Genomic DNA, 72,089 nt, shown 5'->3' on the forward strand with positions numbered 1-72,089 from the left:
TACAAAGTGTTCAACACCACTGTGTGTGAGTACTCCAGAGACACCTGCAATCCCGAGGTGAGCCATGAGATGTCTCTGTTCTTACATATCTGCCTGTTTACATGTCAGACTTAATAAAAAAACGTGTATATGTTCCTTCTATTCTATATGTATATAGTGTTCAAAAACGGCTTTTTTCCTCATTTATTGAATATAAATAACCATGAATTTGTATTTTTGAGTGGACTACTCCTTTAATACCAGCAGAAGTGCCAATATCACAGAGAGTTTCCCCTCTCTTTCCTCAGACTTTCAACACCACCAACATCACAGCACAGTGCCCGGACGCCGAGTGCCTGTTTGCCTTCTACGGAGGAGAGACCTACTACCATAAATACCTCATCGTGTTCCAGTTCTACAACGTGTTCCTCTTCTTCTGGTGCGCTAACTTTGTGACGGCGCTGGGTCAGGTGACCCTGGCTGGTGCCTTCGCATCCTACTACTGGGCCTTTAAGAAGCCTGACGACATCCCAGCCAACCCCATCTTCTCCTCGCTCGGTCGAGCCCTCAGGTAGGAGGGGCAGTGTGTGTGTGTGTGGGATGGGGGGGGGGGGGGGGGGGGGGGGGGGGGTGCATGTGTGTGGTGTGTGTGTGTGGGAACAGTGCATGTGGGTGGGGGAGGGGAATGTGTGTGTGAGTGAGTGAAGGAAAGAGAGGGGTGCGTGGAGAGTTAGTGAGAGACCTATAATTTGGGCACCATCTTTGACCTTCTTCCCCCTGTCTAGATACCATACAGGCTCCCTGGCCTTCGGCTCCCTCATCTTGTCTCTGGTTCAGGTCATCAGGGTTCTGCTGGAGTACCTGGACCACAAGCTGAAAGGTGAGGTGGTGTTCTCACATATCCTGTTCCATTCTCAGACGTGGATAACTGGGATACTTCCTCATTGACATCATACAGTGGGAAATGGACCAAAAAATAAATGTCACTACTAACTGTTACATTTTAATAGATGGTTGTTGTCGAAATGAATAGGAACAGATTATTATCTCCTGTTTGTTGTTATTTAACCCACTAGCTGCCCAGAATCGCTTTGCCAAGTTCCTACTCAGCTGCCTGAAGTGCTGCTTCTGGTGCCTGGAGAAATTCATCAAGTTCCTCAACAGAAATGCCTACATCATGGTGAGTTCATCTACATAACTGTGCGAATTGAAGTTCTTTGTGAGTTAAAGACTGTGAACTGTGTGAATTGAAGACTGTGTGAACTGTGTGAATTGAAGACTGTGTGAACTGTGTGAATTGAAGACTGTGTGAACTGTGTGAATTAAAGACTGTGTGAACTGTGTGAATTGAAGACTGTGTGAACTGTGTGAATTAAAGACTGTTGACACTGTATGTAACACCACATGATTCCCCTAGGTGGCGATATACGGTAAAAGCTTCTGTACCTCAGCCAGAGATGCCTTCTTCCTCCTCATGAGAAATATAATCAGGTGAGTGTTGTTGACTACTGAGACACCCTTCATAAACCCTTCACAACTCCTTCACAACTCCTTCACAAACCCCAGCCTTTGGGACCTTTTCTGAAGAGCAATAGCATCTTTAACAACTCCACGTCTCCATTCATATATACAGTATACATTTATCTCTTTGGTTTTCTGTCTCTTTTGATTCCTTTCTCTGTTGGCTTCTCAGGGTGGCTGTCTTGGACAAGGTGACTGACTTTCTGTTGTTTTTGGGGAAGCTCCTCATCGTTGGAATTGTGGGTAAGTGATCCTCAGAAACACAAGCAGAGAGACTTAATTTACACCTAGTACAGTTTGCCCACCATCTGTGATACCTTTCAGTAAGCCCTCATATCCTAATCATATGCATCTCTTCTTCTCTTTCTAGGAATCTGTTCTTTCTTCTTCTTCTCTGGGAGGATCAAGGCTGTGGAGCAGACTGCACCCTCTCTCAACTACTACTGGGTTCCCATTCTGGTGAGAGACAGGCCTGAATGAACTCTTATACTGTTACATCGAGCCATGTTTCTCAACGTTCATTGTGCTAGGGATTGGTAAGCTAAGGTCATACTTATTAATAGGACCCTTACATTAAAACTGGTCAGCATTATCCCAGGACCAGTCTACGGATCCAAATGCTGAGAAACACTGCCATAGCGTGTCTGTAAGTGGTGTTTGTATTGATTCCAACACTGTGTGTGTAACTGTTTCTCTCTTCCTAGACGGTGGTGGTGGGATCCTACCTGATTGCCCATGGATTCTTCAGTGTGTACGCCATGTGTGTGGACACACTCTTCCTCTGCTTCTGTGAGTAATATCCTATTTTATTAATATACTCTTTAATCACTCACACAACTTTCCAAACCTGAAATGCTCTTTTTACCTGAGATTCCTCTTTTGCCTGTCATGTTTCTGACTTTTCCTTCTGTTTGTCTCTTCCCTCCTTATTTCACACTTCACTATTTCTTATTCCACACTTTTTGGTTCTGTTCTTTTTTTCCACTAACCCGAACAAACATTAACCCCATAATACACATCAAACACACACACAACGAAGGCGAAGACCTGGAGAGAAACGACGGCTCCCCAGAAAGGCCGTATTTCATGTCTCCGGAGCTTCACGAGATTCTCTCCAAAACCAAAATGGCGGAGGAAGAGGATAACAAAGATGGTACGGAACAGCCAGACGCTGACCCAAGTGAACCTACACAGATGGACGAAGTTCGCCTGGAGGAGGAGGTACCACTGAAAGAACAAGATGGAGAGATACAACTGAAACGCCAAGATGTGTTCATGCAGGTCAACGAAGAGGAGCAACCTCTGAAGGAGAAGACCGAAGCTGCGGAAGTGGAAGAACCACAAGAGGAGAAATCTGAAGAGAAGGAACTAGAAAAGAAGGGACCAGAAGAGGAGGAACGAGTGGAAGAAAAGGAATCAAACGAGGACAAGCCTGAAGAGAAGGATCACCAGCCGACAGAACCTGAAAAGGAAGAGACAGAGGAAAAGAAACCTCAAGAGGCGGAGCCTAAAGACCCTCCTTCTACACCCCAGGAGTAGTAGTTAATGTTGTCATGGAGACGTGAAGCTTGGTAAACCTCATAACTAGGACAGGAAAAACTCCTGGCCCTACTCATATAACATGTGCCGTATGGAGCCAGTATACAGTACCTGTTACTAACGACCTAATATGTAATTCTATGCTAATATGTAATTCTATGCTAACGACTGTGTGATTTGAAACAGTTAAATGTATGACCAGCTTTTAAATGCAAGACTTTTCACAGTGCTCATTTATTGTATTCACACATAGGGTTGTTTTAACGTAAAGGTAGCTGGTTTTAACAAGGTCCTGTGGTTGTAAAAGGCTGATCAAAAACCCAGTGCATCTCTGTAGCTTGAAAATATTGTTATGTTTATCTATTTATTATTAATTTATTGTGTTGGTTTGGTTTTAGACAGTGTTGTTTTTTTATCGTGAGGATCTGTAGATCTGTGAGTGCTGAACCTGTGCCTGACTACTACAAATGTCATTATTAATATTTAATTGTCTTAATATCATGAGTTAATGAGTAATGAATGCACTATGAATCCACTATTACAATGTTTACAGTCAATCCAAACAGAACTTCAACTAACGGTGAAAATTAACAATGTTTACATTGATACCAGCTGACACCAAATGGTAAAATCCTTTGATATCCTTTGATATGAAAATGGGATTTCCAATGGAATCAATGTGTATGTACAGGATGTAATTATTAATTTGTATGCTTATTATGTCTTATTACATATGTATGTAGGTATTTATTTTTTGTATCAATTATATAGATGCTCCCTCCAGCCAAGAACACGTTTTTAGACTCAATGTATTGTATTGAAACGCCACCAACTACAGTGAGGGAAAAAAGTATTTGATCCCCTGCTGATTTTGTACGTTTGCCCACTGACAAAGACATGATCAGTCTATAATTTTAATGGTAGGTTTATTTGAACAGTGAGAGACAGAATAACAACAACAAAATCCAGAAAAAAGCATGTCAAAAATTTTATAAATTGAATTGCATTTTAATGAGGGAAATAAGTATTTGACCCCTCTGCAAAACATGACTTAGTACTTGGTGGCAAAACCCTTGTTGGCAATCACAGAGGTCAGACATTTCTTGTAGTTGGCCACCAGGTTTGCACACATCTCAGGAGGGATTTTGTTCCACTCCTCTTTGCAGATCTTCTCCAAGTCATTAAGGTTTCGAGGCTGACGTTTGGCAACTCGAACCTTCAGCTCCCTCCACAGATTTTCTATGGGATTAAGGTCTGGAGACTGGCTAGGCCACTCCAGGACCTTAATGTGCTTCTTCTTGAGCCACTCCTTTGTTGCCTTGGCCGTGTGTTTTGGGTCATTGTCATGCTGGAATACCCATCCACGACCCATTTTCAATGCCCTGGCTGAGGGAAGGAGGTTCTCACCAAAGATTTGACGGTACATGGCCCTGTCCATCGTCCCTTTGATGCGGTGAAGTTGTCCTGTCCCCTGAGCAGAAAAACACCCCCAAAGCATAATGTTTCCACCTCCATGTTTGACAGTGGGGATGGTGTTCTTGGGGTCATAGGCAGCATTCATCCTCCTCCAAACACGGCGAGTTGAGTTGATGCCAAAGATTTTGGTCTCATCTGACCACAACACTTTCACCCAGTTCTCATCTGAATCATTCAGATGTTCATTGGCAAACTTCAGACGGGCCTGTATATGTGCTTTCTTGAGCAGGGGGACCTTGCAGGCGCTGCAGGATTTCAGTCCTTCACGGCGTAGTGTGTTACCAATTGTTTTCTTGGTGACTATGGTCCCAGCTGCCTTGAGATCATTGACAAGATCCTCCCGTGTAGTTCTGGGCTGATTCCTCACCGTTCTCATGATCATTGCAACTCCACGATGTGAGATCTTGCATGGAGCCCCAGGCCGAGGGAGATTGACAGTTATTTTGTGTTTCTTCCATTTGCGAATAATCACACCAGCTGTTGTCACCTTCTCACCAAGCTGCTTGGCGATGGTCTTGTAGCCCATTCCAGCCTTGTGTAGGTCTACAATCTTGTCCCTGACATCCTTGGAGAGCTCTTTGGTCTTGTCCATGGTGGAGAGTTTGGAATCTGATTGATTGATTGCTTCTGTGGACAGGTGTCTTTTATACAGGTAACAAATTGAGATTAGGAGCACTCCCTTTAAGAGTGTGCTCCTAATCTCAGCTCGTTACCTGTATAAAAGACACCTGGGAGCCAGAAATCTTTCTGATTGAGAGGGGGTCAAATACTTATTTCCCTCATTAAAATGCAAATCAATTTATAACATTTTTGACATGCGCTTTTCTGGATTTTGTTGTTGTTATTCTGTCTCTCACTGTTCAAATAAACCTACCATTAAAATTATAGACTGATCATTTCTTTGTCAGTGGGCAAACGTACAAAATCAGCAGGGGATCAAATACTTTTTTCCCTCACTGTACTTGTCTTGGAATTTCAGACTGGCTTAACTGCTGTGATTGTGTTGCTGTGATGCAATTGTTTTAACCTCTCAGATCTGGGTCGTATTAACCACAGGAGGTTGGTGGCACCTTAATTGGGGAGGACAGGCTCTTGGTAATGGCTGGAGCGGAATCAGTGAAATGGTATCAAATACATCAAACACATGGTTTCAACGTGTTTGATGCCATTTCATTTACTCCGTTCCGGCCCTTATTATGAGCCGTCCTCCCCTCAGTAGCCTCCAGTGGTATTAACTGGGCACGAAACGGAAGCAAATTAGCTGAAATGGGGAGGGACTACCTGAACTTGTCCAATAAGAAACACTTATTTTTGTTTTCCGTTGCGAAACGTTTTTAAACGTTTTCCGCTGTATGGCCTAATGAATACGACCCTGCAAGCCCTGTTCAATGTTTACTGACTCTATTTACCTTTGTTTACTTCTCTCTCTCTTTCTGTCTCTCTCTCTTTCTGTCTCTCACTCTCTTCTTCCTACCTCTGTGCTGCATGGTGTTTCAGTAACATTGCCTATTGAGTGCTTAATCAAAACTAACCTTGCAACCTAATGTCAATGTTTTCTATCTGTTTCTGTCAGTGTGTGTCACATTGTAAACATGTTAGCTGATGTAGTATTTCACTTATATATGATACATTCGACTCAGTTTGCTTCTGTTGGATGCAGCTGTCGATTAAAGTTTGTTGTATTGATCACAAGACCGTTTTTTTGCATGTAAATGACAAATGTAATCATATCAAATGATGATAGGACAGTGGGAGAGTGACACAATGGTGAGTTTCTATTCACTTTGGGACAGTTTCCCAGATACAGACTTAATAAATTTAGTCCTGGACTAAAAAAGCACTTTCATCAATGCAAGCTTTTCAGTACAGGATTAAGCTTAGACGGTGTCTGTGAAACCATCCCTTTATGTTGTTAGGAATAGGATACTGTTTTACCTGAAGATATGTTGAGTTTGACAATGGTTGGTTCTCTTATTGTTGTTTCATAAATTCATTGATTTTCCAGTGGAAGACCTGGAACGCAACGACGGAACTGCAGAGAGACCCTACTTCATGTCTCAGAACCTTCTCACCATTCTGAAGAAGTCCAATGAGGATCAGACCAAGACTGTAGACTAACTGTGTGTGTGTGTGTGTGTGTGTGTGCATGCGTGTATGTGTGTGTGAGGAGAACAGAGAAGCCGCCTTGCCTGCGCAGTGTGCTGTATGTATAGAATGTGCCTTAAGATCATGATACTGTATGGCTACAGAAGGATGCCATTGTCACAAGCAGAGCGGTCTGAATGAGTAGCCAACATATCCCATTGCGTTTCCCACAGAAGGTGTCTATGACACAGTGGGAGCTTAGAATATTTTTAATTTTTTAAGATGTAAATCTGTTCATGTTTTATTAGAATTTTTGTTGTGCCTTTTTGTTTGGCTAGGCTGTTTTACTTTTGAAACAGTCCTCTTGAAACTCACTTTGAACTTACAAAACCTACAAAACTTTGATTCCTTTTATTAATTTTTTGTTTGTGGCTGACTCTGAACTTTTAAGTGTTTTATGTGTTCAATTTAAACCATTTTAATACCGTTTTACATGAATTCTCCAGGTTTTTGTCAGTTTTCTCAAATGTAGAATGAATTACATAGATTTTCTGAAATTTCATTTACAAAAAGGTTTTGCTTAAATGCTAAATCATTTTTGCATCAGGTTTGTTAATAATATTATTTTTCACTATTGCTACTGTTGAGCGTTGTATAAAGGCTGCATATTACAGTGTATATTTACTGTAATATGCAGAAAACATGTCCGAATGCAGTATTAGTTTTGGGACAGAAGGTTTGTTGCCACCCCAGGTTTAATAGTCTCATCTTATTTCCCCCATTCCTATGAACACATTGATATATGATACCCACTCCAAAAGAGTAGCTTTCTATGTTTTTCACACCTTTATATGGCTTGTTGTATAATAATAATAATAATAATATGCCATTTAGCAGACGCTTTTATCCAAAGCGACTTACAGTCATGTGTGCATACATTTTTACGTATGGGTGGTCCCGGGGATCGAACCCACTACCCTGGCGTTACAAGCGCCATGCTCTACCAATTGAGCTACAGAGGACCACACATAGTCTATGCAATAGAATGTTCGCAGGCGGATAAATAAATGTTAAGGCAAATTGGAATGTTCACATGCTCATTGAAAATGACTGTATCAAACAACAATGGAACATTCTATTGGGTGGATCTCATCTTTAAAACATGGTATTTGGTACATTTTTGCCTTCTCATCAAATTATTTACCTAGACTGACTCATCATTGAAACAACAATGTTACAAATAGCATAACTATATATTTGTATACTTCCCATTCTGTATTGATATACCCCTAAATGCATACATTTATGACCTTTGACCCCCAAAGATGGGCCCATAGAGATGTCATTACCATTCCAGTTGTTTCATACCTTAATATGTTGTATTATGAAGTTAATAACATAGCAAATTCCCTAATTTGAGAAGATTGTTCCCTGATAATACAAAATTATTTCATACCATCAATCCTGTTGGCCCAACTAACAGGGTCATAACATAAAATGCAGTGATACCCACATTTAACTACCTCAGAATCATGGGTATCATACCAAAATATAACCCACAGACATGGACCTAAATGAAAATCATCATTAGACTTTGCCACCCCAAAGTAGACAAATATGTGAAATTTGGCCTGCTGGCATGGACCATTGACTTTATCTCAAATGCATGCTTTTGTATATTTAATTTTCAAGAGGATTGTGTAAACGTGTGTTTTTCGAGCAGGATGTGTTGTAAATAATAAAGCTTTTTTTTTTTTTTTACTGCTACATACTAAATTATTATTGAAAGTTGTTGTATCTAGAAAAATGCATAATTAAAGTGAACTGAAGTCTAGCCGGTGCTGCTTTGTTGCTCGGTTTGCTCTAGTTTGTGTTCCGTCTCGAGCCTCGACCTGATAGGAAAGTCAGTGTACAGGTTGCTAGGCAACGAGAGGCTCTGACCGAAGGTGTTTTCACGCCAAATCCGCCCATACAATGACAAAACTACCTAAAAGTGCGTCGGTTTGAATCTAATGCTAGCTAGAGCTATTTCTAAAGTCGATTATTAGTTTGTGATTAGTGCACACTGAAAATGCCGTTCAGCGCCGAGGTCATTAAGCCGCCCCTTCATGACCAAATAACAGAACTGCAGAGGAAAATTCAACTTCTTGGTAGGTTAAGTAGTTGCAGCAGGCTAGCTAGGCTGGTACCGGTAACGTACGAATGCTAGTTAAATAGCTAGGCCTAGTTGTGCGTGTGTGAACGCCATGTTGAATAGCAAATTCAGACTTTGCATTAGCACTATCTTGCTAACATTATACTAAAGATTCTTAGCTACCTCCATCTGTGAGGTTACTTTACTCTCACTGGGAAATATATGACCACATGAAGCTATGATGAAAGATAGAATGTTAGCTATCTACTTTGTTGCAATCATTTTGCAAGGTCAGGTGATGGGTAGGCCATGTTGCTAGAAATAGTCAAATGCTATCTTCCTATCCATTAAAATTAATTGAGTAATGGGGAACAGTTTGGGACCAAAAATGCCAATGATATTAAACTTTTTATGAAATACACTATATATACAAAAGTATGTGGACACCCCTTCAAATTAGTGGATTCTGCTATTTCAGCCACACCCGTTGCTGACAGGTGTATAAAATCGAGCACACCGCCATGCAATCTCCATAGACAAACATTGGCAGTAGAATGGCCTTACTGAAGAGCTCAGTGACTTTCAACATGGCACCATCATAGGATGCCACCTTTTCAACAAGTCAGTTCGTCAACTTTCTGCCCTGCTAGAGCTGCCCCTGTCAACTGTAAATGTTGTTATTGTGAAGTGGAAACGTCTAGGAGCAACAACGGCTCAGCCGCGAAGTGGTAGACTACACAAGCTCACAGAATGGGACCGCCGAGTGCTGAAGCGCATCTGTCCTCGGTTGCAACACTCACTACCGAGTTCCAAACTGCCTTTGGAAGAAACGTTAGCACAAAAACTGTTTGTCGGGAACTTCATGAAATGGGTTTCTATGGCCGAGCAGCAGCACACAAGCCTAAGATCACCATGCACAATGCCAAGCGTTGGCTGGAGGGGTGTAAAGATCGCCATATTGGACTCTGGAGCAGTGGAAACACGTTCTCTGGAGTGATGAATCACGCTTCACCATCTGCCTGTCCGACGGACTAATCTGGGTTTGGCGGATGCCAGGAGAACGCTACCTGCCCAAATGCATAGTGCCAACTGTACAATTTGGTGGAGGAGAAATAATGGTCTGGGGCTGTTTTTCATGGTTTGGGCTAGGCCCCTTAGTTCCAGTGAAGGGAAATCTTAACGCTACAGCATACAATGGTTTGTCGAGATCGGTGTGGAAGAACTTAACTGTCCTGCACAGAGCCCTGAACTCAACCCCATCGAATACCTTTGGGATGAATTGGAACGCTGACTGCGAGCCTGGCCTAATCGCCCAACATCAGTGCCCGACCTCACTAATGCTCTTGTTGCTGAATGGAAGCAAGTCACTGCAGCAATGTTCCAACATCTAGTGGAAAGCCTTCCCAGAAGAGTGGAGGCAGTTATAGCAGCAAAGGGCCCAACTCCATACTAATGCCCATGATTTTGGAATGAGATGTTCAACGATCAGGTGTCCTCATACTTTTGGTAATGTAGTGTAGCTAATTCACTGTTTCATTAAATAAGACTAAGAGATGGCCAAAAGTCAGTCAGGGGATGCTGAAATAATTAAATTGTGAATTCGTCCAACAGAGGGCGACAGAAGTGCATACTATGAAATTTCTCAATCCAGCATCAAGAAAAACAGGGATTCCATCCTTCAGCTGAGGCAGGAGAACAAGAGACTACACAAGAAGTTGGCAGACGCTCTTGCTGTAAGTAAAACTGGTTATTCTATCAAAAATGTATTGGTTTCAATACTCAACTTGTACATCCCAGGTTGTTTTTCCCTGTTAGAACTTTGGAGTGCAGGGTTGTATTCATTAGTGTGCATCGTAACAAAACATTTTGGAACTGAAAATGAAAAGGAGTGTTTATTATTGGACAAGTTGAGGTAGTCCTTCCCTGTTACAGAGCTTTTTCTTTCTCTCATCCAGGGGGACGAGCATGTGATAAAGGAGGCCTTCCAAAGCCGAGGCAATGAGAAAGCTGCCTTCAGAAACATGTCAGGGAAGGTGGGGACATCGCTAACACATGGCTATATTCGTTTGTTGTATGTATATTTTGATGTAAAGCAAATTGCCCGTTGGGGATAATGAAGATGATCTACTCTTTTCTACTCTACTTTGCATCCTGGTGAGCAGGCTGCTCTCAAGGTGCTGGACCAGAAGGTGTGTGACAAGATGAAGAAGCTGAACGCTCTAAAGCACACCACCCAGACGTACCGCCGTCGCCTGGAGGACCTACAGACACAGTACCAGAGGATGAAGCTAGAGAACAGGGGACCAGAGAGAGACACGGAGAGACGCAACGAGGAGGCCAAGGTACAATTATAGAGACAAATGGAACCCTATTCCCTATATAGTGCAGGACAGACAGACAGACAGACTGACTGACTGACTGACTGACTGACTGACTGACACACACAAATGAGTGAATATAGTGGTATGAATATAGTGGAGGTGACTGATGTGTTGCCCTTGGTCCACAGAGTGAAGGAAAGGCGGCTGAGGAGCATCCCCAAAAGGTTACGCTCCTTCCTTCCATGCTGCCTCACCCTTCTGATTCTAGCCAGTCTAGTCACAATCAGAAACTTTTCAAACACTTAGCATGCCCAGCTCAGGATCAATCAACCATCTATAAGTGTGTGTGTGTTGTCTGCCTGTGTGTGTGTGTCTGCCTGTGTGTGTGTGTGTGTCATCTTCCAGAACTTGCGGGTGCTGGAGAATCGTCTGGAGAAAGCCCAGCTGAAGTGCCAGGAGGCTGAACACATCATGAGGGGCTATCTGAAACTAAAGGCCCACCTACAGGTTAGTCTTAGCCTGGTCCCAGATCTCTTTGTGCTGTCTCGCTAACTCGCCCCACATCTAACCTTATTTAACCAAGCCATGGCCGCAAACCCTCTCCAATGTGCTCTTTGGGTAGTTGAATCCTTTTCCATGACCTACTCTAATTTCCTAATAGATGATAAAGTAGCCTACCTCGCTCTTTGTCTTGTTTGGCTCAGTGGGTAAGTTGTGGGTTCGATTCCCGCTGGGGCTACCCATACCCGCACTCACTGATGTAAGTAGCTTTGGATAAAAGAGTGTGCTAAATGGCATATATTATAATTAGGAGGAGAGCCTGACCTTCCAGTCCCAGCTGGATAAACTAGAGGCTGAGATCCTGAGACAGAGACAGGAGCTGAAGGACCTGCAGGTCATGAACAGTGACGCACTCCTCTCCAAAGACGCCGCCAAGGTGACCAGCACACATACACACACACGCCTCTCCAAAAACACTGCCAAGGTGACCAGCACACATACACACACACACGTCTCTCCAAAAACACTGCCAATGTGACCAGCATGGTTATTATTATTGTAACTGAGGACCGTCACGTACCTCTCCTCCTCATGCATCACCATATAGTCATTGATGTGTCCATCATGTGAAGTCCAGCTGTCTGCATTTACAGCTATTTGTTGTGAGTTTAATGCTTTTTTTGTCTTGATCTCTCTATCTATCTCTTTCTTTCTTTCTATCTCTCTCTCTTTCTATCTCTCTCTCTTTCTCTCTCTCTCTATCTCTCTCTGTCTCTATCTCTCTCTCTTTCTATCTCTCTCTCTCTCTCTCTCTCTCTCTCGCTCTCTCTCAGGCAGAGCTGCAGCGTCAAGAAGACCAGATGTATAGGGAGAGGAAGGACAGAGAGTGTATCCTCACCCGCTACAAGAAGGAGGCAGAGGAGCGCAAGGCCCAGGCTGAGAGAGTGGAGAGAAGGGTGGGTCACCACCACTTTACAGTTACATCCATAGAATAACAATGACAAGAATGGATATTCCTATTCAAGTCAAAGTTCCATGATGGATGGACCGGCCGCCATATTAGGTGTAGCCAGGGCTGTTTTATAGTATTTTGGGGGCCCTAAGTGAGATTTGGTTTGGGGCCTCCCCCACCTAGCGGGCAAAACATTTCAGTGGCCACCCTCTTGAAAAAATGTCAAGTTAATGTCCTGCAATTCTACAAATTGGGGCAGATAGAACATTTTGCAGTATTAAAACATATGTGATTCTACTCATTTTGGCCCCTGGGCAGGTGCCTTGCTTGCCCAGTCAGTAATTCGGCCAGGAATACTACAAGGTTTAGATAGCAACTTACCTAACTTACCTAGCAATCTATAACATGTTAGCTGACATGGCTAATTGAGTGACTGTCAGTGACTGACATAACACGAGACAAACTGCTGATGCACAACCACATTTTGAAATTGCACCTTGTGTATTCTACTATTCTAACTAACAGTAAGTTGAGACCCCGACTGACTTCCTAAAAAAAATACAAATAAGCATCCGCTTATGTCGCTTATGCCTAGAAACGGCACTGGGCGTACCCATATCAAGGAAAATAAAACGAGGTGCTGTGTCCATTCTATTTAGCTATATATCTACACCTCTTCCATCTCACTTTGTCTACAGAGTAAATGTCTGTCCTGATGTCTGTCCCCTTCCCTCCAGGCCCAGCGTGCAGCCATGCAGCCAGACGAGCTGAGCAGCGAGGCCCAGCGCAGTGCCACCGGGTTGGGGGAGGAGGAGAGGGCCATCTCCACCTTCGAAGAAGCCTTCAGACGCATTAAGGAGGCCACAGGGGTCACTGACACACAGGTACGGAGAGGAGGTCATTGTAATATATATGATTCTTTAGTTTTGAGTGGGTTTGTGTGTCTTTGTATGCAGGTGTGTACGTGTGTTAGTTTATTTATGCACCTACTGTATCCATGTGTGGTGTATGCAAGTTTTGTGTGTTTTTCACCTATTTATGCTTGTGAGTGCGCATGTATGTGTGTATTCATCTACAGTACCAGTCAAAAGTTTGGACACACCTACTCATTCAAGGGTTTTTCTTTATTTTTACTATTTTCTACATTGTAGAATAATAGTGAAGACATCAAAACTATGAAATAACACATATGGAATCATGTAGTAACCAAAAAAAGTGTTTTGATGACAGCTTTTTACACTCTTGGCATTCTCTCAACCAGCTTCATGAGGTAGTCACCTGGAATGCATTTCAATTAACAGGTGTGCCTTGTTAATTTGTGGAATTTCTTTCCTTCTTAATGCGTTTGAGCCAATCAGTTGTGTTGTGACAAGGTAGAGTTGGTAAACAGAAGATAGCCCTATTTGGTAAAAGACCAAGTCCATATTATGGCAAAAACTGCTCAAATAAGCAAAGAGAAACGACAGTCCATCATTACTTTAAGACATGAAGGCCAGTCAATACGGAACATTTCAAGAACTTTGAACGTTTCTTCAAGTGCAGTTGCAAAAACCATCAATTGCAATGATGAAACTAGCTCTCATGAGGACCGCCACAGGAAAGGAAGACCCAGAGTTACCTCTGCTGCAGAGGATAAGTTCATTAGCGTTACCACCCTCAGAAATCGGCAATTAACTGCATCTCAGATTGCAGCCCAAATAAATGCTTCACAGAGTTCAAGTAACAGACACATCTCAACATCAACTGTTCAGAGGAGACTGCGTGAATCAGGCCTTCATGGTCGAATTCCTGCAAAGAAACCACTACTAAAGGACACCAATAAGAAGAAGAGACTTGCTTGGGCCAATAAACACGAGCAATGGACATTAGACCGGTGGAAATCTGTCCTTTGGTCTGATGAGTCCAAATTTGAGATTTTTGGTCTTTGTGAGACGCAGAGTAGGTGAACGGATGATCTCCGCATGTGTGGTTCCCACCGTGAAGCATGGAGGAGGAGGTGTGATGGTGTGGGGGTGCTTTGCTAGAGACACTGTCTGTGATTTATTTAGAATTCAAGGCACACTTAACCAGCATGGCTACCACAGCATTCTGCAGCGATACGCCATCCCATCTGATTTGCGCTTAGTGGGACTATCATTTGTTTTTCAACAGGACAATGACCCAAAACATACCTCCAGGCTGTGTAAGGGCTATTTGACCAAGAAGGAGAGTGATGGAGTGCTGCATCAGATGACCTGGCCTCCACAATCACCCGACCTCAACCCAATTGAGATGGTTTGGGATGAGTTGGACCTCAGAGTGAAGGAAAAGCAGCCAACAATTGCTCAGCATATGTGGGAACTCCTTCAAGACTGTTGGAAAAGCATTCCAGCATTCTACAATGTAGAAAATAGTAAAAATAAAGAAAAACCCTTGAATGAGTAGGTATGTCCAAACTTCTGAATTGTGGTATATATCTGCCTGTGTGTGTATGTGTGTGTGTTCATATATCTCTGTGTCCCTATGCAGGAGGTGGTGGAGAGGTTCATCTCCCAGGGAGACACCCAGCAGCACCTGGAGGATCTGAAGAAGGAGAACCACAGAACCCTGCTACAGCTGAAGGAGGACAGGGACCGTCTGCACAAACACTTCCAGGACATTAAGTACTCCGGGGAGGCCAAGCTCTCCAGGTCAGTGGACAGGGGTTAGAGGTCAAGGGTTAGGGATTACATAGCAAACATAGCAGGCCAGAGAAGTTGGAAGTGGATGCTGATTATTTATTAAAACAATGAACCTCAGAACCGATCTTGGGGGATTGTAAATTGTGGGAGAAGACCAATCAAGCAACTAACTGTCAAGTTGTGGTACAAAAGTTGGTCTGAAAGTTTCCTCTCCTAGAGTTGAGTGTGTCTGTAATGTAATTCTGATGGATATTTCTTACTGTCCTTTCTTCTACAGTGGTCAGCAGATGCTGGAAGACTGTAAGCACCACCTGCAGGCAGAGCAGGGGAGGCGCGACGCCGCCAAGGAGCGTCTGGACTGGCTGACCCGTACCCTGAACACGGTCCGGGCCGGGGTGGAACACCTATCTGACAAACTGCAGCACATCAAACTGGTACAGAGAAGACCCCATTAACAATATAATGTACACTGACCCGAGACCTGTCAAATTGTTTAGATCTTTAAATGTTTAGATGAAGTTGCATTGGGCAACCTTGTAAAAAAATGTGAAGGTGCTCAGAAACATTATGTCAATTTTGTCCTCAAACACCTTCTCCCCTCCTCCAGGGTGAGGGCCCTGCCCCCCAGCTGCCCCCCGGCTCAGAGGAGTACGTGGTGGAGCTGCTGTCCCAGTCAGAACAGAAGCTGTTGTTACTGCAGGAGGAGCTCCAGGGGAACGACCTGGCCGCCATCATGAAGGAGATGGAGGAAGAGGAGGTGAGGAGGGAGGAGGGGGAGGAGAGATGGGGAGGAGGAGGAGGAGGAGGAGGGAGAGGGGGAGGGAAAGGACCTGGCCGCCATCATGAAGGAGATGGAGGAAGAGGAGGTAGGAGGAGGAGAGGGAGGAGAGGATCAGGGATAGGACTCTTCCTTATTCGTTAAACATTGATTGTTGCTGCCATAGAAATTGAATGAATGGGAATAAGCCCCTTAGACCACGGCAGTTTGACAGTACACTCATGTGTATACTCATTATTTTTCAGTGATTGCTGCTCCCAACAGTGAATTGGGTATTGTAGAGACAGACAGGTGTTTTAGACAGTATATGGAGCACCTACTCCAATAGGTCCTGCCAGGGTAAAGCTTTATGACCTGAATACCATCAGGTTATTTTCCATCCATTCACTACTCTACTCCAAGGTTGCCAGCCACACCAGCCAGACTAGATGCTACACACAGCCCATGTTATTTTAATCTGTGCACTGGTGCTTGAATAGCTTATCTGTACCTGGATGGAAATACAGCCATTAGGTGTTTGATCTTGATTGTTAATGAGCCACAGCCAGCCGGCAACCTTGAAGTCACCCCCTGGTGAGTGTTCCAAGAGTCAGAGGGTACGGGTGGTGGTACACCGTTAGCGCTTGTGATATAACAATGTCTGTCTGGGATTCTCTAATGGCATTGACTTTGACTGGTCTCAAGTTGTATGCCTTTGCATTTTGAAGGCATAAGCCCTGGTCCCAGATCTTGGTGCTTTATAGCCAACTCCTATGGTCGAATAAACAGACCTGCTTGAATAAAATGTTCCCTTTCACATCTTATGAGGTCAGACTGAGAACAACTGTCTGATTGTCTCTGTGTCTGTGTCTGTGGTGCTGCGTCAGTTCCATGCCAGCATCGAGGGGAAGCTGCCCCATTACAACACCCGCATCAAGCTGCCTGAGGCTCAGAGACAGGACCCATATGATGGTGAGATAGGATCAGACACATGTACACACGCACACACACAAACACAGTAACATTTTAAAAAACGATGACTATGAGACTTTCTCTCTCGCTCGCTCTCTCAATCCCTCTTTCTCTTTTCCCTCTCAGAAGAGGAGGAGAGCGGGGACGACGAGGGTGACATTATCACCAGGGCGATACTGAAGCACCAGTCTCAGCTCATCATCGACTCCAAGACTAAGAGGAAGACCAGGACCAAGAAGAAAAAGGGCAAGCTCTGATCCTAGATCAGTTAGGCTGGCTAGAGGTCACAATAAATATAATTACTAGAATGGGGATGTCAGCTCTAGTAATTATATTTCTATGACGAGAGCGGCCTTGAGTTTGTGTTTAGTGTGAGGTCATAGGTCTTATTTGTGCCCTGGATTGAGTGAAAATGCCTTTGCTTGAGATGGCATAGGGGACTTGAGTGAAATCTTAATCCTCTCATATAATTATTCAGTTAGCTAAATAATTATATTCCTTATTAACTAATGGAATGCACAGTAAATGTACACTACCGTTCAAAAGTTGGGGGTCACTTAGAAATGTCCTTGTTTTCCATGAAAACATACATGAAATGAGTTTGAATAGGAAATATAGCAAAATGAATAGGAAATGTAGTCATTGACAAGGTTAGAAATAATGATTTTTAATTGAAATAATAATTGTGTCCTTCAAACTTTGCTTTCGTCAAAGAATCCTCCATTTGCAGCAATTACAGCCTTGCAGACCTTTGGCATTCTAGTTGTCAATTTGTTGAGGTAATTTGAAGAGATTTCACCCCATGCTTCCTGAAGCACCTCCCACAAGTTGGATTGGCTTGATGGGCACTTCTTACGTACCATATGGTCAAGCTGCTCCCACAACAGCTCAATAGGGTTGAGATCTGGTGACTGTGCTGGCCACTCCATTATAGACAGAATACCAGTTGACTGCTTCTTCCCTAAATAGTTATTGCACAGTTTGGAGCTGTGCTTTGGGTCATTGTCCTGTTGTAGGAGGAAATTGGCTCCAATAAAGTGCCGTCCACAGGGTATGGCATGGCGTTGCAAAATGGAGTGATAGCCTTCCTTCTTCAAGATCCCTTTTACCCTGTACAAATCTCCCACTTTACCACCACCAAAGCACCCCCAGACCATCACATTGCCTCCACCATGCTTGACAGATGGCATCAAGCACTCCTCTAGCATCTTTTCATTTGGTCTGCGTCTCACAAATGTTCTTCTTTGTGATCCGAACACCTTGAACTTTGATTAGTCTGTCCATAACACTTTTTTCCAATCTTCCTCTGTCCAGTGTCTGTGTTCTGTTGCCCATTTTAATATTTTCTTTTTATTGGCCAGTCTGAGATATGGCTTTTTCTTTGCAACTCTGCCTAGAAGGTCAGCATCCCGGAGTCGCCTCTTCACTGTTGACGTTGAGACTGGTGTTTTGCGGGTACTATTTAATGAAGCTGCCAGTTGAGGACCTGTGAGGTGTCTGTTTCTCAAACTAGACACTCTAATGTATTTGTCCTCTTGCTCAGTTGTGCACCGGGGCCTCCCACTCCTCTTTCTATTCTGGTTAGAGCCAGTTTGCGCTGTTCTGTGAAGGGAGTAGTACACAGCGTTGTACGAGATCTTCAGTTTCTTGGCAATTTCTCGCATGGAATTTGTCAGAACAAGAATAGACTGACGAGTGTCAGAAGAAAGTTATTTGTTTCTGGCCATTTTGAGCCTGTAATCGAACCCACAATTGCTGATGCTCCAGATACTCAACTAGTCTCAAGAAGGCCAGTTTTATTGCTTCTTTAATCATCACAACAGTTTCCAGCTGTGCTAACATAACTGCAAAAGGGTTTTCTAATGATCAATTAGCCTTTTAAAATGATAAACTTGGATTAGCAAACAGAACGTGCCATTGGAACACAGGACTGATGGTTGCTGATAATGGGCCTCTGTACGCCTATGTAGAAATTCCATAAAAAATCAGCCGTTTCCAGCTACAATAGCCATTTACAACATTAACAATGTCTGCACTGTATTTCTGATCAATTTGATGTTATTTTAATGGACAAAAAAATTGCTTTTCTTTCGAAAACAAGGACATTTCTAAGTGACCTCAAACTTTTGAACGGTAGTGTATATTTAGGGGAGATACTGTAGCTAGGGGAACGTTTTTTTTTGTGGTGGCAGATCATATAGTACCATGCAATCACCACATTAGCTACTTTAGGGATGCAAGACTTGATTTTGTCACAAGCAGTTGATCACAAAATAATTGATTTCCCACTTACACCACTGATTTGTAGATTCTAAAATTGTAATCAAAATAGGAATGAAAATCAATAAAAAGCTTGATTTGAAGAATTACACAATCTTTGGATATTTAAGATTGCTCTAATGCAGGGGTGTCAAACATTCGTCCCGTGGGCTGGATTTGGCCCGCGAGCCCATTCAATCCGGCCCGCAGGTGTTTTTTGTTGTATATATTTTTTTACGCCATTGAAATGACTAAAGCCAAATTGAAACTGTGTAGAAATCAGGGCTTGACATTAACTTTTTTAGCCACTTGTCCTTGGGACAAGTAGGACTGATTTTTTACTTGTCCGAAAGCTGAAGTCACTTGTCCCCACCCAAAAAAGGTCTGTAACACCATAGGCCAAAAGGGTGACTGAAAATGAGTGAAGTACACATAGCCGCGGGAATTAGGGGTGCTGAGGGTGCTGCAGCACCCCCTGATAAATCACAATAAAAATAAATAATAATAATAAAAAACAAAATGTTAACCTGTTTGTGCCGAAGCATGCAGATGGAGCGAGTGACACAGTCAACGAGCTTCGCTGGCTGTGTGTCTTGTGATGGGTTGTAAATCATTATGGGCAGCAGAGCAACTTGCTTTGTGTAAATATAACATATTTATTGAAATAGGCAATAGCAAATAGGAATATAGGCAATTTACTCAATGTCAACCATGCACTGCCCTGCTGTGCGCTGCCTGATCCAATTCTGATCGGAGTAATTGTTTGATATTGTGATTTTAGTTGCTGAAATCTATATATTCTGGTTGTCCAATTAATTTTTTGACTTGCCCCGGACAAGCGGAAAAACCTTAATGTCGAGCCTTGGAAATTATAATGGACCTACATTTACAGTCTCTTCACTCTGTCCAGCTTCCTAACCGTCATTGGAAGGAAAGCTAGACAGTCAGGGAGCATGGGGAAATTCCAAAAGCAATGGATAGAGGACCATTTGTTGCTAATTTTGACGGCGAGGAAATATAATCAATTTAAAGTGAGGCCTTCCGGACCTCGTGGAAGACCGAATGCGGCACTCCTGCTCTAATGATTTAGTACAGGGTTCCCCAACTGGCGGCTCGCGGGTCTACAAATTATTTGTAATTATGTTCCGGTCCCCTGACCATCTGTTAAATAAAAAATCAGCCTGCGACTGAATCTAATAACACATATGGAATCATGTAGTAACCAAAAAGGTGTTAAACAAATCAAAATAGATTTTATATTTGAGATTCTTCAAATAGCCACCCTTTACCTTGATGATAGGTTTGCACACTCTTGGCATTCTCTCAACCAACTTCATGAGGTAGTCACCTGGAATGCATTTCAATTAACAGGTTTGCCTTGTTAAAAGTTAATTTGAGGAATTTATTTCCTTCTTAATGTGTTTGAGCCAATCAGTTGAGTTATGGCAAGGTAGGGGGGGTGTACAGAAGATAGCCCTATTTGGTAAAAGACCATGTCCATATTATGGCAAGAACAGCTCAAATAAGCAAAGAGAAATGACAGTCCATCATTACTTTAAGACAGTCAATACGGAAATTTCAAGAACGTGAAAGTTTCTTCAAGTGCAGTCGCAAAAACCATCAAGCGCTATGATGAAAATGGCTCTCATGAGGACCGCCACAGGAAAGGAAGACCCAGAGTTACCTCTGCTGCAGAGGATAAGTTCATTAGAGTTACCAGCCTCAGAAATTGCAGCCCAAATAAATGCTTCACAGAGTTCAAGTAACAGACACATCTCAACATCAACTGTTCAGAGGGGACTGTGTGAATCAGACCTTCATGGTCGAATTGCTGCAAGGAAACCACTACTAAAGGACACCAATAAGAAGATGAGACCTGCTTGGGCCAAGAAACACGAGCAATGGACATTAGACCGGTGGAAATTTGTCCTTTGGTCTGGAGTCCAAATTTGAGATTTTTGGTTCAAACTGTTGTGTCTTTGTGAGACGCAGTGTGGGTGAACGGATGATCTCCGCACGTGTAGTTCCCACCGTAAAGCATGGAGGAGGAGGTGTTATGGTGTGGGGGTGCTTTGCTGGTGACACTGTCAGTGATTTATTTAGAATTCAAGGCACACTTAACCAACATGGCTACCACAGAATTCTGCAGCGATACACCATCCCATCTGGTTTGGGCTTAGTGGGACTATCATTTGTTTTTCAACAGGACAATGACCCAACATACCTCCAGGCTGTGTAAGGGCTATTTTACCAAGAAGGAGAGTGATGAAGTGCTGCATCAGATGACCTGGCCTCCACAATCCCCTGACCTCAACCCAATTGAGATGGTTTGGGAAGAGTCGGACGGCAGAGTGAAGGAGAAGCAGCCAACAAGTGCTCAGCATATGTGGGAACTCCTTCAAGACTATTGGAAAAGCAGTCCAGGTGAAGCTGGTTGAGAGAATGCCAAGAGTGTGTAAAGCTTTCATCAGGGCAAAGGGTGGCTATTTGAAGAATCTCAACTATTACACATATTTTGATTTGTTTAACACTTTTTTGGTTACTACATGATTCCATATGTGTTATTTCATAGTTTTGATGTCTTCACTATTATTCTACAATGTAAAAAATAGTAAAAATAAAGAAAAACCCTTGAATGAGTAGGTGTGTCCAAACTTTTGACTGGTGCTGTACAACAGAACAAAGTGCTGAATTACTAAGTAATGCTATGCTTCCTTTATTTCTACCTAAAGCTGGTAAAATAAACTCAATTTATAACAGGGCATGTTGTGACAACACAAATGTTGTCTGGCATCTTCTTGTTGGCACAACAGATATTCTCTTATTTTGTACTGTTTGTATTTACTTCCTCTGTCTTAGCAAGAAAAGGCTGGGCTGTTCTCAGATCTGTTTGTACTGTCTTGCCAAATCATATGGTCATTGTCATGCCAAACATAGTAGCCTACCAACCAAAACATTTCCTTCACTATTACTCACATTAATATTCTGTCTCATTAGAATTTATGACTACTGTCTTTACACATCAATCACGCCATCATGTACTGTACGTCTTTACAGTATGAAACCAAACACCAACTTTAATTAGTGTACTGTACACACCCTGAAACTGAGAAGACGGTTTCCTCTGACAATAAAGTGTATTTCAATGAAACTACCGGTACCAATTGTATTGACACATCCGCTATATACCTAAGGTATTGTGAATAGTATGAAAGCATCACTTGGTTTTGTAAGAGCAGGTCACCTGTCTCTGTTCTTTAGGTTTTCTCTCTTTATGGTCCAAAACCATCTATTGTGAATAAAGGGGTCACCTTACGATGCAATACACTACACTACTTAACAAACGAGTGCTATTGTCCATTTTTGACATGAGAAAATGTGTAACATAAGTTGGCTTACAGGAAAGACACACCTCACATCTGAGGAACTACAGGGAACCTCACGCTACTGATCTAAGGACATGCTTTCTGTCAGTCTGAGCCATAGCCTACACCCTTGTGCTATGATTAGACTTTCTATTGACCTAATTAAGAAAATGTTTTTTCTCTTTTTGATTTTTCCTTTATGCCTGACATTCAATTAGTTGGGTCGTTCCACCAATTCATTGCCTTTTGAGAAGTGTAACTTGGTCACCTAATTTTTACATTCAACATTCAACTTCATAAAAACACATAAAAACACATTTTCCCATCTCAAGAGGTTAAATCAAATGTAATACTATATACTAAGTGCCTATTAAGTGCCAAATAAAGTAACAAGGTTGACCGTGACAGGGTTAACAATTTCATCTTAAATCAGCCATCTACTTTTACACTATGATTTCACTATTAGATGTTCAATGTTTATTTTGAGAGAAAAATATATATTTAAAAATGAAAAGTTTCACCATATTAAAACCAGAGACATTTGGAGAAATGTTGGGGTTAAGTGAGTTAAAATCTTCCTAGAAGTCACAGAGGATGCACGGAGGGACATGTCAAAATGCTGAATTTTGCCACTAGCAAGTCAGATTAATTGAATTCTATATTAAAGGGCATTTCATTTCATTTAACAGGCTTTTAAAATTCAATATTGACGCACAATTTCTACTAATATCAAATGGACGCAAAAGGCACTAATTTGGTGTAACGACCCAGTTGTTAGTGCTTCAGTTGAACTATGACTAATGATACTGTCCTCTACTTCCAACACCTTGTTGATGGGACAATCTTTCCTCATATCGTAGAATCAGAGATATGAACCAATAACTCTCACTCTCTCTCCCCTCCCTCACTGCCATCTCTCTCCGTATCTCTATTTTTCATTCCCTCCTCTCCCCCCCCACCCCCCACCTTTCTCTCTCTCTCTCTTCCACTCCTTCCCTCTCTCTCTCCCTTCTTCTCTCCATGCTCGCTCACATGATGCTGGCTTTGTGACTTATGTAACGAGACAGTGACAGCTGGGGGTGAGGGACAAGCAGGGGGACAAAAGCTTTTACAAACCAGCGGAATGAGTCATTGGGATTAAGCGTTCTTTGTTGTGTGAGTTTGACAGTATGAATGCCTGGCATGCATGGTGTACAACATGATGTTTCAGACAGTGTACTGTAATAGTACTGAGAAGGAACATACTTGGAAATCGCTTTAGCCTGCTTGGTTAATGAGAACAGGTTTCAATTAGTCGTTTTTGTAGTTTTGCAGCCCCTGCAAATCTATCAGATATTTCACTATTGACACTCAAAGGGCTGTAACAAGCCTTAGCGACCAATGTTTAAGCAATAAACAATTTTCCACAGACGCAACAAGAAAGAAAAGGATGTGTTTGCTTTAGATTGGGCGTTTGAAGTTACTGAAGTTATGACGCAGTATCACTAAATGCAGCTACAGAAAGTAAGAGGTGAATGCCAAGCAGAGAGACAGAACAAAGGTCAGGGCATAATGGGTGTGTATTTAGTGGTGGGGGTCAGGTGAACACATATACACCATTTACTTTTGTTCTCCTAACAGGGAACAATGTTGACCTCATTTCAAAGGGCCTAATACAGAGCTAGGGCTAGATTTCAATTGGTTGCTCTCACACAATACACACCCATTAGCCTACATATTAAATGTATAGAACGAATGTGACATACAACTTTGCAGTTTTATTAAATTCTCCATGTGGTCTGTATTAAAGGGCACTTCATTTAATATAACAGGCTTTTAATTCATAAAAGTGTAAATATATAAAAATATATATTTGATACAATATTGAATTTGGCCTTTACTAGTATAGCCCATAGAAATGCATTGAATAACACATTCATAAATGGCAAAAAAGACAGTCAACAAATACATCATAAGGAATAAGGTTTTGAAGCGTCTGCATTTTCACTTTTCAAGTTTGAATGTAAATTATATGCCTATACCATTAATCTTAGCTTTAAAAAATTCATGATTTTTGTGTGCTTTCAATCTTAGTTTTTTGAACATAATACAAAATGTTCAAGTTCATATCAATTGGATATAGAACTCATTGAGAAGGAGGAGCAGGCCACGGCCGAGAAGGCTGTTGGCAAGGAGGAGTTCCAGGGCGAGTGGACCGCCCCCACGGCCGACTTCGCCCAGCCCGAGGTGGCCGACTGGTCCGAGGGAGTGGCATAACTCATAGGCTTACATTGGTTTACACAGGCAGCCCAATTCGGATATTTTGCCCAATTAGTGGCAAAAGAGCTGATCTGATTGGTCAAAAGACCAGTTAGTGGAAAAAGGTCAGAGTTAGGCTCCCTGTGTAAATGCACACTTGTCTGCCTGAGGTTAAATGGCTGCATTTACACAGGCAGCCCAATTATGTGAATTAGGCTGCCTGTGTGAAAGTAGCCAACGAGACATACCTCCCAAACTATTTTACACAGCAGACATTCCAGAACACATGTTTCAGGTTTCAAAATCCACATTGTTTGTTCTCTTCACTCTGTACCTGTCCACATAGCAACCCCAATTACATTTTTCGTTCTCTTGAAGAGAATGTTCTAACAACCTGTCTGAACATCATTCAAGGCAAGGTACCTCATGCCCTTATCCAACCTGATGACTTGAGAGAGAGCGAGAGGGAGACTAACAGGTACCCTGCCTCTTTAAGATAATTAGCTAGGCAATCAATTAGTCATTGTACAACTGTGTTTTCCTAAATTGAACTACCCTTCCGCTCCACACACTCTGTCAATGAGGCCAGTTGCCATGGACTTCTAATCAAAACAACGTTTATGAAATGACCATCATGTGAAATGATAACGAAACATGCTATCAGCCCTGGTTAAAAATCAATGCAAACATGAAATGTGGAGATATTCGCAGGTAAGAAACAAACTATTGTCTCTATATAGTTGATGGTCAAAAACGTTTTTATCTTAATAGTTGTAGGCCTATTATTTCCTTATATATTAATTGCCAGAAATACAGGTACGATGCACACAGAAAGCCAGAAGCATGGCTCATCTCTCCAGTGTTGATGATTTGCCAACAAGAAAACAAAAGAGAGGCGGCAGAGTTGGGGGCTCGGTCACTTTTAATGAAGAGATAAGTTAAGCGGAAAGATATTGGACCTGACAGATCTGTAATCAACAGACTACTTATACAGTACCGTATTAGAACATTACACAATGGAGAAGAGGAGAGCAGGGAAAGAGAAGAAAGGGAACCAGCCGCCCTTCTTTCTCTCTTTCCTTTGCTCTCCATAGTTCAGCTGTTAAAGCACCAACCAGTACAATCAACAATCACTGAGTGACTGTTCAGTGCCAGTCTCTTCAACTCCAAGCTCCCCATCAACACAGTTTCCCTGTATGGAATGCTCTTGTCATCACTCAGAGAGAAACTGTACAACCATCATGGCTCCAAAGATGAATCTGGGCTGATCTGTCAAACTGCGGTTAAGGAGAAGCTCACCAATCGAACGCAGTAAGTTACTGTACTTTATATTTGTGTTTTCTAGCCTGGTAATATAGTCTGTTTTTGCTTTAGCCAACTCCTTTCTGTGTTCATTCATTGCCATGAAGAGTTGGCTACAGAACCCTTAAAGTCTAGGTCCAGCCTATGTGTTGTCTACACCTTTTTGAGGAAGGGACAGGTTGAGATGCATGTGAAATACTATAGTGAATCAGATTGGTATGACCAATAGTGTCATTCATGTTCATGCATTATTTACGTCAACACAAGTGACAACCAAAATGTAACCATAAGTTGTTAAAGCACCAACCAGTACAATCAATCATCACTGAGATTTTGTCTTCTAAATATTTGATTGTGTTTATTTTTGGCACCACTTATGTTAATGACTCAAAGATGGAGGCGTGGTCAAATGATTATATGGGTAAAAATGGCTATTATTATAGGTAGGCCAAGTCATGCTATGCCTCCTTTCTCTATTTCTCCGTAAAGCTGGTAAAAGAAACTCCATTTATAACGGGGCATGTTGTGCCAACACAAACGTTGTCTGGCATCTTCTTGTTGACACAACAGATATTTTCTCTCTTTTGTACTTTTTGTATTTACTTCCTCTGTCTTAGCAAGAAAAGGCTGGGCTGTTCTCAGATCTGTTTGTACTGTCTTGCCAAATCATATGGCATCTCAACACAGTTTCCCTGTATGGAATGTTATTTTCATCACTGAGAGAAACTGTACAACCACCATGGCTCCAAAGATGAATCTGGGCTGATCTGTCAAACTGCGGTTAAGGAGAAGCTCACCAATCAAATGCAGTAAATTACTGTCCTTTATATTTGTTTCCTAGCCTGGTAATATGGTCTGTTTGTTCTTCAGTCAACTCCTCTGTGTGTTCATTGCCATGAAGAGTTGGCTACAGAACATACAGTCTAGGACCAGGCTACAGTGGGGGAAAAAAGTATTTAGTCAGCCACCAATTGTGCATGTTCTCCCACTTAAAAAGATGAGAGAGGCCTGTCATTTTCATCATAGGTACACGTCAACTATGACAGACAAATTGAGAAAAGAAATCCAGAAAATCACATTGTAGGATTTTTTATGAATTTATTTGCAAATTATGGTGGAAAATAAGTATTTGGTCACCTACAAACAAGCAAGATTTCTGGCTCTCACAGACCTGTAACTTCTTCTTTAAGAGGCTCCTCTGTCCTCCACTCGTTACCTGTATTAATGGCACCTGTTTGAACTTGTTATCAGTATAAAAGACACCTGTCCACAACCTCAAACAGTCACACTCCAAACTCCACTATGGCCAAGACCAAAGAGCTGTCAAAGGACACCAGAAACAATATTGTAGACCTGCACCAGGCTGGGAAGACTGACCCTGCAATAGGTAAGCAGCTTGGTTTGAAGAAATCAACTGTGGGAGCAATTATTAGGAAATGGAAGACATACAAGACCACTGATAATCTCCCTCGATCTGGGGCTCCACGCAAGATCTCACCCCGTGGGATCAAAATTATCACAAGAACGGTGAGCAAAAATCCCAGAACCACACGGGGGACCTAGTGAATGACCTGCAGAGAGCTGGGACCAAAGTAACAAAGCCTACCATCAGTAACACACTATGCCGCCAGGGACTCAAATCCTGCAGTGCCAGATGTGTGCCCCTGCTTAAGCCAGTACATGTCCAGGCCCGTCTGAAGTTTGGTAGAGTGCATTTGGATGATCCAGAAGAGGATTGGGAGAATGTCATATGGTCAGATGAAACCAAAATATAACTTTTTGGTAAAAACTCAACTCGTTGTGTTTGGAGTTCAAAGAATGCTGAGTTGCATCCAAAGAACACCATACCTACTGTGAAGCATGGGGGTGGAAACATCATGCTTTGGGGCTGTTTTTCTGCAAAGGGACCAGGACGACTGATCCGTGTAAAGGAAAGAATGAATGGGGCCATGTATCGTGAGATTTTGAGTGAAAACCTCCTTCCATCAGCAAGGGCATTGAAGATGAAACGTGGCTGCGTCTTTCAGCATGACAATGATCCCAAACACACCGCCCGGGCAACGAAGGAGTGGCTTCGTAAGAAGCATTTCAAGGTCCTGGAGTGGCCTAGCCAGTCTCCAGATCTCAACCCCATAGAAAATCTTTGGAGGGAGTTGAAAGTCTGTGTTGCCCAGCGACAGCCCCAAAACATCACTGCTCTAGAGGAGATCTGCATGGAGGAATGGGCCAAAATACCAGCAACAGTGTGTGAAAACCTTGTGAAGACTTACAGAAAACATTTGACCTGTGTCATTGCCAACAAAGGGTATATAACAAAGTATTGAGAAACTTTTGTTATTGACCAAATACTTATTTCCCACCATAATTTGCAAATAAATTCATTAAAAATCCTACAATGTGATTTTCTGGATTCTTTTTCTCATTTTGTCTGTCATAGTTGACGTGTACCTATGATGAAAATTACAGGCCTCTCTCATCTTTTTAAGTGGGAGAACTTGCACAATTTGGTGGCTGACTAAATACTTTTTTCCCCCACTGTATGTGTTGTCTACACCTTTTGGGTGAAGGGACGGGTTGAGATGCATGTAAAAGACTAGAGAATCAGATTGGTATGTTCATACAGTACACTATTGTGGACCATTATTTAGATCAACTTAAGTGACAACGAAACTGTAACCATAATATTTTGTCACTTATGTTAATGCCTCAAAGATGTAGAGGTGTGGAGTCAACAAATGATTATATATGTGTTAAGAGCGAACAAAGCCTGTCGGTCCTGGAAAGAGCAGTGATTACGTAGACAGACGGTGGATTCATGAATGACTTGGTCATGGTTTCATAGATTGACTGTAGGAATTGTTGAAAATTATTTTAGGTATTTTTCCTGTTCTTAAAAGTAGACAACATTCCCTTTTCATGGAATTGGTTCAGAAAATGGATGTCATTGTGCTTCTATGAACCAATTAATATGTTAGAGTAATGTACAGGAATTCAATGTTCCAAAATATTTGCTATCTAGCCCTCTAAATGTCATTAAGAAATTCCCATAAAGTACTGTACTGTTGAATTACTCCTTTGTCTTTTTTATTTAACCTCTTCCTTGCAATATAAGATTACTGAATTTCCTAGAAAATTGGCAATAAAGTATCGGAATGTAACATAAAAAAGGATGACTTTCATTCTGTTCTGTAGACCTATCATTCAATCATTGTCACTTCTCCTACATGGTTGTACATGGTTGTACTCTAGTGTGGTTGTAAGGGCTCTCTCTACTCTCCCCTTGTCAGGTGAGAACCTTGAGGACTCTACTACCTGTGGATGAGGATGCGGTCTACACTATCTCTCTGTGGAGGAGAAGGGGACGGCAGGGGCCTGAGGGCCCGGGTAGGCAGGATGAAGAGACTGCTGTGCCTTCGACACACCCACCGTGTGGATGTCCTGACAGACATGGAGCCGGGGGTTTGGCTGAGGCACTTCCAGCTGCTGGACACGGAGGTCACTGAGGTGAGTTGGTGGAAAGGTGATGTTTGCCCTTTCGTTATAGCTAAGGGCCAAAGAGAGTAGAGTTGGTGGTGGCATGGTGTTTCCCCTTTCAAGTGGGTGACTGGGTTGCCTGAGTGTCAATGCGTAGAGGATTAAAGGTCTGTCTGACTCAGTATTGTGTAAAGTACCTATCAAATGGTAATATATCATTTAGGAGGGTAGATTTTGAGGCATGGCGTTTCCCCTTCCAGTTGGGTAAAAGAGTTGCTTGAGTCTCAATGTGTAGAGGCCGAATGGTTTTGACTGACTGACACCCTATTTAGTTATTGTGCATACACATTTGAGCAGTCATTTAGCTTGGTAGCTCCATTGTGGTCCTCTGTAGCTCAGCTGGTAGAGCACGGCGCTTGTAACGCCAAGGTAGTGGGTTTGATCCCCGGGACCACCCATACACATAAATGTATGCACGCATAACTGTAAGTCGCTTTGGATAAAAGCGTCTGCTAAATGGCATATTATTATTATATTATTATTGCAACCAAATAAATGTGAGGTATTGGACCTACAGGGACTTGGCAAGTGAAACCAGTGAGTGGGAGCTTCCTGAATATGACATGAAAACACTTTTCTTGAGTCAGAATATCCAGTTGAACTCAAACTGGTGTGGGATATATATATTTTTTGCCTTACTTTTGGATCTTCCTCTTACCAGGATTGATTTACAAGAGCCTGACGTCTCCAGTGACGTCAGTTGCAGAGCTAGGGTTGAGATTTATAGGGGCCAACTTTACTGTCTAGGTTAGGTTACTGCGTAAATGGTAAGAGGGAGTGGTCATGTGCTGTATAACAGCTGTCATGTACCTCAGTGTGAGGTGGTTTTATGTCAGAGCAGTGGTTGTTCTCATGTAGGCTGCTGCTTTTGTTTCCTTTGTTTTCAGCAACACAGTAGCTATTTTTGACACTGAGGAGGAAGGAAGTCCACCAGGAAGTGTGTCTATCTGTCATTTCTGAAGTGTGCTTGTTTTAACATGTCTCTTCTGATAAGCGCTGTCATTTGGACATGTCCCACAGTTTTCATGAGAACATAAATATTGTTCCAAAAAGACAGTTTACTCATGTTAAAGAGAATACAAAATCGAGATGAATTTGGTTTGATGTTATCAAATCGGACAATTGTTGTGCGTTGTTGTGAATTCAGTGTGTGTGTGTCTCATTAACGTTAATTATTCACCCTGCACCCTCGGCTACCCTCTCTCATTCTCTTTGTCGTGCCTCTCTGGACTGACAGTGTGGCATTGGATGGCCATGGTTCAGATATTCAGAGGAGAGAGAGAGAGGGAAAATAAACTCATTAAGCAACAGTTACCCATTCTCCCCTTTTGAAACCCACTGTTTGCTAATGAGGGGAGTTTAGAATGGAAACCGCCATTGATCAAAAGCCATCTGCTGAGCTAGTGGTGGTTGACACTTTATCATTGGGCGGTCGCGGCGCTTTATCATTGGGCCAATTTAGGGATAAAAGTAGATTAGTGACAACTTTTTCAACAGATTTTAGTGCACTTGTCCGCCCTGAGACTGAAAGGTTGGGAGTTCGATCCCTGGCCGAGTCATACCAAAGACTGTAAAAATGGGACCTGATGCGTCTCGCTTGGCACTCAGAATTAAGGAGATATGTTGGAGGTAAGGTCCTGCGATAGACTAGTGTCCTGTCCAGGGGGTGTACTTGTATGTTAAGCTGCCTCACGCTACAGAAACAGGAGATAGGATCCTGCTATATGAGCCGTTCTGGCTCGCACAAGCCAAGGCTCATGCAAGGCTATGAGAACACTGGGACTAAAGAGCTAATGTTCAGCTCAACAAAAACCCTACATGTTTCCCTTCACCAAATGATAAGTATGGTCTGCTTCTACGTCATTTTGGAACTGTCAGTCAGTCAGTAGGAAAGGACAGCAACAGGTGACACTGGCTTGGAACACTCAATAGGAACAGAGCAGACTTGTTTTTCTGTGGCATTTCCAACCACGCCATACCCCTTACAGACACCATGGGTTGAGAGGAGTCCTGAGAACTGTCCCGACTGGATTTCAGATTAGTGGCAGTAAGATGGTATGACGGAGATGCCAGCTGCAGTCACCTGAGAAGCACATTACAGGCCTATTGTTCTTGCCTGAAGCATTTTCTCAGACTTGTGATAGTGTAAGACTGTTGAATATTCCCAAAACACTGATGGCAAAAAGATCATAGTGCCTCCAGTGTTTGAGAGTAGAAAGTGAATTAATGCATTTAATAAAATATTTCCAATGTTCCTGTTATGGCTATAGGCTATAGTATGCCTACCGTAATCAGACAGCATATATACCTACTAAGATGGTGCACATTTTGTTTATTTAATTTTTTAAATTATTGTCATTTGCCTAAATAGTCAGAAAAAAACATTACAAGTGTGAAAGTTGTGAATTACATGGCTGTCACTGTCAGTTTGTGACACTGCTGTCACCAAATCTGTGTTGACGTAAAAGCGCGTGGTATCGAGACTACCGCCCCACCCTCACCTGCTAGTACAGCGTCTGCTCTCGCGCTCAGGTGCTGTCACTGCGACTCCAGCTGTCGCACATCGAAACTCGCACAGACAAGCTGTGTCGGCTAGGCTATCGAGTTTTGAAGCCTGCTAAGAAGTATATTAATCTATTTTTTTTAAATGTCGTTTGAGTTGATAAAGTATATAAAATGAACTCGACATTATACGCAATTCATCAAGAATTGTTTGTTTGGTCGGATCAGCGACATCCCAGGTAATTTGCGGAACTAGGCTACTGGCTGTGTCATCCATTACTTATTTCGGTCACTCACGGATTACTTCATTGGAATATCAGTATCTACCAGCAGCAAAACAGAAGAAATGGCTCCCTAAACTACTAGAAACTTTACCTTCTTTCATCAACTAAAACGACTGGGAAATATGGGGAAATGGCGTTTGTCAATGGTATTAGTCTTACCTTTATTCATTGCTTACTGTACTTCTTTTGAAATATCTGTCTTATCAATTACACAGCCTTTTTATCCTGTGAGATTTTACTATTTTAAATAAACAATAGCCTACAATAATTTTAAACCTTCATAACTTGACTTATCAAATAAATAAATAATTTAATAACAAAGCAAATAATCAAAAGTATTATTATAGGACCATATTGTGATATCACAACAGCTTTAACTCAATATTGTCTTCAAGATGTAATATTTCGATTTTTATGTCCTTTTGATTATTTTGAAGGTCCATATGCATGCATGTGTATTTGTTTATGTGTATATGTACACACACCAGACAGGGACAGAACATTGAGCTAGCCTAATGGTCCAGTCCAGACCAGTGTACCATGGAGAATTATCAACAAAACTTGCATGTCTGGCATATGGAGGAGACCGACACAGACATGGAGGGGGCAGTAAATAGTGGCTCCTGTTCCCGTTCCCTCAGCAGCCAGCCTGTCTCCATTAGGTGTTGTATAATGACAACAAAACACTCATTTAGAGCCTATCGATGTTCTTTACGACAGGCTATGGATATCGACAGGCTTTTAATGGCTGTGAATAGCATCAACCAGAGCCATATAGATAGATAGACGGAGAGAGAGTTTGGACATTGCCGTCTATATGACTCTCAGATCCAATATGTCTGATAGTGTGGAAACTTCCTTGTTTCCTCATTCTCTGTATATGGCTTAGTTCTCCATTGTGTGTTAGTGGGATACTAGCTAGAAGTTTCACCCTAGAAGTTATTATTTTGGCATTCATGGGCTCTCTCTAGGGACTGAGAAATGCTAGATGTTACTGAAAAGTGTTACTCCAATTCTGTTAGCGACGTGAACAGAACACAGACATACTTAGAGGTTCTGTAGCGCTCTCTAATGCATGGGTAGGTAGGCCGCATGGATACAGTGAGTTCTGCTTTGCCTAAAAGCTACAGGTCTTGGTAGGGTCTTCTGGCTACCCACCCAGTCGGGTCAAAGTCTAGGGGCTACAGAGCTGGTAGCGCCACTCTCTGCCCTCTCTGAAACTGGATTCTCTGGTTACATGGTCAGGGTATCACCTCTGTCTAGTCTATGGGATTATGGGCTATTTGGGCGCCTTCTGTATGTCAGGAAGTGTCTGATTGTGTCTCAAATGGCACCCTATTCACTATATAGTGCACTACTTTTGACCAGAGCCCATAGGGAATAGGCTGCCATTTGGGACGTACCCTCTGTAAGAAACGGTGTTTGGTTGGGTTTCACCCCATACAATGGCCTCTACTCTGAGAGAAAAAAAAGGAAATGCCATAGTGTTTTTATTTAATTGTATTTATTTGACCATTTAATAACACAATTCAACAACACATGGATGCAATGCATTTAAAAACGTTGAGGATGACTTAAACGTATTTCCATTGTGGTCCTCTTTGATGGAGATTGAATATTATCTCTACTCGGCTCCGGATGATGGAAAGGGAGTTGATGCAGTTTGGGCTGGAAAGGCAGTATAGCTTGAGTGGAGGGAGCATCGATGTTGCACATGTCTTGCTAAAAACTTGTCACATTTTTGACATAGATCCTTATCCATTTTTAAATCTATAATTGCTAATTAATGTGCTCGTATACCGGTCAGATGGGATATAATCATATAGGAAATTCCACTGTTACCAAAAACATGTCTAGCTGAAAACATGCCACACGTTGACATTTAGGTCCCTATACGTTGTGAAATGTGTATTATCTATTTAATGACATCACATACCTGTTGCTGTACAGGCATGCAGTCTAATAGCAGGTGCCTCTGCAGCATTTACATTTGCATAGATCAATGTCTAGCTAAGGATGTGCCATACGTTTGACATTTCGGTCCCTTAACATTGTGAGATGTGCAATTAATGTTTTAAAAAGCTCTCATACCAGCTAGACAGACTAATAGATGCCTCTGCAGTGCCATCATAGATATAATTCTCAGTTCAAGGTTGTTTGAAAGCAGCATCTGTGGAATGATGCTATTGACGTAGCTGTGCTTAAACTGCTCATTGCTTGAATGCTTTGAATGTGATGATCTCTACATTTGGCTTGTGGTGTTTGTCACAAAGCATGAGGAAAATGTAGGCCACTTCACTGCAGTTAAAGTTAAATGTCAATGTGAATTTAGTAGGACGGGCAAACCCATTTTGATTAATTGTGTGTGTGATGGCACTTTTGGCTAACGTCAACAAAACCCTTGATGTGCAATCACTTGTCTATTCTATTGAAGCCTCACCTCCACTCTCTTTGTCTCTCACCAGGATCCAGTGCAGGAGTGGGGGGAGGAGGTGGAAGAGGGGGCCGTGTTCGGCATAACCCTGTGTAGGGAGCCTGTGCTCCCCAGCCCCTCCACCCAGGACCCCTCAGACCCTCTCGCAGAGTCCCCGTCGACTCCATCGGTCTTCAACTTCATCCAGTACCACACAGTGAAGGTAAAAGCACTTTGAGAGAAAGCGTGATCAGAGAGAGAGATGGAGAGGGAGAGACTGGGGATAGATAAAGGACGAGACAATGAGAGAGGTGGAGAAAGGGAAGGATAGAGGGAGACAAGCACTTTGCGACAACTGCTAATGTAAAAAGTTCATTATGAACAAAGTTGATTGTATTTGATTGAAGGTGCGTCGGTTGAAGGCGGGGACCCTGGAGCGCCTGGTAACCCACCTGCTGGACTCAAAACACCAGGAAGCTGACTACGTCAGAGTGTTTCTGTCCACCTACAGAGCCTTCACCACCACCAACACACTCATAGAACTGCTCTTCCAGAGGTGAGACACAGAATATTATTATATGGTGGTTGCTGTGTTTTGTTATTCAGAGAAACATGCATTTAACAGAAATGTAATTAATTATGTGGCACAGTGCTGTTGGTCTTCCAGAGGTGAGATGGTTACAGAGACGATGTTACTTCTGAATGTTTTGTTAAATGGTAATTTAGCAGACACTTACTGTCAAGATAGGTTGGCTAGACGGATTAAGTGTTAAGTAGAAAACTTTAAATCTATGTGTTTTTGTAAATGGGAAAAGTCATTGAAAACAGTTATGACTGAAGACATCTTGTAAAGTAAACCCTTGAGTCTTGCCTGGAGTCCTTGGACTAGATGGGAACCATACAACATGACCTGAAATCTTATCAGACTAATAACCCCTGACTAACCTCTGAGGCTGCCCTTGGTTACACCTCTTTCAACAATATTTGGAAGGCATTTGACGTGATGCAGGAATTCTAATGTTCTAAGTCTGTCCTAGTTTGTATAATTCAGTGTCACCCCATACATATTTGTGTGACGTCGTGGGAGGCGACAGTCCCTCAGTTATGTGTTTGCCTAACCGGTTCCTAATTACCTACCACATGACAGATCCAACAAGAATGTTTACAGACTCCTTTTTAAAAAAGCTGCCTCATAGGTTTTTAAGTATAGTATTTTCTGCAATAAAGTTGCTAAATTATGTTAACTTTCCAAAAATTCGGAGGTTTCCAGATATCATAGTTGGAGGATTCCTGGATCTTCTGCTTATTCCCTCAGGAAATCCAGGAATTCTCCAACCGGGATTTTTGGAAATCCTGGAAACCTTATTCTGCAATAACATTGTATTTAACTTTTCTGTGCTATCGACTAGTAAGACCCTTTACCAGTTCAGTAGTTAGCTTTTTACTGGAGTTTAATGCAATCTGCTCTGACCCATTACATTTAGAACCCTAGAGATAATGATGTATTGGTTGTTAAACAGTCACCCTCATTTCTGCAGCGCTGGTAGCAATAGTCTTCCTTTAGGCTGAAACTGACGTCACCATGAGCTAGCTCCAGGGTGCATAGATTGTAATTGACAGCAATGGGCTTTCCACTGAAGGTCAGATCTCTGTAGTTTATATGTCAGTAAAGGGCTACTCTTGCTTGTCAGACTCATGGTGTGGGAGGAGAGTAGCAGAGGGCTAACTATTTCTGTGACATCGACAATGTTGGTCAAACATTGCATTGTACCACTAAATCCCTTGTAGGAGCAGTAACCAGTGAGCAAATATTAGTTTATTTTCTAACTACTGCATATCTCTATTTCCATAGGGATGATATGATTGCCAACCTGGACAACACTGTCTGCCCAAGGAGGTATGAGTAACTTCACTCTCTCTACTCCTTCTACAATGTCTTCTCACCATAAAATACAAGTGTACTTTTAATTCATAAAAAAAACACCCTTGATATGAATCATCACCCCCCCCCCCCCCCCCCAGCACCATTGTGCCCCTGATCAGAACCTGGCTAGAGGAACACAGGGAGGACTTCAGGGAACCCCCTCGGCACCCCTCCCTGAGGCTGCTCTGTTTCCACCTCCGCCACCGCCTCGCCTTCCGTCGCCTCGCACACACAGCTGAGACACTGCTCAAGAAGCTCCAGGAAGAAGGTTGGTAGCGTTCAGTAAGGCACACCGTAGAGACATGTTTTTCAACAGAAAACAAACTGTGTTTTTATTGGACAAATGTAGGTAGTACATCACTGTTTCAAGATTTTATCCTTGCCCCTTTTTCTCACAAGCAAAAAACGGCATCCTATCTCACCAGTAGAAGTCTTACAAGTTGTGATTTTGCTAGGATGGTGGTACGGTAGTTAGTAACTCTTTTATTTTCTTCCTAGATCGCACTAGTCTGGATCAGTCTGCACCAATAGATAATAGTGATTGTCAGCAGAAAGAGGAGGGGTCAGGAGAGGAAGTACCGAAGGAGGAGGAGACTGGAGACTTTATGGACTTCCCTGTCATAGAAGTGGCAGAGCAGCTGACACGATTAGACGCTGTAAGTGTCAATCATCTTTATAACTCGACCCTTTCTGTTCAATCACTCTGCATGAATGACAAAGCTTACAAAGTTTATTTCCCTCCCTCCCTTCTTCCTATAGGAGCTCTTCATCAAGGTGGTCCCGTTCCAGTGCCTGGGCTGTGTCTGGTCTCAGCGGGACAAGAAGGAGAGCCGCAACGTGGCGCCCACTGTCCGCGCCACCATCGCCCAGTTCAACGCCGTCACCAACCGGGTCATCACCTCCCTGCTGTGTCCCTCGTCAACGTCTCCGAACTCGGTCTCCTCCTCAACCCCGAGTCTATCCACGGCCCCTAGCTCCCCTCTCCTCCCCCACACCAGCCCCACCCTCAGGGCCAGGGTGATAGAGAGGTGGATTGCCATAGCACAGGTCAGCAAAGCCAGATAGAACATGTTAGAGACATGTTTAGCTATAAAATAAATAAATATATATTTATCAATGTTATTGTGCATTGAAAATCAGGAAAAGTGGCTAAATGTGACATTGTGTTTGGTCGTGTCCTTTGTAGGAGTGCAGAACGCTGAAGAACTTCTCCTCTCTGAGAGCCATCCTGTCAGCCCTGCAGTCCAACGCTGTGTACCGCCTCAAGAAGACCTGGGCTGCCGTCAACAGGTGAGATATGCAGAGGCGCAGCAGGTTTACACTTTGTCAGCCAGTGATTCTGAGGGTAAGTTTCTCAGACCCAGATTTACTCTACTTCTGGACTGAAAATCACTCAGATATTCTCCTTTGAGCGGAAAACAACCCTGAATATGGTGGCTGAGATGCATACTGCACATTTTTGAAAACTGACAATTTATTTTATTTTAGGGATTGTATGGCCTGTTTCGACCAGCTGTGTGAGACGTTCCCAGATGAGAACTGTGTTATGACCAGCAGAGAGATCCTGGTGGAGGTAAGAACCACAGAATATAACCATAGAACCACAGAATGGAACAATAACCATAGAGTTCTAATTCTACCACTTAAAAAGGCTTTTTCCACCTGAGTAGTAACCTTTACTGTACCTCCATCTTTGTTCCGTGAGCTGTTATTCATTTTTTACATTACATTTTTAGTCATTTAGCAGACTATCCAGAACGACTTACAAGAGGAACTAGGGTTAAGTGCCTTGCTCAAGGGCACATGGACAGATCTTTTACCTAGTCAGCTCAGGGATTCGAACCAGCTACCTTTCGGTTACTGGCCCAATGCTCTTAACCACTAGGCTACCTGCCGCCAACTAAAAGACTGATATGGGTGTTAATACAGTATAATGATAGGGCTGTTATCATATCTGAAGTGTACACTTCAGCACAAAAGAGCCATTGTACTGTATATGGCTAGCAGATGGCCACACAATCAAATAGGGTCAGTCATATCCGATAGCACTGTCTATCTATTTTCACTTTTACTTGTTGGCTTTGTTGACGGCCCACATCTAAAGGTGGCGGATTCAATATGACTGCCAGTTTCGGGCTGGGCACATTATGAGTCACACTGCTTTGACTGAACCCACACACACCTCTGGGTAAAATCAGCAACATCTATTACCAGGCGGAGGTGACTTGGTGTGTGTTGAGCAGAGGACGCTGGTGAGGATGGCTCATAATAATGGATGGAATGGAGTGAATGGAATGGGATACATGGGAAAACCAGGTGTTTGATACAATTCCATTTAGTTTCAGCCATTACTATGAGCCCGTCCTCCCCGTTTTAAAGTGCCACCACTGGCTGAATCTAAAGAAGGGTGTGTGCTTGTGTTTATAGGTGATTCATTGGTCAATCTCAGCCTTATCATGACAGGGGGACACCCAATCAGACACCACACCCAATAATAACAAGAACTAAGTAGTTATTCATTAATTAATTAATAAACTATGTACTGCACTCACTGTACAATAAGTATTATTTAACAGCTATTTGGCTTGCTATGATTGCCCTACCCATCTCATATCAAACTCCATGTACTTGTTTAAGCCAAAACAAGTAGAATGAGGTAGCATGACTGTGAATAATACACACTATTCCAAAGCAGTCTCACATGTAAGAACCTTTTAGAAGCTTTTATTGATTCTTGGCTAATGGCTGGCAATTGAATGATTTGCTCTGCCCCTTTTGTACCAAGCCTAATGTGACTGTTGTTTTTGCTGTTCTCTAGGATGGCAGCCAGCCAGATGACAACGCCACCCCCAAGTCACCCCGGCTGTGCCCCATGTCTAAACAGATGGTAAGACTACTTCCTGTCTGTGCTGTAGGTGTTCTAACATGATCTGTACTGTACTAAAATGATATAACTTCTGTCTATGAGCACCTTCAGTATATTGGGTGAACAGCTAGCATGCTGGTAATATTCAGTTACTGCCCACAACAATCGTGCGAATCCATTGAAAAATCAGCCGACCATTATGTGGCTTCCTTATTCTTTGACTTTGGACCACAGAGCACGATAGACGCGGAAAAAGACTAAAATAATACTGTTAGCTCAGCAAACAAGTCTCTTCCTAATGCTTTAGAGAGGAAAGAGGAAGTGAGGTAGGAATACCCTTTAATGGTCCTGACCCGTCCTAGTTTCAACTTCTCCGTAACAAGTCACATGCAGCCTGAGGCTGCGATACTGGGTGCGTCCCGAATGGCACCCTATTTTCTATATAGTGCACTACTTTCTGGTCAAAATTAGTGCTGTATTTAGGGAATAGGGTGCCATTTGGGTCAGACAGTGATCGACCACAGCTGAGATTTCCTAATATAGATCTCTCTCCGTTCCAACCTTCCTCCTTTTTAATTTCCATCCTCTCGTGAAGTGGAAACTCTTAGTCAGCTCAAATCACAACAGTTGCCTTTTGCACACTTTAATGACACTTGAATTTACGTTGTACAAAGTTGACTTAACTTAGACCCTTTTAGTCATCGTGGATCATCATAGTTCAGCATTGTGTCAATGTTGTATAAAGGTTAGGTGATGATTATTCTGTCTATGCTTTGTGTATGAACATGATCGCCGTGAACTGTTATATGACCACTATCCCGTTGTCCCTCACACAATATAAACTGTTTACATTGTTTAGAACATATGTGTTCCAATGGCTCCATATTTAGTGCACTACTTTTGACCAAGGGTCTGGTAAATTAGTGCACTAGGCAGGAATAGGGTGCCATTTGGGACGCATATAAAATAATCTAGCATAGGCTGCTCTATGACGTAGTGTCTTACAGTCTTATTGTCCCTCAAACAGAGCCCTACCAGTGGTGTCGTCCCCTACCTGGGCACCTACCTGACAGTCCTCACCATGCTGGATACTGCACTCACAGACACAGTAGAGGTGAGATCAAAATACTAATATCTAACCCAATTTAATCAGTATGAGTGTGGCTTTGTGATGTGGCCTTCCTAGACTTTTTGGTGGTCAGAACATCACACAACTTTTCACTCATATTTATATGAGCCACTTTCCTTGTCTATTATTTGTCTGCATTTACAATGATCTGATACATGTGCGATCATTTCAACCCTATTTGTATCCCAATTCACAGGGTGGCCTCATCAACTTTGAGAAACGTAGACGGGTAAGTGTCACCCCCTAGTGGTTTTTAAAATAAATGCAACCGATCTCAGTAACCATACAGTACTGTGTGAGTTGGCTGTATCATGACATTCTCTCCCTCCCTCCCTCAGGAGTTTGAGATCCTGTCTCAGATTGGCCAGCTGCAGGCGTTCTGCTCCTGCTACAGCCTCCCAGTAGACCAGACCATCTCAGCCTGGCTGCAGAACCACACCATGCTCAATGACCAGGAGAGTTATGAGCTGTCCCGTGCTCTGGAGCATCCGGTCGACCCGTGTCCAAACTCCCCCTCTTCCTGGAGCCACCGCCTGCTCGCCAAGAAGCTCGCCTCGTAAGTCTGACCTTCCTATGGCTGAAATGTCAAGAATCCTTTCTAACATCGTGTATTATTTACCCTGTGCCACTCACTCTCTAACCATATACAAAACTTCACTGTGTTGTAGCTACATTTTACATTTTAGTCATTTAGCAGACGCTCTTATCCAGAGCGACTTACATGAGCAATTAGGGTTAAGTGCCTTGCTTAAGGGCACATCGACAGATTTTTCACCTAGTCGGCTCAGGGATTAGAACCAGCGACCTTTCGGTTACTGGCACAACGCTCTTAACCACTAAGCTACCTGCCGCCCCAGCTAGTCTGGGTACCGGTCTTTTCTAGCTAACATTCCGCTCCTGTCATCTCTCTTTGTCTTCAGCCAATGACAGGAGTGTATTTAGTATTTTAATGAGAAATAAAATAAATATATATATATTTGAATACAAAATATACTCCTGTCATTGGCCAAATACAAAGAGTGGCAAGGAGTGGAATGTTAATGAAAAAGACTGGTACCCAGGCTATAGTGTAGCAGTCTGTTTTAGGAATGTTCCTAATCTATTGAGGAAAAAGAAGTAGCAAGAGTGCTTCAGGTATTCCCAAACACCCACAGGTGCTCTTGGAGGGGAATAGTCATTGAAAAGGAAAAATTATAACCACAAATGGGTGTTAAGTGGTGTAAAAAATCATAGTCCAGGTACTCGTGTGGGTTTGAAAGTTAAAAAGCCTTTATTGTGTGGGCTAAATCATTATTAAAATACACAAGTGCGTATCGGCTAACGCCGTCATCAGGGCGTCCGTCTATACCTAAACCCTATTGAACATGTGAGTGTTTTGAGGTATTTGTGAGCACTTGAAGTAACTCTTTCCGTTTTCTTGTGTGTGTAGGCTGCTGTCGGTCACTGACGTCTCCAGCAGAAAGACCCATTCAGACCAGATCAGTGTGTCATCATCAGGCTCCAGTGGTTCTGAGATGGAGGATCTGTCCTCACCACAGCCCCTCAGAGACAAACTCAAGGTACATACCCTTGTTCAGTATTTATCTTGTCCTATACCATGTCCAGGGTTCAATCAGATCTGGGTTCAAACAGATCTGGGTTCAAGTATTATTTGTTCTCGTTCAAATATTTTTAGCATTTGATTGAGCCTGCCTGGAGAGCCGTTTGGGTAGGGTTTACACTTTGGGGAGTATTCTATTGGTTCCAATGTGCCAGGCAAGCTCAATAAAGCACAGCTAAAGTACTGTTTGAATCCAGGTCTGAAGTTACATGTTGACCTTGTTTATGTATATCAATTACGTTATTAGCCAGTTAGCGTGGAGCATTTATCTAATCTCTTTCTCCTCCTCTCCCAGTCTCTGTCAGGCTCGCTCCACAACGTGTCTGAAGAACTCTCCTCCAACAACTCCTCCCCCACTCCCTCCAACACCTCCTGCAGCTCCTCCCAGCCCGACCTCTCCTACTCCTCTATGGCCATGAGCCCTGACTGCTCTTCCTCCTCAGCCTCCTCCTGTTCCTCCTCCTCCTCTCCTCAGTGCTGTAAGCCTGTCTATAACAAGCAGGTAGCTGACTCCTGCATCGTGAGGGTCAGCGTGGAGTGTGGCAACAACGGGAACGTCTATAAGAGCATTCTGGTGAGTGAACTCTTAAGAACTATTCATCTGTGAGTTGACAAAGCAAATACTCCCTTAAAATGCACATATCTTTCCTCACTGGTTAGGGATGGTAGTTGATTTTCTAGACTGTAGTAATAATAATAACTGGGGTTTTATTTTTGCAGAATTTCCACCTTATAAGAGTGTACACTTCAAGCAGCTGATATGTCCAGTGTGTTCTACTAACCCTGTCTCTCTGTGCCTCTTGTTCAGCTGACCAGTCAGGACCACACTCCCCAGGTGATCCAGAGGGCCCTGGAGAAACACAACCTGGAGAACATGAGCTGTACAGACTTCGGCCTCACACAGCTGCTGGCCCAGGACAAAGGTGAGCTCAGTCAGAGTAGGAAAAAGCTTACTCTCCCTTGTCTCCTTTCTTCCTCTGCACTTTTAAACTGCATTTTGCATTGCTTTCACCTCTGTTGTTGATCAGTGCAGATAAAGGAGAGGAGACAAGGAGAAGCCACCATAGACTATTGAGATACACCCCAAATGTGTATGGCACTCAGTAATATCCCCATACAACCCATACTGATCTATATGTCCCCTCCATCTCCCACCAGAACTTCAGATCCCTGACAAGGCCAACGTGTTCTACGCCATGTCCACCTCAGCCAACTACGACTTTGTCCTCCGCCAGCGCTGGAGGAGCCACAGCAGATGCCTGGGCACTTCTTCTAGCCCCGGGCCCCAGGCCAGGGGACGCCACGCCAAGTAGACAGACCCACAGCGCCACCTCCTGGTCTGGAGGGAGAACTACTACTGCAACAAAAAAAAGGGGGGGGGGAAATGGAATTGTGCCCCACTGGAACCATGGTGTGTTCACTGTATGTGGACAGGAACTGAGCTAGCTGCCGATGGACAGTAGAAATGCACATTTAAGCCATTAATTGGCTATACAGCCTGAGAACTTGCATTGTGAACACATTATGAAGCTTCTGCACCAGAACGTGCTTGACTCGTCATTGGAAAGGAGATTCTTTTGATATTTAAGGTTGGGACTAGATGCATTCCAGGAGGTTCTATATTGAAGGATTGAAAGCCAAGAGCGACAAATATGCCAAGAGGTGCCGTTTTAATGGGACAAGTATGTGGAAGATGGAGTACTCAGAGATTGAAACTGAACAGGTGAATTAAAGCGATCCAAGCAGACATTCTGTGGCCTTATATCCACTTCGGTGCATTTAAGCCATATGGAAGACGTGAGAAATCAACCACCTATTCCAGATCAGCCATTTATTTTCAACACAAGACTAACACCAGCTAATGTCAACAAATATGCTATAGCACTTTAGAATGTTGACCAGTGTATCTAACCAACACTCCAACTGCACTGCATGTGTAAAGCCATCTTCTGACGATCCTTTTGCCAAGCTATTGTTATTCATTTAGCTCCAAACAGCAAAGACAGGTCTCACATAATGATGCGGTCCATATGGGCTGAGGGACGACCTTTCACATGGTCAACACCCCTGGGTACGCTGTTCTGACACTTCAGAAAGGGAGGAAGGATGGGTGCATTTCTTAAGTATTGGAACAGGGTGTGTTCTATAGGCTTTAGGTAGTGGTGAATGTGAGGATCGTTAACTGGAGAAACGGCATTCCCTAAGCAGATAAACGCTGCTTCAGGAAGATTGTGTGTATATATACACATACAGACCGAGACAGAAATGAATAACATATGATGATAGTGTTATTAGCAATATGTATATAGACCAGATCGTTTAAGTAATTATTGTCAATGGTAAGTATGAAAAATGTATGCACTCACTAACTGTAAGTCGCTCTGGATAAGAGCGTCTGCTAAATGACTAAAATGTCAAATGTAAACTGTGTAAGTTGCATTTCAGTGTTTCAGCTTTGAGCGAGGTGGTTATTATTATTATTATTATTATTATTATTATTATTATTATTATTATTATTTTTACAAATTTATAAAGTGATCTTATTTTTTAATCTGTTGTTTTTGTCATTTTTATGAGTGGGCTTTGTTCAATGGAAATTCTCTCCTAATATTGCATTTGTACATTTTTAGCATTAAATAGGTAGCTCATATTAGGAGTTTATATGAATCAGAGACCACGCCCCTGCAGTGCCCGGTAATGTACAATATGTTTTATGTCTTAACAATAATGGAAAGATGTCACTTTAATTCTCTATCAGACTGTTATTTTGAATGTCAAATGAAGGATATGCACAGTGTACAAAACATTAAGGACTCTTTCCATGACATGGACTGAACAGGTGAAAGCTATGATCCCTAATTGATGTCACTTGTTAAATCCACTTCAATCAGTGTCGATGAAGGGAAGGAGATGGGTTAAAGAAGGATTTTTAAGCCTTGAAACAATTGAGACATGGAATGTGTATGTGTGCCATTCAGAGGTTGAATGGTCAAGACAAAAGATTGAAGTGCCTTTGAACGGGGTATGGCAGTAGGTGCAAGGCGCACCGGTTTGTGTCAAGAACTGCAACGCTACTGGGTTTTTCACGCTCAACAGTTTCCTGTGTGTATCAAGAATGGTCCACCACCCAAAGGACGTCCAGCCAACTTGACATGACTGTGGGAAGCATTGGAGTCAACATGGGCCAGCATCCATGTGGAATGCTATCGACACCTTGTGAAGTCCATACCCCGACGAATTGAGGCTGTTCTGAGGGCAAAAGGTTGTGGTACAACTCAATATTAGTGTTCTTAATGTTTTGTCCACTGTGTGTTTTCTATACATATGACTACAGTCTTTCTGAAGAAATGCCTAAAAAGAGAGCAGAGGAGGGAGAGGGTTTCCCCCAAACAATGTCTTATAACAGCCACCCATGGTAAAAAAAAAAAAAAGCTGACTACACGAGAATGACGATTGAATGTGGATGTTGAAAGCTACAGAATGTGATGGTGTTATTTAAGGTGAATTCATTAGCAGGTGTGAGGGTAGTGGATGGTTGGTGAATGTGGGTATTGCTCATAGTGTTGTGAAATGTGGAACTGTTTACAAGTCAAATGGGGAGACAACAGAGCACAAGCATGAAAGGATATTTTGTACTGCCTAACATTTAGCTGAAACTCCTATCAGTGTTTTATTTGGAGAGCCATTAGTCGTGTGTGTGTGTGTACGTACGTTTTATTAGATTTGTGAGTACCAGAATAGTAAACCAACAAAACTTCAGAAGCGAGGACATTTGGCCGGTCTGATATTTTAGGGTTGGGTGTTAAGGTTTTGGGTTAGGGTTAGGCAAAATAGTATTTTGAATGGGAATCATTGTTGGTCCCAAAAAGTCTTCAGAAGTATAGTAAGACATAGTTGTGTTTAATTCAAGCGCTTGCCTTTTCAATGTCACTTTATTGTTTTAAACTATGTAATATTAATAAAGATTATTAATATACTCAACTCATGTTGACTTTGCATTATATATCTTACACACTATCACATAGTCCATGCAAAAAATATAGCTTTGGTGATAGTTGTGACAGGGTAATAACCTTAGTTTTGGTCAGTGTTTCCCCTTGGATCATAATTAGGGAGGGACCGGTTAAAAAGTAACAAAAAACCATCCCTTAGACCTGTGCAGGTGAGAATTTGTGTACCTGATGTTTGTAGAGACTGGTGTAGATGCTATGCTGTGTCTGAGAACCATTTTGAGAACCATGTTGTTTTTGAAGAAAGGTTTTGGGTGGGGTAAGGTAATTGTACTAATGTGTGTTTACTTTGATTATCAGTGTTTGTTTATTGAGTTTTGACAGACTATTGCATTATCATTTATTGCTTTATCAGTTAAAAATACATTACTGTCACTGCAGTAATGTATTTTTCTTTGAGGTTTATTCTGTTTTATAGGTGTTATATTGAACCCGTCCTCCATTGAAGTGATTGTCTTTCAGGTGATCTATTTGTATTTCAAAAATATTTACCGTTGACGTTTAAATGCAGTGGCTGACTTTGAGCGTTTAATAAATTACATTTCATTTGGGCTATGCTCTTTCTCGCCACATGGTGGCACTACAGTCTGAGTGGAACCATGAAACCGATATGGCCGGGGTCAAGTATTATTTGACAAAGATCCAAATGGATATTGTCATTTATCAGTGTAGTAACATATCCCCACTTCGCAACCCATGCAATCCCAAACTGTTCACACCCCTTTTGTTAGCAATTCTACACATTTTGCCATGTCTTACGTGTGTTCATATGATACTAGGGGTCGAAGCCCGACTGAGTTCGCCCACGTTTTTGTATTATTTATTTATGTCTGGAATCCCGGTCCGTATTGACCCCGTTCTGGGTCCCTATCCGGATGGCGGTCCGCCTGTTGAATATTCATTTTACATTTACATTTTAGTCATTTAGCAGACGCTCTTATCCAGAGCGACTTACAGTTAGTGCATACATTATTATTATTATATATATATATTTTATTTTTTTCATACTGGCCACCCGTGGGAATCAAACCCACAACCCCGGAGTTGCAAACGCCATGCTCTACCAACTGAGCTACATCCCTGCCGGCCATTCCCTCCCCTACCCTGGACGACGCTGGGCCAATTGTGCGCCGCCCCATGGGTCTCCCGGTCGCGGCCGGCTACGACAGAGCCTGGATTCGAACCAGGATCTCTAGTGGCACAGCTAGCACTGCGATGCAGTGCCTTAGACCACTGCGCCAATCGGGAGATAGCTGAGCTTGGCTCATCTTGGCAATGGCCTCCACCTTCTCAGCATCCACTGACACACCGTCCTCTTTAATGATATGTCCGAGGAATTTCACTGTTCTTCGTAGGAAGTGGCATTTCTTTGGTGCTAGTTTGAGATTGTTGGCACTTAGACGGCTAAACACAACTTCAAGTCGCTGCAGAGCCAGTTCCTCGGTGAGTGCAAAGACCAACAAGTCATCTAGGTAACAAAGGAGATTTGAGAAATGTAGGTCCCCAAATATACTTAACATAATTCTCATGAAAGAGGCCGGGCTGTTACACAGACCTTGTGGCATGCGATTGTACTCATAAAGTCCCATTGGTGTGGTAAAGGCTGTGTACTTCTTGTCCTCTTCATGAACTGGAATGTTATAAAATCTTGAGGTCAAGTCCATGGTGCTGAAAAATGCACTGCCACCAAGGGCTGCGAGGCAATCTGCTTGATGAGGAAGGGGATGAGCGTCCTTCACCGTTCGTGCATTCATCCACCTGAAGTCAGTGCATAACCTCAGACTCCCGTCTTTCTTCCATACCATGACTAAAGGGGAGGCATACTCACTAACCGACTTGCGTATAAGGCCTACTTCCTCCATATCTGTTAATACCTTCCTCAGCTTCAGGTAATGAGCAGGCGGAACCCTTCTGTATGGTAGGCGGAAGGGTCTGTCATCAACCAGATGGATACGGTGAACATAACCCCTGGCTTCTCCGCAGTCCAGATTATGTCTTGAGAAGATGTCTTCATATTTTGTGATGGTATTCACAAGCTTCTCCTTCCACTGGTCAGTCACTTGGCATCCATCAATGTCGATGTCTCCTAATCCTAGATCAGACAGTCTTTGTTTCAGGTTGTGGCAGCCATTGTCATCCTGCTTCTGTTCCACTGGGGTTTTCCTCACCTCATGAAGCCCCAGAAAAATTGTTGCATCCTCAACAGCCAAGCATGTAGACACATCGGCCAGCTTCATGTTACGTCTTAGAGTGAGATGTTTATCTGAACAGTTTACTACCTTTAAAGTGACCAAGCCATCTCCCCACATGGGCGTAATAACTCTACCCACAAGTATGTTTCTGGGCATGACCTTTGACCTGGTAGGCTCGACTATTACAGTGCTGCCTGGAGACAATGCCACATTTTTAGGAAGTTTACCCCAAACTAAGTGTTCAGTCTTGGGAAAAAGAGTCACAGCTTGAGTGAGCTTCACGGTCCTAATCTTGCCATCAACTGCTGTCCCTTCCATCTTGTGACACTTGTGAAACTGCTCACCCTCTGGTGAGTGAGTCTGGCCATCCATGTTGTTGACTAGCTTCCAGTATTCGTCAGTGCCCTTCATCTCATGCAATAGATGCTTAATGACGTTCGATCCCAGGATAAGATCATCACGCTGTCCAGGAACAACTAGGGTGGGCACTTTAACATCAATCCCATAGAAACACTTTGGTGAGGCCTTCTTCCCCCCACAACCAACTAACACTAACTCTTTAGGAGGCTGATATTGCTGAGGAAGGGCACCTGCTTCCAAAAGTCTCTGCTCAGTAGGTTCACTCAATGTACAGGCCATAGACCCAGTGTCAAGCATGCCCTTAAGCTGCACTTTCCCATGTACAGACACAGAGGTGTAAAACAAATCTGAAAAAGCCTCAACCTCTTGTGAACCTAACATAACAATTTTCTCTCCTTCTTTCGCATCAGAGCACAACATCTCATATGTTTTCTCAAGATCATCAGATTCTTTCCTGGGGGTAGACAGTTGAACACACACATTTCCCCCCTTCACCTGTGGGCGTGTCAGTTTAACGGTTTGATAGGAGACTTGTCTTACCGATCTGCTGATCTGCTGACTCTAGTCTGTATTTCAACCACTAGTGGGCAGAAGAGCTTTATAACGTGTATTGGAGACAAAGAACAATGAAGAAGGTAAATGTTCCAATACCCTTTCAACACACCATTGGAATGGACATACACAGTGTGTAAAACATTAAGAATACCTCCCCCCCATCGGGGAATGGAATCTACAAAGTGTCAAAAGCATTCCACAGGGATGCTGGCCCATGTTGACTCCAATGCGTCCCACAGTTGTGTCAAGTTGGCTGGATGTCCTTTGTGTGGTGGACCATTCTTGATACACACAGGAAACTGTTGAGCGTGAAAGACCCAGCAGTGTTGCAGTTCTTGACACAACCAGGTGTGCCTGGCACCTATTACCATATACCCCATTCAAAGGCACGTCAATCTTTTGTCTTGCCCATTCACCCTGTGAATGGCACACATACACAATCCATTTCTCAACTGTCTCTAGGCTTATAAATCCTTCTTTAACCTGTATCCTCCCCTTCATCTACACTGATTTGAAGTGGATTTAGCAAGTGAAATCAATAAGGGATCCTAGCTTTCACCTGGTCAGTCTGTCATGGAAAAAGCAGGTGTTCTTAAAGTTTTGTACACATTATTAGATCATAATGAAACTATAGACATGTGCTCCTTCCACAGCCTTACCATTGTGCTGCTTATACAAACATCAACAGACAGGCACACCACAACCCCATGAGGGAATGTGACCGGCACTGTGATCTAACCACTGTTCAGCACTGGCTGTTCTTTTTAATTGTACCAGACAGAGGGGACAGACTGAAACAGGGCGAGTCGGGATTTAACTAAAAATGTTTTCTCAAAACAGAGCCCACGGCAAGCACAGCCTTAGCATTAAAATTTCCATTATAAACTGGGTGGTTCGAGCCCTGAATGCTGATTAGCTGAAAGCTGTGGTATATCAGACCGTATACCATGGGTATGACAAAACATATATTTTTACTCCTCTAATTATGTTGGTAACCAGTTTATAATCGCAATAAGGCACCTCGGGGGTTTGTGATATATGGCCAATATACCACGGTATAAGGGCTGTTCTTATGCACGATGCAACGCGGGCCTTATTGCTTAAATATACGATGTGCAAGTGACGTCGTCCTACTACATCATTCTTCCGGCTCCTGTGCCCTAATCTTTTGAATGGGCTTGACGATTATATTATCAAATTCAGGAAAAATCGTTCATTTAATAAAAACTATTCTATTTGGCCCTGTGTAGCTCAGTTGGTAGAGCATGGCGCTTGCAACGCCAGGGTTGTGGGTTCGATTCCCACGGGGGGCCAGTATGAAAAAGTATGAAAATGTATGCACTCATTAACTGTAAGTCGCTCTGGATAAGAGCGTCTGCTAAAATGTAAAATCTTATCTAAATCTATTTGTGTCTGTGGATGAATTTATATCTGCCAGATGTCTTTTATGAAGTTTTTTGCCACTCCCTCCTCCACTCTGACCTTCTCATCATGGATACCAAACAGAGGAGGTCAGAGGTCAAAGTGACAGATGCTCATGTGAGCCCCTTATAGATAGAAACAAACCCAATGACCGTCCGTCAGGGCCGAGACAAGTATTGACCCCAAATAAGGAAATAAGGGCCTCCCTTCCCCCCTGTGACCGCTGTCTGGCGACCGCAGCATTCCAAAGGTCGTGAGCCTGTCTAGTACATTCCTTCTGTGTGTGTGTGGGGGTGGGGGTGTGGTCCCCCTCAGTGGTGGTCAATGTTGTTGTGGTCTTCACAGATCCTCATTACCATGAACAAGGCCTCCAGTTTGAGCTCTGACATCTCGTCAGCGGTCAGGTTTAGGGTTTGGGTTGCACATGAGTGTGAAGAACAGTTTGCATGCTGTTTGATTTTGAAGTTGTGAAAAGAAAAATGTCATTTAATTCACTTTTTGGAGTGTTGAATGGAGGGAGGCAGTATGTGTGCAGTTTGTGAGGATGTGTGTGCGTGTGGGTTTACGCAACCCTGACCCAATGTACTTCCCTCTTTACTGTAAACACTGTTGCCTCACACTCACCCTAGTCACATTGGTGCCCACTTAAAACAGACTTTGCCCTCACGTGTCTTCTCCCCCCTCTAACCTATCCCTCTCTCTATCCCCCTCTAACCTTTCCCCTGTACCTCTCTCAATCCCCACTAACCTATCCCTCTGACTATCCCCCTCTAACCTATCCCTCTCTCTATCCCACTCTAACCTATCCCTCTCTCTATCCCCCTCTAACCTATCCCTCTCTCTATCTCCCACTAACCAATCCTTCTCTCTATCCCCCTCTAACCTATCCCTCTCTCTATCCCCCTCTAACCTATCTCTCTCTTTATCCCCCTCTAACCTATCCCCTGTACCTCTCTCTATCCCCCGCTATAACCTTTCCCCTGTACCCCTCTCTATCCCCCTCTCTCTATCCCCCTCTAACATATCCCTCTTTCTATCCCCCTCTAACCTATCCCTCTCTCTATCCCCCTCTAACCTATCCCTCTCTCTATCCCCCTCTAACCTATACCTCTCTCGATCCCCCTCTAACCTATCCCTCTCTCTATCTCCCACTAACCAATCCTTCTCTCTATCCCCCTCTAACCTATCCCTCTCTCTATCCCCCTCTAACCTATCCCTCTCTTTATCCCCCTCTAACCTATCCCCTGTACCTCTCTCTATCCCCCGCTATAACCTTTCCCCTGTACCCCTCTCTATCCCCCTCTCTCTATCCCCCTCTAACATATCCCTCTTTCTATCCCCCTCTAACCTATCCCTCTTTCTATACCCCTCTAACCTATACCTCTCTCTATCCCCCTCTAACCTATACCTCTCTCTATACCCCTCTAACCTATACCTCTCTCTATCCCCCTCTAACCTGTCCCCCTCTAACCTATCCCTCTCTCTATCCCCCACTAACCGTTCCCTCTCTCTATTCCCCTCTAACTTATACCTCTCTCTATCCCCCTCTAACCTATCCCTCTCTCTATCCCCCTCTAACCCACCCCTCTCTCTATACCCCTCTAACCTTTCCCTCTCTCTATCCCCCTCTAACCTATCCCTCTCTCTATCCCCATCTAACCTATCCCTCTCTCTATCCCCCTCTAACCTTTCCCTCTCTCTATCCCCCTCTAACCTATCCCTCTCTCTATCCCCCTCTAACCTATCCCTCTCTCTATCCCCTTCTAACCTATCCCTCTCTCTATCCCCCACTAACCTATCCCTCTCTCTATCCCCCTCTAATCTATCCCTCTCTCTATCCCCTTCTAATCTATCCCTCTCTCTATCCCCCACTAACCGTTCCCTCTCTCTATCCCCCTCTAACCTATCCCTCTCTCTATCCCCCTCTAACCTATCTCTCTCTCTATCTCCCACTAACTTTTCCCTCTCTCTATCCCCCTCTAACCTATCCCTCTCTCTATCCCCCTCTAACCTTTCCCTCTCTCTATCCCCCTCTAACCTATCATTCTCTCTATCCCCTTCTAACCTATACCTCTCTCTATCCCCCTCTAACCTATCCCTCTCTCTATCCCCCACTAACCTTTCTCTCTCTCTATCCCCTTCTAACCTATCCCTTACTCTATCCCCCTCTAACCTATCCCTCTCTCTATCCCCCACTAACCTTTCTCTCTCTCTATCCCCCAATAACCTATCCCTATCTCTATCCCCCAATAACCTATCCCTCTCTCTATCCCCCTCTAACCTCTCTCTATCCACTGCTCCCCTTCTCCCTTCATCTTTCTATTTAAACTAGGTGTGTGGGCTTATGAACAGTCTGTGAGCAGTAGGCAGTTATTCAAGCTTGTTTGGGTAAGAATTGACACTGGAAGATAATTGATACAACGATAATATTCTGTATATGGTTTGTATTTGTGTTGTGCCTTTGTATTGTGTATTTCTGTGATGTTTGAACGTGTGTGTGAGAGTTTGTGTGTCATATGTAGCCTACTTTATTCTATGGAGAGTGTAACTTTCCTACCTGTGGATCGGTGTCAAGCTGCCCTACTGACAATGAGTCACTGACTGACTGTTCCCTGGGCCTTTGTAGGAGTATTTCTGTTCCGTCTGATCGTGTGTGAGCATGATTGTACGTGTTGGTGTGTGAGTCTGTGTATGTGTGTGTTTATGTAGCCTACTTTAAACCTCCTAGTGTGTAACTTTACAGATCAGTATCAGGCTGCCCCACTGACTGACTTTTAGTGTATGTGTGCGTATGTGTGCATCAGTGATGTAGTGGTAAAAAAAATAGGTGGTTTAACTCTGATGGCCGTTTGCGGCTTTTCATGTTGAATAAAGTAACCCTCCCCATGTTTTCATAGCATTTTTCCATGATAGGTGGGTAAACGCTCTGAAAGTATTCAGACCCCTTGATTTTTTCAACATTTTGTTACGTTACAGCCTTATTCTAAAATGGATTAAATTGTTTGTTTCCTTCATCAATCTACACACAATACCCCATAATGACAAAGCAATAACTGTTTTTTAGACATTTTTGCTAATTTATAAAAAATTTAAAACTGAAATATAACATTTACGTAAGTATTCAGACCCTTTACTCAGTACTTTGTTGAAGCACCTTTGGCAGTGATTACATCCTCGAGTCTTCTTGGGTATGACGCTACAAGCTGTATTTGGGGAGTTTCTCCAATTTTTCTCTGCAGATCCTCTCAAGCTCTGTCAGGTTGTGTCACGTTCGTTGAAGGACGGGTCAGTCCAAGGTAGCACACACAACATACCTTAACCGGAACAAGATCCCACAACTAGACAGTGCCAATAGGCTGCCTAAGTATGGTCCCCAATCAGAGACAACGAGCGACAGCTGCCTCTGATTGGGAACCACACCAGCCAACATAGATCTATACATGCTAGATCTCACACATAGAAAAAGCACAACAAGGAATATACACACCCTGACTCAACATATAAGCATCCCCTGAGTCAGGGCGTGACAGTACCCCCCCCCCCCCCCCCCCAAAGGTGCGGACTCCGACCTGGACTGGACAAACGCACCACTGATCTGGTGCGAGGAGCAGGCATGGGCCGGACCGGACTAGGAACACGCACCACTGGCTTGGTGCGAGGGACAGGAACGGGCCAGGCCGGACTGGCGACGCGCACCACTGGCTTGGTGTGAGGAGCAGGAATGGGCCCCGCCGGACTGGCGACGTGCACCACTGGCTTGGTGCGAGGAGCAGGACGGGCCGGGCCGGGCTGGCGACGCGCACCACTGACTTGGTGCGAGGAGCAGGAACGGGCCGGGCTGGCGACGCGCACCACTGACTTGGTGCGAGGTGCAGGAACGGGCCGGGCCGGGCTGGCGACACGCACCACAGGCTTGGTGCGAGGAGCAGGAACAGGCCGGGCCGTGCTGGCGACGCGCACCACTGGCTTGGTGCGAGGAGGAGGAACGGGCCGGGCCGGGCTGGTGACGCGCACCACTGGCTTGGTGCGAGGAGCAGGAACGGACTGGGCCGGGCTGGTGACGCGCACCACTGGCTTGGTGCGAGGAGCAGGAACGGGCCGGGCCGGACTGGCGACGCGCACCACTGGCTTGGTGCGAGGAGCAGGAACGGGCCGGGCTGGGCTGGCAACGCGCACCACTGACTTGGTGCGAGGAGCAGGAATGGGCCGGGCCGGGCTGGCGACGCGCATCACAGGCTTGGTGCGAGGAGCAGGAACGGGCCGGACCGGACTGGCGACACGCACCACTTGCTTGCTGACCGAAGCTGGATCAAGCACCGGTGGAGCAGACTGCTCTGGCTCCGGAGTGGAGCCGCTGACCGGAGCTGGGCTGGACCCCGGTGGAACGGACTGCTCTGGCTCCGGAGTGGAGCAGCTGACCGGAGCTGGATCATGCACCGGTGGAGCGGACTGCTCTGGCTCCGGAGTGGAACAGCTGACCGGCACTGGATCAGGCACCGGTTGAGCGGACTACTCTGGCTCCGGAGTGGAGCAGCTGACCGGTGCCGGACCAGGCACTGGTGGAACGGACACGGGCCGTGCTGGACTGGACAAACGCACCACTGGTCTGGTGCAAGGAGCAGGCACGGGCTGGACCGGACTAGGAACACACACCACTGGCTTGGTGCGAGGGACAGGAACGGGCCGGGCCGGACTGGCGACGCGCACCACTGGCTTGGTGCGAGGAGCAGGAACAGGCCGGGCCGGGCTGGTGACGCGCACCACTGGCTTGGTGCGAGGAGCAGGAATGGGCCGTGCCAGGCTGGCGACGCGCACCACTGGCTTGGTGCGAGGAGCAGGAACGGGCCGGGCCGGGCTGGCGACGTGCACCACTGGCTTGGTGCGAGGAGCAGGAACGGGCCGGGCCGGACTGGCGACGCGCACCACTGGCTTGGTGCGGGGAACAGGAACGGGCCGGGCTGGCGACGCGCACCACAGGCTTGTTGCGAGGAGCAGGACTGGGTTCCTTTATTAACCCCCGCTCCTTCTGCTGCCTAACCAGCTCCTCTCGCCGTGCCTCTACTTTTTCCATCTCCCTTTTAGCCTCCTGTAGCGCCTCCCTCTGACCGAATAACTCCTGCTCCCTCTGAGCCAACAGCCCCCGTAACATGGTGGCCTCCTCTCCTAACCTGCAGATCCGCCCTTTCACGGCCTCCTGCTGCCTCGTCGTCAACACCGTGTGTCCCCCCCAAACATTTTCTTGGGGTTGCCTTTCGGGTCTCCGTCGTCGGCACTGTTGGCGCCGTTTCTCCTCTCCTACCTGGGCATCCTCCTTCATCGCCTTCCGATAACGGACGGCCTCCTCCTCCGTAATTTTCCCCCAACCGAGGAGGACATCTACTAATGTAATCTCCTGTTGAGTCCCAGGCGTTTGCTCCTTCTCGGCACGCTGCTTGGTCCTTGTTTGGTGGGATCTTCTGTCACGTTCGTTGAAGGACGGGTCAGACCAAGGCGCAGCGTGATATGCATACATGTTTATTTTAACTGAAAAAACACTACGACAAAACAATAAATGAACGAAACGTGAAGTCCAAGGTAGCACACACAACATACATTAACCGGAACAAGATCCCACAACTAGACAGTGCCAATAGGCTGCCTAAGTATGGTCCCCAATCAGAGACAACGAGCGACAGCTGCCTCTGATTGGGAACCACACCGGCCAACATAGATCTATACATGCTAGATCCCACACATAGAAAAAGCACAACAAGGAATATACACACCCTGACTCAACATATAAGCGTCCCCTGAGTCAGGGCGTGACAGGTTGGATGGGGAGCGTTTCTGCACAGCTATTTTCAGGTCTCTCCAGAGATGTTCGATCGGGTTCAAGTCCGGGCTCTGGCTGGGCCACCCAAGGACATTCAGAGACTTGTCCCGAAGCAACTCCTGCGTTGTCTTGGCTGTGTGCTTAGGGTCGTTGTCCTATTGGAAGGTGAATCTTCGCCCCAGTCTGAGGTCCTGAGCGCTCTGGAGCAGGTTTTCATCAAGGACCTCTATGTACTTTGCTCCGTTCATCTTTGCCTTGATCCTGACTAGTCTCCCAGTCCCTGCCGCTGAACAACATCCCCACAGCATGATGCTGCCACCACCATGCTTCACCGTAGGGATGGTGCCAGGTTTCCTCCACACGTGACTCTTGGCATTCAGGCCAAAGAGTTCAATCTTGGTTTCATCAGACCAGAGAATCCTGTCTTTAGGGGCCTTTTGGCAAACTCCAAGCGGGCTGTCATGTGCCTTTTACTGAGGAGTGGCTTCTGTCTGGCCACTCCACCATAAAATCCTGATTGGTGGAGTGCTGCAGAGATGGTTGTCCTTCTGGAAGGTTCTCCCATCTCCACAGAGGAACTCGGGGACTCTGTCAGAGTGACCATCGGGTTCTTGGCACCTCCCTGACCAAGGCTCTTCTCCCCCGATTGCTCAGTTTGGCCGGGCGGCCAGCTCTAGGAAGAGTCTTGGGGGTTCCAAACTTCTTCCATTTAAGAATGATGGAGGCCACTGTGTTCTTGGGGACCTTCAATGCTGCAGAAATGTTTTGGTACCCTTCCCCAGATCTGTGCCTCGACACAATCCTGTCTCGGAGATCTACGAACAATTCCTTCGACCTCATAAACTGCTTACCAACGTAATTAGAGCAGTAAAAACAAATGTTTTGTCATACCCGTGGTGTACGGTCTGATATACCACGGCTGTCAGCCAATCAACATTCAGAGCTCGAACCACCCAGTTTATAAAACCTACTTTATCCTTCCCACTGTGTAACTTTACCTTACTACCTGTAAGTGGATCAGTGTCAGGCTGCCCCACTGACATAATGACTGGCTCTCCTCCTTCTAGCTCCAAGTGAACATTCCTGCTCTACCGCAGTTAGGCTGCTTAGATTACATGGAGAGTATGTGTCCATCACATACACACGCCTTTCTGCCCCAGTGCTCTATTTCCGTCCATAGAGACAGACCGACAGCTGTGGTCCAGAGTCGTGAGTCACCTATTCCAGCCAGTAGGACCCTAACACACTGATCAGGGCTGTGTCTCAAATGGCACCCTATTCCCAATATAGTGCACTACTTTTTACCAGGGCCAATGTCAAAAGTATACCAAACATTAGGAACACCTTCCTAATATTGAGATGCACCTTTTGCCCTCAGGACAGCCTCCATTCGTCGGGGCATGGACTCTACAAGGTGTTGAAAGCGTTCCACAGGGATGCTGACCCATTTTCACTCCAATGCTTCCCACAGTTGTGTCAAGTTGGCTGTATGTCCTTTGGGTGGTGGACCATTAAAGATACACACGGGAAACTGTTGAGTGTGTAAAACTCAGCAGCGTTGCAGTTGTTGACACAAACCTGTGTGCCTGGCACCTACTACCATACCCTGTTCAAAGGCACTTAAATATTTTGTCTTGCCCATTCACCCTCTGTATGGCACACATACACTGTCCATGTCTCAATTGTCTCAAGGCTTAAAAATCCTTCTTTAACCTGTATCCTCCCCTTCATCTACACTGATTTGAAGTGGATTTAACAAGTGACATCAATAAAGGATCATAGCTTTCACCTGGATTCACCAGGTCAGTGCATTCGGAAAGTATTCAGACCCCTTGACTTTCTCCACATTTTGTTACGTTACAGCCTTATTCTAAAATGGACTACATAGTTTTTCCCCCTCATCAATCTACACACAATACCCCATAATGACAAAGGAAAAAGAGGTTTTTAGAAATGTTTGCAAATTTATTACAAATAGAAAACTGAAATATCAGACCCTTTACTCAGTACTTTGTTGAAGCAGCTTTGGCAGCAATTACAGCCTTGAGTCTTCTTGGGTATGACGTTTCTCCCATTCTTCTCTCCCGATTGCTCAGTTTGACCGGGCGGCCAGCTCTAGGAATAGTCTTGGTGGTTCCAAACTTCTTCCATTTAAGAATTATGGAGGCCACTGTGTTCTTGGGGACCTTCAATGCTGCAGACATTTTTTGGTACCCTTCCCTACATCTGTGCCTCGACACAATCCTATCTCGGACCCCTACGGACAATTCCTTCGACCTCATTGCTTGGTTTTTGCTCTGACATGCACTGTCAACTGTGGGACCTTATATAGACAATTTCAAAATTTCAAAATCATGTCCAATCAATTGAATTTACCACAGGTGGACTCCAAGTTGTAGAAACATCTCAAGGATGATCAATGGAAACAGGATGCACCTGAGCTCAATTTCGAGTCTCATAGCAAAGGGTCTGAATACTTATGTAAATAAATTATTTCTGGTTTTTATTTTTAATAAATGTGCAAACATTTTAACTTTGTCGTGTGAAGATTGATGAGGAACAAAAATGAATTGAATCCATTTTAGAATAAGGCTGCAATGTAACAAAATGTGGAAAAAGGGAAGGGGTCTGAATACTTTCCAAATCCATTGTATGTCATGGAAAGAGAAGGTGTCCTTAATGTTTTGTACACTCAGTGTATAGGGAATAGAGTGCCATTTGGGATCCAGACCTGTGTTTAAAGTAGACCTTAAAATTTCTCTCATTTATTCAACCATTATTGAAAACTCAGGACCAGTCTTAATCAGAGATCAGTCTATGTGCATGCGTGCGTGTGCGTGTTTCTGTCTATGTGTCTGTCGATGCGTGTCTGTAGGCCTGTGTGTGAGTGAGTGGTGTGTTTATGTGTGTGTGTGTCCCTTTCATGTACATCTGTGTATGCCTGGGTGAATGTGTGGCTGGATACATGTAGTTGCTGCTGCTGATGGTGTGTGTGTGTTTGTGTGTGTGTGTGTGCGCTTGTTTAGTTGCATGATGCACATATGGGGCAAGAGCAGAGGATTTGCCCATTTATTTATGTTGTAATGGCCTGTTATGTCCCGTAACAGCGGGTGGTTGGGGGCTGTGGATGTGTATTTTCATGACGTGTGTGTGTGTGTGTGTGTGTGTGTGTGTGTGTGTGTGTGTGGTGTAACATAGCCAGATGGCGTAGAAGGCTGAGACTAATCTAAACAGCTAATCTGGTTATAGACCCACCATGGTGTCCATCACTGACCGTCAACACACTGGTTACTACTTCAACACATAACACATAAGCTACTGCTGGCTATTAAGTTGACTTGTAATCTGCATACAAATATAGTCCATCACTGACTGTCAACAGGCTGGCTACTACCTAACCATGGAATATACTGTGTACTGCTGGCTAATAGGTTGAGACTTATCCTGTTCTGTACATACAAATGGCTTTTAGAGAATTCAGTGCACATCATGGATTCCATCACTGACTGTCAACACGCTGGCTGGTTACTACCAGGGCCGGATTACCGAATGGGCAAGCAAGGTTTTTTGTTGATGGTTGGGGGCCACCCAGATACCATATGAACACGTCATAAGCAATGGCAAAATGTGTAGAGTTGCAGGAAATTCGCTTTAAAATGGCAACTTTTTCTCTCAGCCTCATGGAAAAATATGTAGAATTGCAGGAAATTAAGCTTCAAAACGGCAACATTTTCTCTCAGTCTCATGACAAAATGTGTTGAAATGCAGGAAGTTTTAGGAGTTGGGGGGCCCTCTGGAGGTAGGTGCCCCGGAGCCCCAAATGCGTTAGTCCGGCCCTGGTTACTCCTAGTACTTCAACTCATAAGACATAAGCTTCTGCTGGCTAATAGGCTGACTTATACTGTACTATATACTGAAGGCCTACATGTACTTGGGCTTTTGGAGATAACATTGCATAACCTCATGGAGTCCATCACTGTCAACAGGCTGACACTACTTAGACAGATGACTATTAGCACCAACTGTTGGCTAATAGATGGAGTCAAATCAAATCAAATTTTATTTGCCACTTACACATATTTTGCAGATGTTATCACCAGTGGAGCAAAATGCTAATGTTTCTAGCTCCAACAGTGCAGTAATACCCAACAATACAAAACAATACACACAAATCCAAAAAATCGAAATTAAGAAATATCAGAATGAGCAATGTCAGAGTCCGGAATGTATGATGGTGTGTATAGACTGTATGGACAGTATATGAATAGAAAATGTGTGTACAGCAGTAGTTATATAGGATGAGCCTTCACTAGAATACAGTATATATATATATATATGAAGTGGGTAAATCAGTATGTAAACATTATTAAGTGACCAGTGTTTAATGACTACAGTGTCTTCAGAAAGTATTCACACCCCTTTACTTTTCCCACATTTTGTTGTGTTACAAAGTGGGATTAAAATGGATTTAATTGTCATTTTTCATCAATGATTTACACAAAATACTCTGTCAAAGTCGAAGACAAATTCTAACATTTGTAAAATAGAATATGAAAAATAACACTAATATACTTTATCTTGATTAGATAAGTATTCAACCCCCTGAGTCAATACTTGTTAGAATTACCTTTGGCAGCTATTACAGCTGTGAGTCTTTCTGGGTAAGTCTCTAAGAGCTTTCCACACCTGTATTGTACAATATTTGCCCATTTATTATTTTCAGAATTCTTCAAGCTCTGTCAAATTGGTTGTTGATCATTGCTAGACAACCATTTTCAGGTCTTGCCATAGATTTTCAATGCAGATTTAAGTCAAAACTGTAACCTGGCCACTCAGGAACATTCACTGTCTTCTAGAGATCCTGGTTCGAATCCAGGTTCTGTCGTAGCCGGCCGCGACCGGGAGACCCATTGGGCGGCGCACAATTGGCCCAGCGTCGTTCAGGGTAGGGGAGGGAATGGCCGGCAGGGATGTAGCTCAGTTGGTAGAGCATGGCGTTTGCAACGCCAGGGTTGTGGGTTCGTTTCCCACGGGGGGCCAGTATGAAAAAAAATAAAATAATGTATGCACTCACTAACTGTAAGTCGCTCTGGATAAGAGCGTCTGCTAAATGACTAAAATGTAAATTGTCTTGTGTTTTAGGTTATTGTCCTACTGAAAGGTGAATTCTTCTCCCAGTGTCTGGTGGAAAGCAGACAGATCTAGGTTTTGCCCTAGGATTTTGCCTGTGCTTACCTCCATTCCGTAATTTTTTTTATCCAGAAAAACTTCCCAGTCCTTAACGATTACAAGCATACCCATAACATGGTGCAGCCACCACTATTCTTGAAACTACACTACATCACCAAAATTATGTGGATGCCCCTTCAAATGAGTGGATTAGGCTATTTCAGCCACACCTGTCGCTGACAGTGTATAAAACCGAGCACACAGCCATGCAATCTGCATAGACAAACATTGGCAGTAGAATGGCCTGCTGAAGAGCTCAGTGACTTTCAACGTTGCACCGCCATAGGATGCCACCTTTCCAACAAGTCAGTTTGTCACATTTCTGCCCTGCTAGAGCTGCTCCGGCCAACTGTAAGTGTTGTTATTGTGAAGTGGAAATGTCTAGGAGCAACAACAGCTCAGCTGCGAAGTGGTAGGCCACACAACCTCACAGAACAGGACCGCCGAGTGCTGAAGCGCGTAGCGTGTAAAAATCATCTGTCCTCGGTTGCAACACTAACTGCCGAGTTCCAAACAGCCCTGGAAGCAACGTCAGCACAAGAACTGTTAGTCGGGAGCTTCATGAAATGGGTTTCCATGGCCGAGCAGCCGCACACAAGCCTAAGATCACAATGCGCAATGCCAAGCATCAGCTGGAGTGGTGTAAAGCTCGCTGCCATTGGACTCTGGAGCAGTGGAAATGCGTTCTCTGGAGTGATGAATCACGCTTCACCATCTGGCAGTCAGATGGACGAATCTGGGATTGGCGGATGCCAGGAGAACGCTACCTGCCCGAATGCACAGTGCCAAATGTAAAGTTTGGTGGAGGAGCAATAATGGTCTGGGGCTGTTTTTCATAGTTCGGGCTAGGCCCCTTAGTTCCAGTGAAGGGAAATCTTTACGCTACAGCATACAATGACATTTTAGATGATTCTGTGCTTCCAACTTTGTGGCAACAGTTTGGGGAAGGCATTTTCCTGTTTCAGCATGACAATGCCCCCTGTGCACAAAGCGAGGTCCATACAGAAATGGTTTGTTGAGATCGGTGTGGAAGAACTTGACTGGCCTGCACAGAGCCCTGACCTCAACCCCATCGAACACCTTTGGGATGAATTGGAACGCTGACTGCGAGCCAGGCCTAATCGCCCAAAATCAGTGCCCGACCTCATTATTGCTCTTGTGGCTGAATGGAAGCAAGTCCCCGCAGCAATGTTTCAACATCTAGTGGAAAGCCTTCCCAGAAGAGTGGAGGCTGTTATAGCAGCAAAGGGTGGACCAACTCCATATTAATGCTCATGATTTTGGAATGAGATGTTCGACGAGCAGGTGTCCACATACTTTTGTTAATGTAGTGTATGGAGAGTGATACTCAGTAATGTGTTGCCACAAAAGCTTCAAGTTCCTTGGCGTACACATCACTGACAAACTAAAATGGACCACCCACACAGAAAGTGTGGTGAAGAAGGCGCAACAGAGCCTCTTCAACCTCAGGAGGCTAAAGAAATTTGGCTTGGCACCTACAACCCTCACAAACTTTTACAGATGCACAATTGAGAGCATCCTGTTGGGCTGTATCACCGCCTGGTACGGCAACTGCACCGCCCGCAACCACAAGGCTCTCCAGAGGTGGTGCGGTCTGCCCAACGCATTACCGGGGGCAAACTACCCGCCCTCCAGGACACCTACAGCACCCAATATCACAGGAAGGCCAAAAAGATCATCAAGGACATCAACCACCCAAGCCACTACCTGTTAACATTTTTAAATTTTAGTCATTTAGCAGACACTCTTATCCAGAGCGACTTACAGTTAGTGAGTGCATACATTTATTAAACTTTTTTCATTAACCATGCTATCATCCAGAAGGCGAGCTCCGTACAGGTGCATCAAAGCTGGGACCGAGAGACTAAAAAACAGTTTCTATCTCACGTTAGAGGCGGCTGCCTATAGACATAGACTAGAAATCACTGGCCACTTTAAGAAATGGAACACTAGCCACTTTAATAATGTTTACATATCTTGCATTACTCATCTCATTTGTATGTACTGTGTTCTATACTATTCTACTGTATCTTAGTCCATGCCGCTCTGACATCGCTCGTCCATATATGTATATATTCTTAATTCATTCCTTACTTAGATTTGTGTGTATTGGGTATACAGTGGGGAGAACAAGTATTTGATACACTGCCGAATTTGCAGGTTTTCCTACTTACAAAGCATGTAGAGGTCTGTCATTTTTATCATAGGTACACTTCAACTGTGAGAGACGGAATCTTAAACAAAAATCCAGAAAATCACATTGTATGATTTTTAAGTAATTCATTTGCATTTTATTGCATGACATAAGTATTTGATCACCTACCAACCAGTAAGAATTCCGGCTCTCACAGACCTGTTAGTTTTTCTTTAAGAAGCCCCCCTGTTCTCCACTCATTACCTGTATTAACTGCACCTGTTTGAACTCGTTACCTGTATAAAAGACACCTGTCCACACACTCAATCAAACAGACTCCAAACTCTCCACAATGGCCAAGACCAGAGAGCTGTGTAAGGACATCAGGGATAAAATTGTAGACCTGCACAAGGCTGGGATGGGCTACAGGACAATAGGCAAGCAGCTTGGTGAGAAGGCAACAACTGTTGGCGCAATTATTAGAAAATGGAAGAATTTCAAGATGACGATCAATCACCCTCGGTCTGGGGCTCCATGCAAGATCTCACCTCGTGGGGCATCAATGATCATGAGGAAGGTGAGGGATCAGCCCAGAACTACACGGCAAGACCTGGTCAATGACCTGAAGAAAACTATTAGTAACACACTACGCCGCCATGGATGAAAATCCTGCACGCACGCAAGGTCCCCCTGCTCAAGTCAGCGCATGTCCAGGCCCGTCTGAAGTTTGCCAATGACCATCTGGATGATCCAGAGGAGGAATGGGAGAAGGTCATGTGGTCTGATGTGACAAAAATAGAGCTTTTTGGTCTAAACTCCACTCGCTGTGTTTGGAGGAAGAAGAAGGATGAGTACAGCCCCAAGAACACCATCCCAACCGTGAAGCATGGAGGTGGAAACATCATTCTTTGGGGATGCTTTTCTGCAAAGGGGACAGGACGACTGCACCGTATTGAGGGGAGGATGGATGGGGCCATGTATCACGAGATCTTGGCCAACAACCTCCTTCCCTCAGTAAGGCATTGAAGATGGGTCGTGGCTGGGTCTTCCAGCATGACAATGACCCGAAACACACAGCCAGGGCAACTAAGGAGTGGCTCCGTAAGAAGCATCTCAAGGTCCTGGAGTGGCCTAGCCAGTCTCCAGACCTGAACCCAATAGAACATCTTTGGAGGGAGCTGAAAGTCTGTATTGCCCAGCGACAGCCTCGAAACCTGAAGGATCTGGAGAAGGTCTGTATGGAGGAGTGGGCCAAAATCCCTGCTGCAGTGTGTGCAAACCTGGTCAAGACCTACAGGAAACGTATGATCTCTGTAATTGCAAACAAAGGTTTCTGTACCAAATATTAAGTTCTGCTTTTCTGATGTATCAAATACTTATGTCATGCAATAAAATGCAAATTAATTATTAAAAAATCATACAATGTGATTTTCAGGATTTTTGTTTTAGATTCCGTCTCTCACAGTTGAAGTGTACCTATGATAAAAATTACAGACCTCTACATGCTTTGTAAGTAGGAAAACCTGCAAAATCGGCAGTGTATCAAATACTTGTTCTCCCCACTGTATGTTGGGAAATTGTTAGATATTACTGTACTGTTGGAGCTAGAAGCACAAGCATTTTGCTACACATTTAAGTAATTTAGCAGACGCTCTTATCCAGAGCGACTTACAGTTAGTGAGTGTATACATTTTTCATACTGGCCCCCGTGGGAATTGAACCCACAACCCTGGCATTGCAAGCGCCATGCTCTACCAACTGAGCTACAGGAGGGCCTACACCCGCAATAACATCTGCTAAACACGTGTATGTGTCCAATTAAATTAGATTAGATTTGATATTGGATTTGCCCCAAACACAACACTTTGTATTCAGGACAAAAAGGGAATTGCTTTGACAATTCTTTTACAGTATTACTCAAGTGCCTTTTTGCAAACAGGATGCAGGTTTTGAAATATTTGTATTATGTAAAGGCTTCCTTCTTTTCACTCTGTAAATTAGGTTAGTATTGTGGAGTAACTACAATGTTGTTGATCCAACTTATTATGTAACTTAACTTATTATGTGACTTGTTAAGCAAATGTTTACTCCTGAACTTATTTCGGCTTGCCATAACAAAGGGGTTGAATACTTATTGACTCAAGACATTTCAGCTTTTAATTTGTAATTCATTTGTAAACATTTCGAAAAACATAATTCCACTTATGGGGTATTGTGTTTGGGCCAGTGACAAAAATTTTCAATTTAATCATGGGGTGTGAATACTTTCTTTACCAGTGCATTGGGAAAGTGTTCAGAAGGTGTGCTTTTTACGGAGGAGTGGCTTCCGTCTGGCCACTCTACCATAATGGTCTGATTGGTGGAGTGCTGCAGAGGTGGTTGTCATTCTGGAAGGTTCTCCCATCTCCACAGAGGAACTCTGGAGCTCTCTCAGAGTGACCATCGGGTTCTTGGTCATCTCCCTGACCAAGGCCCTTCTCCCCCCATTTGCTCAGTTTGGCCGGGCGGCCAGCTCTAGGAAGAGTTTATTTTTTAATTTTGTTTACCTTTATTTAACCAGGTAAGCCAGTTGAGAACAAGTTCTCATTTACAACTGCGACCTGGCCAAGATAAAGAGTATTGGTGGTTCCAAACTTCCATTTTACGAATGATGGAGGCCACTGTGTTCTTGCGGACCTTCAATGCTGCAGACATTTTTTGTTACACGTCCCCAGATCTGTGCCTCAAGACAATCCTTTCTCAGAGCTCTACGGACAATTCCTTCAACCTCATAGCATGGTTTTTGCTCTGACATGCACTGCCAACTGTGGGACCTTATATAGACAGGTGTGTGCCTTTCCAAATCATGTCCAATCAATTGAATTTACCACAGTTGGACTCCAATCAAGTTGTAGAAACATCTCAAGGATGATCAATGGAAACAGGATGCACCTGAACTCAATTTCGAGTCTCATAGCAAAGGGTTTGAATACTTATGTAAATCATGTATTTCTGTTTTGTATTTTTAATACATTTGCAAAAATTTCTTAAAACCAGTTTTCACTTTGTCATTATGGGGTACTGTGTGTAAATTGATGAGAAAAAAATTAATATTTAATCCATTTTAGAATAAGGCTGTTACGTAACAAAATGTGGAAAAAGTGAAGGGGTCTGAATACTTTCCGAATGCACTGTATGTACATAGGGCAGCAGACTCTAAGGTGCAGGGTGGAGTACTGGGTGGTAGCTGACTAAGTTCATGGCAGGTTCAGTATTGGGCGGAGGCCGGCTAGTGGTGACTATTTAACAGTCTGATGGCCTGGAGATAGAAGCTGTTTTTCAGTTTCTCTCTCCCAGCTTTGATGCACCTGTACTGTCTCCGCCTTCTAGATGGTAGCGGGGTGAACTGAGGTCCTTGATGATCTTCTTGGCCTTCCTGTAACAACGGGTGCTGTAGATCGGGGGTTCCCAAACTTTTTCACTCAGGCCCCCCTTCCAGCATTGGGGAACAACACGGTTTAAAGCTTATTTCCTGCAATTCTACACATTTTGTCATGTGTGGAGAATTTATTTTGCCGTTTAAAAGCTCATTTTCTTGCAATTCTATTTTGCCATGTTTAACCTCTTAAGGATCGGACCCTTTTTTTTCATTTTCGCCTAAAATGACATACCCAAATCTAGCTGCCTGTAGCTCAGGACCTGAAGCAAGGATATATATATATTCTTGATAGCATTTGAAAGGAAACACTTTGAAGTTTGTTGAAATGTGAAATTAATGTAGGAGAATATAACACATTAGATCTGGTAAAAGATAATACAAACAAAAAAACATGCGTTTTCTATTCATTTTTTTTGTTCCATCATCTTTGAAATGCAAGAGAAAGGCCACAATAGAATATTGCAGTTTAGGTGCTATTTAGATTTTGACCACTAGATGGCAGCAGTGTGTGTGCAAAGTTTCAGATTGATCCAGTGAAGCGTTGCAATACTGGACTATTTTGTGTCAAGTCTGCCCAAATGTACCGAATTGGTCAATTGATACATTTTCAAGTACATAACTATAGAGAACATACAAAAATGATATGGTAATACAAAATGTAAGTTTAGACACTCCCAGGAATGTCATACATGATGGATCATTAGCTTATACACTAACTTTCACACATCTAGATGGCCGGGCGGGGTGGGTGTGGAGCCAGAGACAGCAGGGGTTGAAATTGTAGAACTCAGTTCCTACATTTGAATATAAAAATGGATTTTATCAAACAAAACTATGCTACATTTTATCTCTGGGACCCTTAGGATGACAAATCAGAGCAAGATTACTGAATGTAAGTACATTATTTACCCTCAGAGGTGAATGTATCAAACCAGTTGCCGTGATAAGTATTTTGTTGTTGTGCACTCTCCTCAAACAATAGCATGGTATTTCTTCACTGTAATAGCAGTTAGATTAACAAGAATTTAAGCTTTCTGCCCATATAAGACATGTCTATGTCCTGGAAAGTTTGCTGTTACTTACAACAGTCATGCTAATCACATTAGCGCACGTTAGCTCAACCGTCCCGTATACGGGACACCGATCCCGTAGAGGTTAATGTGTATTCATGTGGTATTTCAGTAACTCAAACATTACAACAAAATCTATGGGCTAAAAAACCTAGCTAAAACACGTTAGCTGACATGGGCTAGTTGATCTGGACATTTCTGACAAATTATAAATCGCTCTCTAAGGTATGCAATGACTGACATAACAAGAGGAAAACTGATTATGCGCTACCCAATTTCGAAATTGCACCTTGTACATTCTACTATTACAACTTTCAAGAATAAGTTGAAAGCCGGACTGAGTTTGGGGGGACCCCCACAGTTTGGGAACCACTGCTGTAGATGTCCTGGAGGGCAGGCAGTGTGCCCCTGGTTATACGTTGGGCTGACCGCACCACCCTCTGGAGAGCCCTGCGGTTGCGGACTGTGAAATTGCCATACCAGGCGGTGATACAGCCCGACAGGATGCTCTCAATGGTGCATGTGTAGAAGTTTGTGAGGGTCCTAGGGGCCAAACCGAATTTCTTCAACCTGAAGTTGAAGAGGAGCTGTTGCGCCTTCTTCACCACACTGTCTGTGTGGATGGATCATTTCAGGTTGTCAGTAAGTGCATGGCGAGGAACTTGAAGCTTTTCACCCTCTCCACTGCGGCCCTGTCGATGTGGATAGGGTGCTCTCTCTGCGGTCTCCTGAAATCCCTGTTCAGTTCTTTGAGTTTTGTTTACGTTGAGGGAAAGGTTATTTTCCTGGCCCTCACCTCTTCCCTGTAGGCCAGGGTTCTTCAATTTCGGTCCTGGAGGGCCGAAACACTTCTGTTTTTTATTTCTACCTGGTAGTTAATTGCACTCACCTGGTGTCCCAGGTCTGAATTAGCCCCTGATTAGAAGGAGAGGATGAAAAACAGAGCCTACCACTGTTATGTCATCTACAAACTTGATGATTGAGTTGGAGACGTGCGTGGCCACGCAGTCATGGGTGAACAGGGAGTACAGGAGGGGGCTGAGTACGCACCCTTGTGGGGCCCCCGTGTTGAGGATCAGCGTAGCGGAGGTGTTGTTGCCTACCTTCACCACCTGGAAGTCCAGGACCCAGTTGAATAGGGCGGGGTTCAGACCCAGGGCCCCGAGCTTAATGATGAGCTTGGAGGGGAATATGGTGTTGAACGCTGAGCTGTAATCTATGAAAAGGTATGCAAATTGTAGTGGGTCTAGGGTGTCGGGTAATGTGGAGGTGATATGATCCTTAACTAGCCTCTCAAAGCACTTCATGATGACAGAAGTGAGCACTACGGGACGATAGTCATTTAGTTCAGTTACCTTCGCTTTCTTGGGTACAGAAACAATGGTGGACATCTTGAAGCAAGTGGGGACAACCGATTGGGATAGGGAGAGATTGAATATGTCCGTAAACACTCCAGCCAGCTGGTCTGCACATGCTCTGAGGACACGGCTTGGGATACTTTCTGGACCGGCAGCCTTGCAAGGGTTAACATGCTTACATTTCATAAGCTACAGTACGTTCCTGTTTTCACACTAGCATGCCACTTAGAATGCATGCAGCGGCATGCCCAATACATTGCTTCATTCTAAGTAGTATGCTAGTGTAGATATTGGAATGGGGTCATGCTGTTACTGTACATACAAATATACTGTATATACTGTAGGTCAATGGAAATACAATACATTACAGACCTAAATACACATTAATATATACACATTAAAATGTTATAATACATAACTACAGCAGATATGTGGATTACTATAGACAATATACAGTAGATTGAGTCATATAGGCGTATACACTGACTGTACAAAACATTAAGAACATAGACCGACCAGGTGAATCCAGGTGAAAGCTATGATGCCTTATTGATGTACCCTGTTAAATCCACTTCAATCAGTGTCGATGAAGGGGAGGAGATGGGTTAAAGAAGGCTTTTTAAGCCTTGAGACAATTGAGACATGGATTGTGCATGTGTGCCATCCAGAGGGTGAATGGTCAAGACAAAATCTTTAAGTGCCATTGAACGTGATATGGTAGTAGGTGCCAGGCGCACCGGTTTGTGTCAAGAACTGCAATGCTGCTGGGTTTTTCACGCTCAACAGTTTCCTGTGTGTATCAAGAATGGTCCACCACCCAAAGGACATCCAGCCAACTTGATACAACTGTGGGATGCATTGGAGTAAACATGGGCCAAGGGCCAGCATCCCTGTGGAACGCTTTCGCCGCCTTAGAGAGTCCATGCCCTGACAAATTGAGGCTGTTCTGAAGGCATAAGTGGGGCGGTGCAACTCAATATTAGGAAGGTGTTCTTAATGTTTTGTACACTCAGTGTGTACGCCAGGGCTCTCCAACCCTGTTCCTGGAGAGCTACCCTCCTGTAGGTTTTCACTCCAACCCTAATCTAGCGCACCTGATTCTAATAATTGGTTGGTTGATAAGCTGAATCAGGTTAGTTACAACTGGGGTTGGAACGAAAACCTACAAGAGAGTAGCTCTCCAGGAACAGGGTTGAAGAACCCTGGTATAGGCCAACGGATATTGTACAAACATATAATGAGTAAAATGTTCTAATAACGTAAAAACACAAATAAATGGTTGGAATGAGATAACTGGGTCATTCTCTAAACACTTTCCTGCTGTAGTGACAGTATTGTAGAACATACCGTTTATTGGCAGCAGTCCTAGAGGCAGTAGGCATGGAGTGGGCACATTGTGTGTATCATGTGTTGGATCTGTAAATGCCAACATACCTAGGATGGTGTTAGTGCCTCTCCATGACATAACACACACACACACACACACACACACACACACACACACACACACACACACACACACATCCCAGTAGTTAGCACAGTTGCCTACTTCCTATCCCCCTAGTTCTATTTCTTCTCAGTCTCTGGCTCTGCCACCCGCTGTGCCCATTTTTTTTGATCCCACTCCCACATTAAGTTGAAAGTGTTAGAGTCAAAATGCTTTTTAGTCTGGCTTGCTTGTTTTAGTGTTTCCAGATCATGTCACAGTATGTTATTGCCTCTCCATCTCCAATAAAACGTAAGGCCTGATAAGGGTTGCCTGGTTAAGGTCTTTCTTCCCTCCCCCCTCCTCCCCTCTCCTCCCTCTTTTTCTCCCCCTCTTCCTCCATTCTTCCCCTTAATGTAATAGGCAGCCATGGAGATCTGTCGACAGTAAGGTCAAGTGAGGCTCTGAAGGGGTTTGTGTGAGTTTGTGTGAGTGTGCGTGTGTGTGTGTCTGAGTGTGCGTGTGTGTTGTTTGTGTGTGTCTGAGTGTGCGTGTGTGTTGTTTGTGTGTGTCTGAGTGTGCGTGTGTGTTGTGTGTGTGTGTGTGTCTGAGTGTGTGTGTGTGTGTCTGAGTGTGTGTGTGTGTCTGAGTGTTGTGTGTGTGTGTGTGTGTGTGTGTGCGAAGGGCCAAGATTGACCTACATTCCACTGAGCACTTCACCTGAGCACTTGACCTACATTCCCTCCCCCAAGGCCTTACCCTCCTTAAT

At 43.9% G+C, this 72,089-nt stretch overlaps 3 protein-coding genes across 3 annotated transcripts; all 3 read left to right on the forward strand.

The window, feature by feature from the left end:
* Positions 1 to 3: 3 nt before the first annotated feature.
* Positions 4 to 8,433, forward strand: LOC311114440 (choline transporter-like protein 2; the record flags this gene model as incomplete). Its single annotated transcript, XM_084189692.1, has 9 exons — positions 4 to 57; positions 288 to 550; positions 765 to 859; positions 1,056 to 1,159; positions 1,397 to 1,470; positions 1,673 to 1,743; positions 1,871 to 1,959; positions 2,205 to 2,289; positions 6,521 to 8,433. Coding segments are annotated over 9 exons (948 nt in total), but the record flags the coding sequence as incomplete, so codon positions are not given.
* Positions 8,434 to 8,671: 238 nt separating this feature from the next.
* On the forward strand, positions 8,672 to 17,154 carry LOC311114438 (outer dynein arm-docking complex subunit 3-like; the record flags this gene model as incomplete). The annotated part of the gene is made up of 14 exons (XM_084189690.1): positions 8,672 to 8,750; positions 10,346 to 10,467; positions 10,690 to 10,767; positions 10,897 to 11,076; positions 11,244 to 11,279; positions 11,461 to 11,562; positions 11,867 to 11,992; positions 12,390 to 12,512; positions 13,246 to 13,392; positions 15,017 to 15,177; positions 15,446 to 15,602; positions 15,776 to 15,925; positions 16,813 to 16,897; positions 17,024 to 17,154. 14 exons carry the CDS (start codon positions 8,672 to 8,674, stop codon positions 17,152 to 17,154), a joined length of 1,677 nt encoding a protein of 558 aa, XP_084045816.1.
* A 12,225-nt stretch (positions 17,155 to 29,379) lies between these two features.
* On the forward strand, positions 29,380 to 43,854 carry LOC311114439 (ral guanine nucleotide dissociation stimulator-like 1; the record flags this gene model as incomplete). Its single annotated transcript, XM_084189691.1, has 17 exons — positions 29,380 to 29,565; positions 34,847 to 35,017; positions 35,202 to 35,350; positions 36,647 to 36,691; positions 36,817 to 36,986; positions 37,217 to 37,374; positions 37,478 to 37,765; positions 37,905 to 38,008; positions 38,207 to 38,291; positions 39,537 to 39,605; positions 40,612 to 40,698; positions 40,910 to 40,942; positions 41,052 to 41,269; positions 42,170 to 42,272; positions 42,609 to 42,887; positions 43,122 to 43,236; positions 43,472 to 43,854. 17 exons carry the CDS (start codon positions 29,380 to 29,382, stop codon positions 43,624 to 43,626), a joined length of 2,415 nt encoding a protein of 804 aa, XP_084045817.1. The 3' UTR covers positions 43,627 to 43,854.
* Positions 43,855 to 72,089: the final 28,235 nt, after the last annotated feature.

Source organism: Coregonus lavaretus (genome assembly GCF_964263955.1).
Source record: "Coregonus lavaretus genome assembly, contig: HAP1_SCAFFOLD_2730, whole genome shotgun sequence".
Lineage (NCBI taxonomy): Eukaryota > Metazoa > Chordata > Actinopteri > Salmoniformes > Salmonidae > Coregonus > Coregonus lavaretus.